Here is a 72,089-nt window from a genome sequence, read left to right as displayed (position 1 = left end):
AGTTCTGGAGGCTTCAACGCTACAGGACAAACTAAAGATTGTTAGATCAGACAAAACAGTCTTTCCCGGGGAAGATCAAATTGCTTTTAAGATGAAACGTTTTCATCAACTTAATAAACTAAAGTTTTGGAAAGAGAGGATTCACAGTTACCATCCAGCTACTAGGGAGAGCAGAGACACTTGCTTTTCTGTGTCTGCCTACTTCCCTCAGGACAGTTACTTCCAGCTCCATCCACTTACCTGGAAATTTATTTCCTGCATGTTTTAGTTGGTTTCAGCTTAATTTAAAAAAAATGTTAAATGAAATTTGGCTTGGGATTAGGACAGAATTTCTATGAGTTTCTGAATTAAGATTTCTGCCATTTTCTACTCCACATTTATGTGAAGCTGTGTTTTCAGCACTGATAAATCTTAAAATCAAAATATTGATCACATCTGAAAACTGTTGAAGGTGATCTAGAACCTGCGGTATCATGTGTTCACGTTTTTAATCCTTTAAGTAAAAACAAACAAGCATGTCAATCTCGTTGGTGTAGTGACATTTTTGAGACTTCTAGAATTTTGCTTTCTTAAGAAAACACAGACCTATTATAAGGATGTGCTTTCGTTTTAATCTCAGGTGTAGGGATGTGTGGCTGCTCTGGATTGTCTGCAGCAGCTCACCATGATTTGCCTTGCGCTCTAACAGAAGCATGGTTTTGCTACAATCTCTGCGCTTGTGTGATGTTTAGAATTCTCGGAACCTTTCAAAGGGTATATAAATTCGGGGTCCCTGAGAGGTGAGGTAGAATTGTTGAACATTTAATAAGGCTGATTGTATTTTCTTTACAGTAGCGTTGGTCAAAGAAGAAACAAAGAAAAGAAATTAGATTCAGGGATGTCTTTTGTTCTTCCTTTTCTCTCTCCTGCTCTTTATCGCTTTGGTTTCTATCATTGTTTCTCTCTTATCTAGTGTGAGGAAATGAAACTGAGGGGATAAAGGGTGGAAAAAAGAAGAACCCACAAAAGGCCAGCTACACATTAGTACACAATCCTTTTCAACTTTAATAAAGGATAAAATCTACGTATTTCAAATGATTTCTTTAATATACATTTCTTTATGGTTTGTTATTCGTAAATGTTTTGTTTGTATGCCTATTTAATAGTCCATATATTTCATTTTATTTCATATATACCTATATCTGTAGCTGAATAAAACTGTCTCATGCATAAAGGAGTAACAAATGGCCAGCATATTGGAAGTCCTGACTCCCAGAGCTAAAGGCTTTATTTGTAAAAAGTAGATTATACATTCATGTAATGTCATCTCACAACTAAAACTGCTTTGTTGATTATGAAAACTATGTGATGAACTATAATACACTTGAAATTTTACATGTTCTGCCTTTCTTTCATATCTGTCCATGTAGTTTCTGGTCATAATATTTTTTCTAATTGTGCATCATCATGGGAACGGCAGACTCCCATCCTGTTCCTGGCCGAGGTCAGCTTCTGCAGAGAACAGGGGCATCTCAATTCTATAATCTTTCTTGAGACCATGCCATCATTATTTATGACCTCATTCTTGTTCTATATTGCCCCATGTCTAAAATAAGAAACATCACATGCACTTGTCCTTTGTGAACTTTCATGATTTGTTGTTTTAATTAAGGAATTTTAAGGCATGGATGCCGAGTAGCTCAGATGATTCTAAACAAATCATAATTATCCAGGAGGACAAGCCACAAATCTGACATGAGACTGCCTGCCTTGGAAAACAGTGACTACATCCTGTATCCTCTAGGAAGATGTTCGCTTCCCATTCAAATGGTCAAGAAGCCCAAGCATCCTTTGTTTCCCGGAGGGAAGTATATATCTGAAATCCGGCATAGCCTGCTGAATGTCAGTGCATTACACATAGAGGGAGAACAATGAAGAAAAAGAAAATACATGAAAATAGACATATGAATTTGGGGGAGCTTACTTGCCTTGGGGGAAAGATCCATGGAACAACTGCTAGCACCCTTGAAAATATTGTTCCCGTGCCTCATTATGCCACCTAGATTTCCAACCTGTCACATTCCATGAAGTTTTTTTGCAAGCCAGTGATGCCAGGCCTGTCAGCCTGATAGTCTAATTTGGAATGACTCTCACGGCACCGTTTGTAAAGCTTCCTGCAAAATAACAGAGGCAACCTTGGCAGGTGTTCTTTCTAACTCCATTTGCTAAGAATACTTTAAGAATTTTGGTGAGAAAGGTGTTGTGCTCCTGATGTGCAAGGGCACCCAGGCATTGTTGATGCTATTCATGATTTAAAAACAACAGCAGCAACACCAAAGCCCCCGAGGTCTGGCCATGAGAAATTACATCTGATTCCACTATAGAAAACTGTGTTATTTATAGTGCATTGAAGTTAATTACCCCAGTTGTGATTTGTTGCAATTGGCTAAATCCACGCTGTTAATTCTGTTGCTTTTCAGTAAGACTCTGATGACACGAGGTGTCTTTTGGGTGCTTTGTGAGCTGAACTTCTTAGTGTCTGGTGGCTGCTACAGAGTGCATAGGGCTTGAGTCCTTGGAACACTTCCCTGGATTTCATTTCAACCTTGGTTTGAGGGCAAAATCAATGACAGGCAAGGCTGGAAGACATAGGCGTTGAAACCTCCCACCACCTAGAAGACTAGAACATGATGATTCTGTTCAGATAGATGTCACAGTCCTAAACTGTGCGAATCCTTGAGGCCCAAGAGGATAGAGAGCATAATTTCCATATAAAGGAAGAGAGTGAGCCTCTTCCTCCCCCCCCTTTTTTTTCCCTGCCTCCCTCAGAAATGCCTGCCTTCTTTCAGAGACCCCTGCCGCTCCTCACCAGGAACCTTTTGGGACAGCACAAATGAATGGTGTGTGTTTAGTGAATCCACAGGGCTCGTGTTCCCAGCTCTCGGGCAGGTGTAATGTTTATTGTGCAAACACCTTTGATCTTGCATCTCTGTGGAGAGCAAGGTGATGACAGAGGAAGAACATAAATGACACGAGAGCCACTGGATAGCCCTCTGGTCATCCTTCCAAAAGTATTTCAGGAACCATCTCTTCCTCTTTCTCTTCCTGTAGCTCTCAATGTGTGTCCTTGTATTCATGCCCCACACAAACTTTTTGGTGTGTGCGGTGTCTCCCTCCCCATGCGTTTCTTTTCCTGGACAGGAAACAATAATTATTTCTGCTCTCATTTTCCTCTTCATATGGCCTCTCTGTGAGCATCATTAGGTTACACTATTGCATTCCAGGAGCTATGCATTTGATTTAGGTGAATTTTCTAGGAATAGCAGTAACCCTGCTTGATTGAAGAGAAACCTCTCATTTGCTCCCCTGCGCTCTCTCTCTCTCTCTCTCTCTCTCTCTCTCTCTCTCTCTCTCTCTCTCGATTTTTCCCTCTCATTGAGTACAAAGAATCTGCAATCTGCTTTCAGCCATCATTGCTGACACATCAAAGAAATATGACTTTAATTTTTTTCTCAGAAAAAAAAATGAATCATGTAGTGTTCCCCGTACAGACAGTACCCTCCTCTGTTAGATGGCCATGCAATCTAAAATCCTGGGTCCCATTTTACACGACAGCGATGGGCAAATGATCAGTACTGTGCAGTGCAGAGCACCACCACATCAGGACATGACCTCATCTGCCCTGAGAAACTGAGCTTGAGCTGGGTCAGTGTTTGCAGGAACATGTTTCCGGTGAGAGCCGAGAAAATCTCAGGAAGGGACAACAATTTCTCATTCTGCACAACAGCCCTCTTTGATGGGAACACTTCAGTTGAAAATTCAAAACCAATGATAAGCTTATTATTGTCACAGGAAAACCACTTAGTAGAAAACAAATTCATCCTTTTATGAATAAGCAACAAGACACAGCAACTAAACTGAAAAAAAAAAAGAAGAAGACGAAGAAGTAGAAGAAGAAGGTTCATTCATAGTTCACTTTTGTATCAGGAAGTGAAAATAAATGAATCCATTTTTTTTCTCCCCAAATGAATAATTGCTACTGGTGGTGGGCTACAAGGAGAACATTTTCAGCTCGTTTCCTTTCCCTCTAGTCAGTTTTCCTAATGATGCATCTGTCATCTCAAGATCTTCAGTGTCCCTATGAGTCATCTGCATACCTGTTTCCAAAGACTGCCAGAGAAATGCAGAGCACTTGCTAGTCAAGGTTCCCAAAGCACAGAGCCAGCGCTCAGGACCCAGAATATCTCAGCAAACAAAGCAGGCCATTCTCCAGTCACTCAGATGAGCCAGGCCTCTTGTCACGTTGTGATGAGGCAGAGGAGGGAGTTGGGAGGCAGCAGAAGATGAACAATGAGGAACAGCACTTAGAACTGGGTTTAGTAATTGTGCTCTGCCCACTAAAGGGTTCTGTAAGCATCACTAGGACTTGACTCCTTCGATTACTCATGACACGTCACTTGGATACCTTCTTGCTTGTTACCCAGCCCACTGTGAGGGAGCTGTATCCCGAAGCTGAGGGAACAATTTCCCTTGTGTACATGTGCAGGTGGATGAGCCAGTTGTGGGTGTCTGAGTCTGTTTCCGTGACAGCAAGATTCCTGCAGGTTTGTTTCAGCGGCCAAAAAATGACTCTGCTGAATATGGGTTATACTTTGCTTTAGGTATTGACCTTGGTGGCATCTCTTTCAACACACACACACACACACACACACACACACACACACACACACACACACACTCAGACTTGTGGAGCTGCACAGTGTCCAGCTATGCTTTTAAATGAAGGCAGGTAGCTGTGTTTTCTGGAATCAACACTGGACAAAGGAACATTCTGGACTGTTTGTTTGTGGAAGATAGCAGAGAACACAGGATGAAGAATGTGTGTGATAAGCCTAAAGAAACAGATGAAATAGATGGCTTAATGAGAAAAATAAAATAAAAAGGAAAGCATGCAAATATGGGGGGAGGGAATCATACTTTCAAATATATGAATTGAGTAAATGACTTTAGCTACATTGGACTAAAAGAAAAGGATGTGAAAGAAGAAATGAAAGTAGAAACATGGAAAAAACTGCAGGTATAATAGTGTCTTTGCCAGATCTTAGAAGACTATACATGCTATACATGTGTACATGCTATACATGAATTTATTATATTTAACGTAAGCTGATGTACCAGGGCGGCATGTCCAAGACTGACATTCTTCAAGTCCATGCAGTGTCCACATATGTTTCTGTACTTTTAAAATTGGTTTTGGTTCCAGAAATCACTGGTCTGTATCCTGTCTTAGAAACTGAGAAAGAATACCAGTACCCCAAGGGCTACAGAATGCCTCTGCAATGCAGTTACCTGTGGAGCTTGGTTGCCATTTTACCCTTGTGTATTTGAGTAAGAGCTTTTGTGTTTGTGTGTTGTGTTGTATTTTGTCCTAGGACCACTGCTTTAGGAGTGTTCTGTGGGTCACATGCAGGGAAACAAGTAGGAAAAACCACTCGAAAGCATGAAGTTGAGCCTTGTGTCCTTCCTCAATTGCTAGTAGAGCCAAGGAAACACCTTTATTGATGCTCCTAAGAACTTTCAGGTTTCTCTCTAATTTTTCAATTGACCTTTTCCTTTCGAATCATTTCATCAGGCAGGTTAACAGTGTTTTTTAATTATTATTTCAAAAATATTAATCAACTGTCTTTACCAAACAGGCTACTATTATCACTGGCTTATTTATCAAAGAGAATTTCATAATGAGAATGTTGGTTTCTTTAAAAAAAAAAAAAAACAGTTATGCACTTGGGAAGCAGAGGAAGTAGATTGATGTGAGCTCAAGGCCTGCTTGGTCTACAAAATGAGTTCAGAACAGCCAAGGCTACACAGAGAAACTCTGTTTCGAAGAAACAAAGAACAAAAAACCAAAAACAAACAAAACAAAACAAAACCCAGTTATGTTATGTGAATGTCTTTGTTTTAATCTCAGGTGTGGGATTTTGGGCTGCTTTGGATTGTCCACAGCAGCTAACTATAATTTATCTCATGCTCTAGCAAGGGCATGATTTTTTCAAACTGAGCATAGTTTACATTTGGAATTCTGGGGATTCATAAATGCCAGAACCCCGAGAGAGGCTGGAGACATTCTGAACCAGCAGCAGCTGCTTCCTCTGCTTCTGCCCCTGGTGCTGCTGGTTCCCGACGCTGCTTTTACTGGTTGCTTATTGCTGTTGCTGTTTGCTGGATTGCTGGTTGCCAGCTGGAGATATCCTGACAAGGAAGATCAAACTTGCCCCAACGAACTAATCAGCAGGAAGTAGTCTAAAGAGATCTATACCCTCTTTCCCTTCTATTCTTTCTCTCCTACCTAGTGTTGGGGTGTTGGAAGGGATTGGGGTGGAGAAGTGTGGCAAGTAGAAGAACCCAATAAAATAACCAAAAAGTACAGTTGCAGAATTTGATAAATAAGTGAAGAATACTTGGTGCCTTATTCTGAGCAGCGGGGACAGTAACACAAAGAGTTAGGCTTCAGAGAGCTCCTGTCATACAAATATGGCGAAGGGCTGACTATTGTTTTACTGAATCAGTTAGTGAAGAACAGTTTTGTTAATCACAACTTAACTATAAAAGCCGTGAGTTTTTGCTTGTTACAGACATGACAATATGTGGTCAGTGGTTGCTAGAGTTTGGATCTGGAAACCACCAGAAGGCTCTGGCATTAAGACCTTGGTTCCAGACCCATGGCACCATTAGAGATGATGGGTTCCTTATGAGGTATGGTGTGATGGAAGAGTTTTTCAGTCACTGATGGCATGGCCTTGAGTGGATTGAGATTCAGGACTCTTCCTGTCTTTCTCGTGGGTCTGGGCCTGAGGTCAGTGTCTTTGATGATTTCCGATCATGATAGAACACAGGTCCTGAACTCTGCAGAGCCAACATACCCCAGACCACAACTACCTGAGCTGTGAGCCAAAATAAGCTTCCCCACGTCAGGCGCTTACCATGGATACTTGTTACAGTGATGGACAGCTCACTGACACAGCTGTTTCTCAGGTGGATATGTACAAAGGTCTTGATGACAACATAATGATTAATTACTAGCTTAAGTGGGAAATGGAGGAAAGGCTCACAAGATGCGTCTGTTAAGTTTTTGCTTGTTTTAAATGAAGAATCTAGTATGTGTCCTCCTCACCTCATGCATTTCCATGGTCAAGAATAAGCAGTGTTCCATTAAGGATAATCTTCGGCAGTCTTAGTATTAAGTTTAAAGTTTTTGAAGAGATCTAAGGAACACAGCCTAAAATATTTTTAGGATACAGATAGGATTCAATGCCAGCTGGGTACATGTGGAAAAACCACATCTCTGGTGACAAGAAATTCCAAGTTCGTGATATTATAGATGAGTGCTGGCCAGAGAAGGTCCCCTCTGCAGGGCTCAGTAGTCAATGCAGAGACCAATGCCTGGTCCAGTGCTAAAAATATGAGACTGAGACTGTCCAGTGCTGAACCCTAAATGGGGCATCTCTATGAACACCCCTGAGGCTTAAGAAGCATTTGTACTGAGTAACAGGGGCAGGAACACAAAGGGCCATACTTTAAAGAACAAACTCCTGTGACACAAATAGAACAAAACCAGAATGGAGCATCAATATAGAGCAGGCAGAAGGAGTCTCAAGAGCTGGAGGGTAGGGAGGAGCACCAGGAAACGCTGCTGTCTTCTAGTTGGGACAGGTCTGTGGTAGTCACAGACTGTCACAGTTATGGTTACCTGTCTGAGTCCTGCAGAAGAGCAAGCCAGTAAGATTGTCACATCTTACTATGACAGCGCTAATTGTACTTAGCGGGTAGAAATAGATGGTGCATGAAGCAAGGGGGAAGAGGACATTATGCTGCGGCGCCTGGGTAGAGTAGACAGGTTGGGAATAGAAGATAATCAAGATAGATCATTTACACGTATGAAATCGTCAAAGAATAAAGAAAAGATTCTCTATTTTTAAAAAAAGAACTGGGAGGATAGAAGGGCTGGGATAATAATTGAGATGTAATATGAATAAATTAATAAAATATAAAAAATAAATGACATAAAAAAAGAACTGACGAGGAACTGAATGGACAGTTTATGTGCTATGTTTCTACATCATAATTAGCAAGCTCAAGCCCACTGCTTGGGGCCAGTCAACACCTAGCACACTTCTCCTCATTATGATGCATTGAATGCTCTGTGGTAGATCTGGGGGGGGTGAATCTTATATATGAAACTTCAATGTCAAAATATTTATGAAGAGGGAAAGTTTGATTTAAATATGAAATGAAGATATTTGCACTGCAGAAACAGCTCATGCAGGTTGTGACAAGCTTTAGCACCAAAGCGTTCTTACTCATCTATGAGGAATTGCTTTGAGATAAGAAGTAAGAAACAGCACAACAAAGAAAATACGGTGCGACAGAAGTCCATCGCCAAATATAAGAAATTCATCGATGCACAGAACAATAGTCCACCTTTCTGTTGGTCAAGTAAATGTAAATGAAATCAGCAATGAGCTACCATTTTTGCTTATCAAATCGGTGTAAAGTCCATGTATTTGGATATTGAGGAAAAACTGACAGGGTTATATTTACAGAAATTCTTGCTAATAAAAACATCTTAGAAGTCTGTTTGTAAAAGTGTAGGCATTAAAGATGGATATGCCTTAAAGTGAAACTTCTAATAATGAAAACTTAAAGAATTTAAATCAATAAACTGTCAAATTAATTATGTTTGGTCCGTATAGAAAAAAAAAATGAGCACATCGTTAGAAAGAATGGGGAATTTTCAGATCCTGAGAAGCAAACGGCTGTGTCTTAGGGTTTCTATTACTGCTGCAGAACACCATGACCAAAAAGCAAGTTGGACAGAAGAGGGTTTATTTGGCTTATACTTCCATATTGCTGTGCATCTTCATGTGGTGTGATTGCACTCTTGGGTGAGCATGCACATATGTGTGTGTATGTATGAGTGCCCTTTGGCCTCCCATCTGTTTCATCTTCTCCGTATGCCTCTTAAGGTCCCCAAGTGAAGTAGAAGACTGGCTCTAGTGGCTGTGTCCCCATCACCATCCTGTGTTTCTCTGCCACTGTGCTCTCTTGAAAACTTCCTCCTGGACACATCCCGAACCCTTATTATGGACTCATCAAGTCTTCTGTCAATAAGTTTCACCAGCCCATTCTCCACACAGGGGGCTAAGTGGCCTTCACAAAATTTCAGTGACACTTATACCACCATTTCTCTCTCCGATGGCTCCCTGTTGCACTCCAGGTGAGGTTTAAAGTGTTAGCCTGGCCTACAGGGATCTTTGCCGTCTCAGCCTCCCTGGGATCCAAAGCTTCTGCAGTGGCTCACCGCCCTTGCCTCACTAGGCTCTAGTCTCTTTGTCCTCTGTCACTTATTTACTACACAGGACTCAGTTTGCTATTTACCAAGCTTTGGCTCAGCTTTTCCAGGACAGTGCAGAAGACTCAGCTATTCTCCCAGATTCTACAGGGCTTCCTCAGAGAACATTCCCCTGGCCTTCTTTAATAAGTAAATTAAACCTTAATCAGTTTTCCTATCATGGTGGTCTTTTTAGTCCGTGGACTTCGCACAGTTGGAGGTGTTATGAGGTCCTGTGCACAATGTTTGCCTCTCTGCCAGAGCAACAGTCATGAAAGGATCATACCTGTAAAACAAAACAGACAACAAGCAAACAAAAATTATAATAGTTTTTTCTTAGAACAGTGCCTAGCCACCTATGTGTTTTTAAATGAATGAAAAAAAAAATGAAGAATTAGTCCTAACCTCCGGTTGTTGGTTTGTGGTTTTGTAAAAAGCTTCCTTAGCACAATGCTGTATCTCATAATGTATTGCAAAGAAAACAAGAACGCCAGATCAGGCGGCCCCGATGTGAAAGCCTTTACGTTCGTGATCTGAACTTGTATTACGAGTGAGTGGAAACATCCCTGGATGCCAGTGACAAAAATAGTCTCTTTCTTTCTCATTTGCTTTCCATCCATAGGAGAAAGGGTGTTTCAACCCTGCTGAGCGTTTGTGCTGCTAGAACCCCAGTTACCAGGGGAACTCAGCATCACTCACTGTTAAATGATCCAGTCTTGACTCATATTTTATATCTGGTAAATTAGCATGCTACCCTTTTTACCTTTATAAATAGGACCCCAGATGATCTGTTCTTACACCCTCCAAGTTTAGAAGTTTCCTTTTGATGAAGGAGGTGGTGAGATGGAGGAATGTAGGAGAACCCTGACCAAAAATAATCTTCTGAGAGAGAAAGGAACAGAACTCTAATCCTGTGCTCGTGAGTCAAGTGCTCTTTAAACTTCACAAAGGGTTTTTATTAATGTGCATGCTGAGACTTACCGTGCTCCAAGGCTACATCCATCCTGACCTCATTTCCCATTTTCACTTGAAATGTCTGCATGTGCATTAGATAGCAGTTCCAAGAGTGTTTTATACCAGGCCCTAATTAAATTTCTTTGATTATATACAATAGAAACCAGGTGATTACAAAAGACAAAGAAATGCATTGGATTCTAAAATATCAAAGATGACTTGAGCAGGAAATCATGAGAATGGATGGAGAAAGCGCTGTTTCAGTCTCACACACCTTTATTCAAGAGTTCTGGAATGCGCGTGGTATTTTCTGCAGTTTACAATCCTCAAGGTGGCTCTGGTTGTACCATCTTTTACTTGGGCTCCATGTCAGTGTCTCCATTGAGTAATACCAACAACAGCCAGTCTGCTCTGTGAACGTAGTAGGCAAAGAAGTGCTTAGAAAGCATCTTAGTGGAAATTCACTCATCCATATAGTTTGTATGTTCTATTCAAAGGCTTCATTTGTTGAAAGACAAACCTAAAGCTATCAGGGCATGCTCACCAACACCTTGAAATATAGCTATTCATTAATTGCATCCTTTAATTTTAGAATAGAATTCTACAATGACATAGTTTAACATTGCCCAAATACTAAGATCACTATAGGAAATAGAGGCACACACATGAGCCCATATATTTGAGGGTAGATTATTTTCCTTAGACAAATACGGCTTAATATTTCTTTGGTTACCAACTGGACAGAAGAGAACATTTTCTGCTGTACACACTACTGACTTCAGGGCTTTGACTAATTTTTCCCATGTTTACACACTCAGATTCTCCTTATTACCATGGAAGGCAATGTCTTGATCTGATGCCCAGGGTTACCCCAACCTTATGACCTGCCTGCCTCAGGATCCTGGGCTCAGCGACATAAGCAGATGCCACTGTAGCTGATGTTATCATCAGTTACTTTTGCCCTCTTTTCTTTGTCTCATACCCATTATCTTTGTTACGATACACTATGGCTCTTACTTTGTTGCCCATTCTGACACTGCCCCTTCATTCTTGTCTAGAGTCACTTTCCTCCTGTTTCCCATCATGCATTGCTGCATGGTGACTCTGCCAAAAATACATACAATTTCCTTTTTAAAAAAAAGTCTTAATTCAATTTTGTCTGTGGGGAGCCACAGAGCTCTTTGTGGACCCCTGCCTCCACATGGCACCTGGCATGCAGCCGGAGCCGCCTCGATTTAAACAACCCCTTATTTGAAAAAGGCCCGCTGCTCGCAAGCCTATCAGCGCGTGAGACGTGTCTTAGTGTGATTGGCTGTTTGAGTGATATAAATGAGCGTGAGGGGAGTGGCTTCGGGGGATTTCACCGAAGAGAAGAAGAAAGGCCTGAATAAAGCTGCTTAGGAGAAGAACCAGTGGTCGCGTCTTTCTTGCCGTTCAAGCGAGGCGCGGCATTTGTCTTTCTTTTTTTTTCTCCTTTATTAATTTATTCTTGTTACATCTCAATGGTTATCCCATCCCTTGTATCCTCCCATTCTTCCCTCCCTCCCATTTTCCCCTTATTCCCCTCCCCTATGACTGTTCCTGAGGGGGATTACCTCCCCCTGTATATGTTCATAGGGTATCAAGTCTCTTCTTGGTAACCTGCTGTCCTTCCTCTGAGTGCCACCAGGTCTCCCCCTCTAGGGGACATGGTCAAAGGTGAGGCAGCAGAGTATGCGAGAAACACTCTACTGTGGAGAGTGTTCTGTCCATTGTCTAGATCTGGGTAGGGGTTTAAGTTTCACCGCCTGTATTGTCCTTGGCTGGTGCCTTAGTTTGAGCAGAACCCCTGAGCCCAAATCTGCCTATCATAATGTTCTACTTGTAGGCTTCTAGGACCCTCTGGATCCTTCTACTTTGCCATTCTCCCATGCTTCTCTCATCTAGAGTCCCACTAGAATGTCCTCCCCTCTGTCTCAGTTTCCTGGTAAGTGAAGGCTTTCGTGGAACTCTAGGCTACTCTTGCTGATGTCAAGTCCTTTGACAGTTTGGTCTCCTTACCCAGACTATTTCTTCTTTTCCTTGGTGTGCACACTCAAATCTGTCACTTTGGCCTTTTTATTTGTCCTCCTCTGATTATAGCCACTCAGCTGCTCCTATGCCTGGGCTATGTCTGCCTGTTTGTTTACTGCTCTAGACAGCCATATTTATCCCTCATATTCACCAAATATAATTCTGCTTATGACGCTGTCAGCTTATTACTCTAAACTCGCCTCAAGTGTTAACTTTTTTATGAGATCTGCCCCATGCCTAAGAAATGTATTTACTTTTGGATTATCCTCTTCTTTAATGTGCACATAAAATTTGAAAATTTAATATAGTACAATAGAAATGGTATGCTATTCACTCAGGATTTTAGAGAGATATGTATTAGATACTAAACTGATTAATATATAATATTCATGTCATGGCTTATGTTACCTAATACAATGCAGATAGAAAGAGTTAGACAGATAAGGACATCTACTCTCCTGGTAGTTAGTCACGGTGGGAAAAGACAGATTGCATCCTGAGGAAGGTGAGAAGTGTCAGAAAATGTGTTACAAGAGATGCCAGCTACACCAGAATTTGAAAATCAAGAGCTAGGGAAAGTAACCTGATAATTTCTTCAGCTCCTCCTCGGCCTTCTCCTCTCTGTCCTGTGCTTCACACTGTTGCAAATGTGACCTTTAATGCACCGGGTGCATAGGGCAGAAGGTTTGCAGAGGACAAAAGGAAAGCAGAGAAGATAGGCAGGACCTGGAGAGGAAGTGATGGGCCAGGGGAATAGCAATGGAGCTCGAGCAATTATTTCCTGTCCTTGCACATGACTTTTCCCACTGTGTTAAAAGCCGCCATACACTAATGCATTGTTTTTACCCTTGAGCAATTCCACATGTAAAAGCACACAGCAGATATCCCACACACATCCGCCAACATTACTAGATTGAATGTTACCTCTGACTAATTTTTAACCAGTGGTATATGTAATGACTGTACTGGCTATTCTTTTTCTTAAATATTTCTCCATCAACATTATGGGAACTTGCACAATTTAATTTTGATTATTTCCTGGCACGGGTATTCAGTGAAGACAAAACAGAGTTACTAAATTGAACCTTTATAACATTTTTCAATTTTTTAGATGTGTCCTCAATGTGTCACAGTATTTTAAGGATTTTCATAAGAAAACCTCACGGCAACGTTAAAAAAAAAAAGTTGAGCACTTTTTTCCTTCCCACAAATATATTTCATTTTAGCCTAGTATGAGTGCTTGTGTATATCTGGATACCATGGTAATGTTTCAAATGATTATTTATTCCCCAATGTATAGTTTTTGAGTAGGATGTGCCAATGATTAAAAACCTGCTAAGTCTCAAGACTGTGCTCGGGTGTGTAATTCATTTTTCTTTTTATAACTTTAACTTGACTGCTTGAGAACCAAGTTTTCACAAGTAACTTTTGAGAAAAAAAAGAAAGACGAATGAAATAGTTACAACAAAGTAGCCCACAGAAATGAGCTGAGCAAAGCAAGCAGTGGCAGGTTCTTCTTAGGTTAACTGGGCAATGGGTGGGAAGTGAGGCGTGTTCAGTTACCAGTGGAGACCTCTTAAAAACTTATCAAGACCGAGAACATGAAATAATAAACATGTAAAATTAATTACGAACACAAAAGCATCTTGATAACACTTTAAATGGCCACAGATTTGACTTTTTATTTGATAAATCACAATGGCTTTATTTTTTATCATTTATTCAGTGCAATTTAAAGCTCTGTAGTTGTATTTTTTGGGTTATTATTTGGACTATATGACTAAAAGTCAGAATTTATTTTTTCAACATCAAATTCTACTACTACCAGTGTCAATTTCTCAAAGAAACTGATACAGCAGAATCAAATCATGATAGGCACACTTTTTTGTTTTGTTTTGTTTTGTTTTGGAAAGGATACTACATAACACAAAGTCAACTTATACAAAGTGGATTTCTATGACAAGGGAGGAAAGGACAACCCAGAAAGGACCCTGCACCCTGTGGCTCTAGCTGCCTCAGGCTGACCTCTTCTGAGGCAATGGTAAGATCCAGACTCAGGCTTCCCAAGGCAGAGAGGCTACTTCTCTTCAGTTGCATCCTGCTGGCTTGTCTTATTTTTATTATACTCTGTAGCTACTCCATTAACTGAGCAGTAGAAAATCAAATAAAATGTTTTCTATGAGTTAACAAAATTCCAGGAATTATTCTAAGTACTTAATAATACTCAGCAATTCTATTAGGTCCATCCCATTCTGGTAAGTGGGGCACAGGGCACATCAGCACCACGGGGCTACTGAAGGAGAAAGCCACCAGTTCATGCAACGTGAAGAAGAAACACCTACCCATTGCTTTATTTGCAACTACACTGTAATGAACATAAGATCATACAAGGTTTAAAACTCAAATTGGCTTCTTAAAAATTAGGGGTACAAAATTCAGATGATCATTTCTTGTTTTTTAAGAATGATAATTACTGAAGTTTCAGCATTAGGTACAGTTTGTTAATTTGGAATAGTCTCTCTCTCTCTCTCGTGTGTGTGTGTGTGTGTGTGTGTGTGTGTGTGTGTGTGTGTGTGTGTGTGTAAATGTGTGTAAAGGATAGACATAGATGCTGAGTGTCTTTCTCAATTACCCTCTACCTTATATTTTGATCCTGGATGTCTCACTGAACCTGAGGCTCACTAATTTTCCTGGGCTGTCTGGCCAACAAACCCAGGCATGCCCTTCCCAGTGCCATGATTATAGGAATGCACACCATGCCTAGCTTCTATACAGATGCCAGGGATCTGAACTCAGGTCATCTTGCTCACACGTTGAGCACTTCACTCACCGGCCTAGGAACATGATGTGCCACAAGAAAGGCTTTGCAGTTGTCTCGACACTGTCTGTGTTCCCAGTGTCATCAACACAGGCCTTGGAATACATGACAGGAACTTGATAATTAAATGAATTTTTGTCATGTGGAGTGAAATATTGACTTAGAAATAAAGTTTGTGTCCCAGGAATGCTGGATATTTTTATTAAGGTCACCAGGTGGTCTGGAATATTTCCTAATGTTTACCCCAAATAGCTCCTAGTTTCAAAAGTATTGTTACATAAGATAAAGTAGTGTGACTTGTTGCAAATGGGACACTTGTGGTTGACCTTACTGTCTGTACAAGTGTTGCAGGCACAGAATTTCAGTTTTTAAATCTGAAACACCAGAAAGGCTTAACATAGGACAACATTTTTTAAAAAAAATCTAACTTGGACTTCCAACATTGTTTTCTGGCAACAAATCAGTTCTTACCTTTGTGATCAGACAGATAAAATGATCAAAGATCAACTTCATCTACAGATTTAGAATTATTTGTCAAGCAAAATATAAATAAAACTTGAGTTGGCTTTCACATATCTCAACTATTTGATTGCCTTCTATGCTCCAAGTGACATTTCAGCCAAGCAATACTCAAGATAATTAATGTCTATGTACTACTGATCAGCAAATTATCAGTTTGATCACAGCACAACCTATTAACTTACTCAGATTACTGTATTTACTGGTTTCACTGAACAATGTCAAATCCCAGGCAGCTACACTGTAACCTTCCTGTAAGGCTGTTGACTTTCAAATAATAGGTTTTCTTACAAACCCTTAAATGATTAAAATGCCTACAGTAGTCTCAGCTATAGAAGATCACATTCAATGAACCAAATTTAATAAATGTTCAAAGAGAAATACTCAGGGCTACATAGTTCTTTCATTGGTCATTGGTGCTCTCTTCAAGAATGTAAACAGTGTTTGGTTCCTGTATCCAGGCAGTCTGAAAACTCAGCATTGTTCACACAACTTGGCCAAGCCTCCAATTTGCCTCAGGTTACACTGGATAATATTGCTCTAAGTCAAACAATAATGTATAATTCTCTCATAGTCAACTTAAGTTGTCAACTGGACACACCTAGGAAGAGGAGCCCTCAATTGGGAAATTACTTCCATCAGATTGGCCTGTGGATACGTCTATGTGAATATTTCTTAATGTATAGTTAATGTAGGAAGGTCCAGCTCACTGTGGGTGATGCCACCCTTGTGGACGTAGGTGGTCCTGGGTTACAGGAGAAAGCAGGCTGAGTGCTTAGGGATGGGGAGTGAGCCGGCCAGCGGTGTTCCTGCATGGTCTCTGTTTTAGTTACTGCTCCAGATTCTTGCATTGAGATTTTTTGCCCTGACTTCCCTTGATGAAAGAATCTAACTTGTAAGCCAAATACATCTTTTCACCGCCAAGGTGCTTTTGGGCATGGCATTTATCACAGTCACAGAAAGCAATCTAGGGCAACCTCACCATCTGTTCTATACATCTTTGCATTTCCTTTCCTCTACCAGCTCTGCAGATTATAGCAGCCATGGCAGAGCTGGTGCCCCCCAAAGCTCATGATTATAAACCCCAGAGAGTATGTATAAATCTTCCCAGAGAAGTAGCACAACCAGACAGAGTTGCTAAAACAACTACCACGAAACTTACTGAGGAGCTGAAAACACGGTTTTGTGTTGCTTTCCCTGGCCGTGCGATCAGGGAAGGTATTGTACCGGTCTGTATAGTGTCACTTGTATGTACGTTTTCAGGCTGATTACTTAGCATTGGGTAGCCAACTGACATGCTCTTCCCTGAGGAAGACTAGTTCTCCCACTGTCAGCATTCCTTAGTCCTTTGTGTAGGGCTGACTCCCTTTGGGCTGTCCGCCTCTCCACTTTGGCATGTCTTTGGTTGTACTTGGTCAGCTCGTGTTTATGAAGGTAGTCACGTTGGTGAGACTTTATGGGTGTAGCCTCTGATGTTCCTAGGAGCGGTTTCCCACAGCAGACTCCCAGAGCCTCTGGCTCTTACATTACCTCCACCTCTTTTCCACAGTGTTTCTCGAGCCTTACATGCAGGAGTTGTGTCGTAGATGTATCCTTTAGGACTGGATCCCATAGCTCTGTGTTTTGATTAGTTCCAGTTTCCTGTAATGATCTTGGTCTGTTGCAAAGAGAAGTTCCCCTGATAAGGAGTCGGGGCTACACTTATCTGTGGGCATTAGGATGGATATGTAGAGGGTAGCTAGGGATTGTGCTGGCTTAGTATATTAGTGGTTGTAGGTTCTTCACCAGTAACCACAGCTTCCCCGAGCACTGAGTAATTAGCTAGGTTTCCAGCGCCAGACATGGCTTATCTATGGTTGAGCAGGTCTGAAGTCCAATTAGAGAGCTGTTGGTGACTGCCAAGGTATGCATGCCACTACTGCACAGTTACCGTTATTGTCCCATGTTGGTCATTGTTGTGGTTCATGGGCGTTATAGCTGGGTAGAACTGTTGGTTGTGTCCTTCCTTAGGAAGCATGCATGATGCCATAAATACTGGTTCTTGAGGAGGAAACATTCAGGTTGGTTCCATCTGAGTGTCCTCTGGGCCCTGTGTATGAAGTACATGGTGTCTTCAGCATTAGCGATTTACCTTCCACCTCTGAGGGGCAACTAAAGGGAACAGGGATAACCTGTAGTGTTTTGGGTTGAGTCTCTTGGACAACCCTGACCAAGAACTCAAAAGAGGGCTTCTCAGGCCTGGTGTTTGAGTTTCTGTTAGATGGTCTTTGGATCTTGGAGGGAGTTTTGTCAGACCATGTGACAAGGTTTCATTTAAAGTACAAAAGTATGTTATATACAGATGTACACATATTATAAGGTTTTTTTTAGGTAGATAGTAATAGTATTATTTATTATAAAATTTTCAGATGTTTGCCTTCCTTTTGTATTTATTTCCCTTCCCCTCTATAATTAGATGCCCAGGACATCTCCCTCTCTAGATCACTTGTGCCTAGCTTTGCCCTTCTCTACTGCTCTCTGACCCCTTAAGCACACTTGATGCATCTGTCTTCTCTACTTTCCAATAGTACTTTTTGTTTGTTCATGTTTTCCTATAACTGGAAATAACTGTGTGTTTATTTGTTTAGCTTGGGGAAAACGTAAGCTAAGTAGATACCAGGAAAAAAAAATGCCTTGAGATCTATGTGAGTGTTGAAAGCACTGACACGTGTCTTAAATGAGATATGTGATCACAAGAGTCTCTCGGCTACACTAGGTGAGACAGTGGGGGGGGTGCAGGTTTCGGGGGTGGGGGATACAGTAGCTGCCCTATGTGGACAGCAGGAGCTCAGGGCTCACAGAGCTGTCTTCTGGCCAGTTCAGCACAGGGGCTGGGTCTGCTCCATTAGCTCTGCCATAAGGAATGCCACTTGCTCTCTGTGCTCTATGAGGCAGAACAATGGGGCACTCTCCTCGAGAAGAGCTGCCGAGGCCTCCAAAGTTCACTGAAAGCCCACATTTTTTTTCCTCTCTGAATAATGTATGAGCTTGATTCACCCATGTGCTGCTAATCTTGCATGGAGGAAACTTCCAGCAGTTTCTGCCTTCGTGTCTGATGTCACTGAAAAAAAACCTCACCAGTTCAAACAGGAAGACTGTGTGATCAGATTTTGGCAGAGAACTGGGAGGAAAAGGCGGGTGTGTGAGAAGCCCAGAGGGATGAGTGGGTAGACAGGCAGCACCCAGTTTGAAAGTCTTACCACAAGGGCTTCTGATAGAAAGAAAAGTAAGCATGGCTTATTGCAAATCATAGTGAGCAAGCATTTTGTTAAGGAAACCCCTCCTATTTATAATTTACAGCCCAAACAGAGGCCAGCTCTTAAGCCCTGTGGTACAAGAGGATATGACAATAATAACCTGTGTGTTACTCTGGAGACCACAGTAAGAAACATATGCTCTCACATTTCTGGAGGTCAACTCCAAAAGAAAATGTATGGCTCCTCCAGAAGATTGCAGGCATGCCACCCTTCTTGCCTGTTTGAGCTGCTAGTGGCTGAACTATACTTCTGTCTTCATGTGGCTTCCTTTCCTGCATGCTTTTCAATGTCTTTTTTCAACATCATCAGTCCTTAGATTCACACCTCACCCGAATCTTGCATGACCTCATTTTAACTAATCACACTTATTTCTAAATAAGGTCACATTCTGAGACTCCGGGACGACTTAACTTTGGAGAAATCTAATTCACCCCAGAACAACCTGAAAGAATAGAGAATGACCCATACTTTATAGGCTGGCTTCTAGATCTGAGAAGTATGCTTGATGCTGAAGCATTAATGAGAAGGAGAAAGTAGAAATCTCTGAGGGTCACTTTCCACTCATTGAGGTAGAGGAGGCGGGTACCATAGTTGCTCAATTGTAGGCATCCTCCAAAGGATTCTACCCTTCCATGTCTTCTTCAGTCTCTCTCCAGTATTCTTCACATACCTTTTTCTCTTGGTGCAAGAAATGAGACCCAGTTCCTTACACATGCTAGGCAAGGCCTCTACCACTGACCTACACTTCAACCCAATCCTTTTATTAGGCAATCACTTCTGAGATAGTTAACTAACACAGTCTAATGATGTTGGAATTAATCCATTCTCCAGGACTGGCCCTCTAGTTTAAAAGATTATGTTTCAACACTTACGCATTAGGGGGAATGAATTTCCAACATGTAAACTTTGAGAATACCTTCAAACTACAGCATCCCCGTGGTAATTTTGTCTCAAGCTCTCCAAAAAGCTCAACGTGACCTCTTTTTGCCAACGTGTGTAGTGTCTTGGTTCTACGTTGAAGTCAGCTAGTTTTTGCCCTGCTTGGCTTTGATAAGCCATCTGAGGGTGGAAGAATGTGAGTGGGTGGCATGTGACAGCACTGTCTTCTGTGGTTCCAAAGAACACAGTGGCCTTCTCACTCCAAGCAGTACCCAGAGAAAAGTAGTGACCACATCCTTTGTGTGACTCACCACAGATTTGTATATAAGAACAAAACTCCCCCAGTTTTCTCCTTTTGTCTAGAACCTTAGTAGACTTGGCATCAATATGATTTTCCCTATTAACTGGAAGGTTTTCAGATGTGACTAATAAACCACTCAGGTCAAAGCGGTTTTTAAAACAAGGAGTCTGTTCCTTCCCACAACAAGAATTCTTGAGTCTAGGCCATTTACAAGGTTGGTTAATTCAGTAGCTTAATAAAGACAAGGGCATAGGTGTTTTCCCCTTTGTTCTGTAAGGTTGCTATGTATCCCCTGTGGCATCAAGATGGCTAGAGCTAAGTCATGTATAGCATATACAGACATGGGGGCTGGTGTCATATGTACGTGCACTTCCATGGGCCAACAGGCTCAGAAGAGTCCCATGGTAGATTGTAATTCCCTGTGTCAATGTCTTGAGATTCTTAATAATTTTTCAGTGAGTTTGTGCTTTGTCAGTAAAGTTCAAAGGGATAAATAAAGCTTGAGTCAACAGTGTGGATCTCAGCTCACAGGCAGCCCTGCCTAGCCTCCTCACAAACACAGCTTCTAAAGCATCTTTTCCCCCAGAATGCCAAGCGGCTGATGTCACCTTTTCTTTTGAGCAAGGTTGAGGGTACAGAGATGCAAGAAGGGCCATAGTCAGTGCCTAGTGTATTCTATAGTCTTAGTTACAGCTTCCAGCTGTTGCTAAGGTGTTCAGTATCCTTAGTTACAGCCTCCAACTGTTGTTAAGGTGCTTAGTGCCCAACTAGAAACAAGAACACCATGGCAAGTGGAGAAGAAGCAGAGATTGAACAGGAAGGAAAACATTCTTTACCTTTGGTATGTATGAGGCTCTGTCATTTTAACTTTTCTATTAGATATGCAAATTGCTTACTGACCCTATGTCAAATCCCTACAGAGGAAATTGACTCTGCAGTGTGGCAGCACTGTTGTTGCACACACACATATAAAAAACAAGAGTGGAAAAATTCTCAAAAATGATCTAAACAAGGACTTTCTAGTTCTTTTGGCTTTGCAAACTCCAAATGAAAGCCTCAGTGCCACAATTCATCAAGGAAAACAAAAGGGTGAAACAGTAGTATTGTTTAAGTTCTAACAAATTAATCAACCAGCATCTTTAAATAAATGTTTATAAAACCAGTTCAGTGGTATCTACTGAAGAATTATACCCTGGAAATCTTTTAGTCCTATTTATATTCTTCTTAAGACTTCCAGAACATTCTCAAGATCAACCATGGTCAGGGACGCTTATTTCATTTTCTAACTCAAGTACAAAGTTGCTTTTTTTTTTTGGAAGTATAAAATTAACTAAGCCATTGGGAAAGGTGTTATAACAATTACTGTTTGTTATTTATTAATAATTGTTTTTATCTAAGACTTAGCACTTCATTAAGCCACCAGTGTTTGGTTCCTGTACATTATTTCTGAAATATCAGAATTACACTCAAATCCTCAAGTTTTGGGGGTTAGATGACTTGACCAGCTACCAGGATGTTATTAGACAAAAAACCAAATAGAAGTTGGTTTTGTTTTCTTTTTCCATTTCTTTTCTTTTTCTTTTTTTCTTTTTGTGTTTTTTGTTGTTGTTGTTTTGTTTTGGTTTGGTTTGTTTCTTTGTTTGTTTCTTTGTGTGGCCTTGGCTGTCCTACACTCGCTTTGTAGACCAGGATGGCCTAAAATTCATAGAGATCCTCTTGCCTCTGCCTCCCTGAGTTCTAGGATTAAAGGTGTGCACCACCACACCTGGTGGTTTTGTTTCTTTCTATACCACTATTCCAGGAGATCATCATGGAAATCATTGCATAGCCATCCAGGTAGATTCCCACCGAAGAGCTAGCACAATCACATGAGGATGTGGGGGAAGAAATCCAAGCCCGACTGTGTACTTGGGCTTTGGAGAAAGCAGTTGCCAGGTTGGAAAGATGTTGGTACACTGCATACAAACTCTGTCATATTCACCACTTTAGCTGTGTACACATTAATGTATCACACAACCTCATTCCCAAATACACTATAATCCAGAACACTGCATCCCCATATCCACTATCCAAAGCACACTGGATTCCTTCTGCATAGCAGTTCTGTAAATGAAGCTCAGAGTCTGACGTTTTCCCATAAGGACTCTACCAGGACTGACATGCTGCCTGGAAAAGAGAGGACCTCATATGCATGAAACATGCATAGCAACCTCATTGAGCATCACTAGTGGGAGAGGGAGAGCATGCTGGACACAGAGCAGCCTCTGCTTGGCCACATAAGGCACCTCAGGGGTCCAGCTGTATACTGTTCCATGTTGCTGCAACCTTAAGGCCTGTGCCATTTTTAAACTTTTATTTATTTTTATTTTATATGTATAGGTGTTTTGCCTGCATGTATGTCTGTGTGAGGGTGCCAGATCCTCTGTGACTGGAACTACAGACAGTTGTGAGCTGCCATGTGTGTGCTGGGAATTGAACCCTGGTCTTCCGGAAGAGCAGCCAGTCCTCTTAAGTGCTGAGCCATCTCTCCAGCCCCTGGTTTAATGACATTTTTTATAAATTCTTCTAGAGTTCTTTGCTTGCTTCAGTCTTAGAGCAACTGCTCAAGTAGCCACAGTCTTCCATACAGAAAGAACATACAAAGAGAACAGAGTTAGTGGTGGGCATAAGCCAGTACTGAAAAACAAAGAAAAACCAAACCTCAGAATACACTTGCTTGAGTAAAACCTTTGATATTATAAACAAAACAAAACATGGGGACACTTGCAAACTGCAAGGGAATTCTAGCACTTGAATGCCCTTTATGTTGGGGAGAAACTCATTAAAAACATGAACTAAAGATATAAATTAATGCTATTTGTAAAAGTGACTTATGAACTAGGACAGTGATTTTCTTGTTATTTACATCAAACTCCTCATTTGCAGAGTCAAAGGAAACACAAAAAGTTAGGTGAATTTCTCCAAGTTGTATCACTTGTGGTCTCCTGGCACTCAAGTCCAGCAAATAACACACCATGATACACACACACACACACATACACACACACACACACACACACACACACACACACCTAGAACAGATCTTCTTGGGCAAACTTAATTCGCCCATTAATTAAGTGGCTGTAGTTGTGTGGGTTTGTTTCTGGCCTCTCTATTTTAATCTAGAGCTATAGATGTTTATTGATGTGATAATATACTATATTTGCTACTATGATGCTGTTGTATAATTTGAGGTCAGATACAGTGACACCCCTGGCATTATTCTTTCAACCAAGGAAAAAAGAAAGCAGCCAAGAGACTGCTTTATTGAGAATACTTATTACATTCTGCAAAATTAAAATAAAAGGAAGATATTTTTGTGGTTTTGCTGGTCACATGCTGCAAGCCTGGTATTAATTGCATATGAATATATTTTGACTGGCTATTTCTCAGAAATAATGTATAACTCAGTCAGTCTTCCAGGACACAAAATTGTATTATTCATAATTGGCACATATTTTTGGCCAAGGGCCAGATGGTAAATATTTGGGGGTTTGGGGCCATATGGTCTCTGTCAGCACTATTAAGTGTTCTCCACTGCAGTGGGAAAGCAGTCGTAGACAATTTGTAAAGTAGGCACCAGTGGATTCCAATAAACCCTTATTTACAAAATGCTTAAGCTGCTGGACATGACCTATGAAGACATAGTTTGCTGCCCGCCACGATCTGGGCTCACTCTGGAGTGTGAGAGGGCTGGTCTCAGTGAGTTCTGGGAAACCTTTAGTCTGGAAGAGAGCAACATCAGAGCCGAAGAAGAAACGGGTCTTCACGTCATCCTTTAGAAGGTCAGGACATTCTAAGCACCTTGATATTCTACAAAGGTCCCCCTGGGAAGCTTCTCATGTTCCTGTACATGAGAAACCTTTTCAAACTCCTCCCCTTACCATCTTCTTCATACTTTCTTCACTAAAGATAACAGCACCATTGGACACAGTGCCATTTCCTGCATCCTTACTATTGCCATTTTAAAAAACAAAACAAAACAAAACAAAACACCTGAACCTCATTTGCCCTGGTTTTATAAAGGGCAAAGAATGTGCATTTTAGCTTAACCTCAGTGTGAGATTAAATAAAATTCTGGCCACAGCAATATATCTTCAGTCATAGGGACATATGGCTTGAGCTCAGGAGTGTGTGTGTGTGTGTGTGTGTGTGTGTGTGTGTGTGTGTGTGTGAAAACAATGCCATCTGTCTAAACAGTAGGCATGGTGCCAGATGCCGATCTCACTAAGCCTGACATACAAGTGAATAAAGTGAACTTCAGCCTCCACTTCCTCCTCCCCCAAGAAGCTATTAAAAGACTGAAAGGGCTGTTTAGCATCAGGGAGTGGGACTTGATGCTAAAGTGCACATTTGCTAACAACAGGAGCAGCAGCTGCCGTAGCCAAGGTTTAGTAACAGTTGTCCACTATAGCTGTGCCCCAGCTCGTCCCAGGACTCAGCAAAGGAAGCTCTCCGGACTTCCAGGATGTGGACACTGGGGCAGGAAGTGAAACAAAGCACACATTATAGAGCCACGGGCAACAGCTGCAAGGATGTGGAAACTGCCTTTGTCAGTCTAAAGGCAGAGAGAGACTGAGATGAGGGAAGCCACGCCCACCAGCAGTAATGTCTTCTCCACTTCGTCTCCCGTGTAAAATTTAGGGAAATAAATGAGGACATGGAGAATTAGCTTTTAATATATGTTGCAGAAGATGAAAGACTCCTAGGGACTCAGGTTTTCTAATTATCCCTCAGTGTTTCCCATCCAGAAACTAGAGGACTCATCAAAGTGGAGAGCAGTTTTACATTTCATGTTATTAGAGTACCTTTCCAACAGAAGAATGTATTAAAATAGCAAATACTGATGTGTCTATCAAGTAAACCCATCAATTAATAGCATATCTTCTGTTTTAAAATAATAAACAAAATAGTAAGGAAATAAAATATAAGATGGGGTGGAAGTCCTCCCATTTCGCTTATTCTGCTCCCAGAGGAAACGCCAATAATGTCTGCATTTGGTGTGCATTTTAATATCATACTTTAAAATGTGATATTACAGAATCTCTTCACATATGCAAGCATATATAGAATCTCTCAATATATCCAAATATGTATATGTGTGTATGTGTATACCTCTTATATATGTATTCTATTTTGGGGGATTTCTTTATTTTTATTTTTTATTTTTATTTTTTATATTTTTATTAATTATTTCTTGTTACATCTCAATGATTATCCCATCCCTTGTATCCTCCCATTCTTCCCTCCCTCCCATTTTCCCCTTACTCCCCTCCCCTATGACTGTGTCTGAAGGAGACTTCCTCCCCCTTTATATGCTCATAGAGTATCAAGTCTCTTCTTGGTAGCCTGCTATCTTTCCTCTGAGTGCCACCAGGTCTCCCCCTTCAGGGGACATGGTCAAATATGAGGCACCAGAGTACGTGTGAAAGTCATACCCCACTCTCCACTCAACTGTGGAGAATATCCTGTCCATTGGCTAGATCTGGGTAGGGGTTTGAAGTTTACGGCCTATATTGTCCTTGGCTGGTGCCATAATTTGAGCGGGACCCCTGGGCCCAAATCTGCCTATCATAATGTTCTTCTAGGACCCTCTGGATCCTTCTACTTTGCCACTCTCCCATGCTTCTCTCATCTAGAGTCCCAATAGGATGTCCTCCCCTCTGTCCAAACAAAACCTAGGGATTATATTTTTTATATGTATAAGTACTATAGGCACAGTAAATTTGATATCCAATTTTCCAGTTTTTACAAAACTAGTGTCACATTATTTTTGGTATCTTTCATTCTACAAAAGTTAATTCTAAAATGGTGGCACGTGCCTTTAGTCCCAGCACTTGGGAGGCAGGAGCAGGTGGATCTCTGTGAGTTCTAGGCCAGCCTTGCCTACAAAGTGAGTCCAGGATAGCCTGGGTTCTGTGTAACAGAGAAACTCTGTTTCAAAAAAACAAAACAAAACAAAACAGAACAAAATAACAACAACATCGTTCCTCTGGTTTGTACAATTTTGCTCTTAAAGTTTCTTTCTATATCATGAGGTCATATAGCATTTTCCTATACAAATTATGCAGTCCTAATTTACGTCTTCCCATTGTCTGGCAGTGGCTTCATTGGTTCCACACTGGGGAGATTTGCATTGTATTGTAGCAATCTGTCCCATCATTCATGGTGCCACTCTCCATTTACCCACTGTCCTACAGAGCCAACCCAGGATCTCCAGAGTACCCTCTCTACAGCTGAGAAGGTCCAAGTGGAGTAGGGTACTTGCTGCATTCCTGCTGAGCTGAGAGAGGATGCATTGTGGATTTGCCAATAGTCTAAACACTGGAGGGAGCCTTGTCTCCTCTTGGGTGGCTATGAGTTGGGGCAATTAGATCTTAGAAAGAACTTTCTGAGTCAATGTGTACTTGAGATTCTAAGTGAATTAGTCATCCCAAACTCCTGCTGTTGTTGTGTGCTCCTACATGTGAGATAGCAAAGCCAAGCAGAGTCAAGATGGAGCATATGCCTGGCAGCCTTCTGCATACTGAGCCCACCATCCAATAAATGATGACTCCAGATTTGAGAAACATAGGCAACCTTTATCACTTAACAGTGAAAACCATGAGTTGCTTGCATTATAAACCTCATACATTATTAAATGAGTTTATTTTCTGAAAAATAATAACTTGGCACACTAATATTGGAATTAAACCAATGCAGCTTTCTGGACTTTAAAATTGGCACAGATCCAGACTGAGATCAGGAAAAAGTAAATTACTACCCTCACTATTTTAATTAACCATAATAACAATGAGTCAATTATTTCAAGGACAATTTCACAAGCCACACAATGCTTAAGGGTTCTGCTCCTAGAAACAGCCCAGTAATGCTAACACATGATAGGAGAAGTAGTCAGAGACTCAGATCTAGATCTGCATTGCCTGTTGTCCCAGCTCATCCATTTCCAAATGTGGTTACTTGGAGCACTTAGAACTGTGGCTCTAAATGGTGGTTTGCCGAGGCCTGTGTTAGCTCAGTGTAAATCAGACCCGGAAATACAAAGCATCTGCAAACCTAGCCATATTGCTGACCCTAGGACCACCTAGTCCCTTCCTCCCTTATGACCCCTGCTCAGAGTGCTGTCTGCCCGTCATCGTGTAGCATCCAAGCTGGGCGGGTTGAGTCCCAATGGGTCGCTGGAGGATAACATATTACAGTAGCCTTACAGTGATGGGTGGCAACCCGTGATCTTGTAATTCTCATGACTTTGCAAATACCGATCTTTCTGCTGGCCAAGGAATGAGGACTCCTACTAAATAATGAAAAGCAAGGTGATAAATTGGCCTGCTGTTTCAGATAGGACTTTGTTGCTAAATGAGTATCAGAAATATTTGACTTTAGAGTTTGGGGATTTTTCCAAACTGTAAATAGTGCATCCTGTCAGTGGATGCCTCTAGGATATGAAAGCTACTGTGTGGAGAAAATGAAAAGAACAACAAGACACCATCTTTTGGGTTACTATGGAGCTAATAGAGCTGTTTTTACACATCACTTCACAGCCAGAACAATTGTGTGTATCTTGCATTTGATTTTACTGCTGAAGGTGCTTCAGCTCAAAATATTCACAAAGGGTCCCACCTTGAAGGAATTGCAGGCCCAGAACTGCCTGCATCTTTTGTATTCCGTGGGAGAGCTGATGGCTGGTCTTTTCCACATGAGCCCCATCTACTGTGGAAACGTAAGTGCTACCACATCTTACCAAAGTTGCTTCCTTGTCTATGATGTGGGGACAATGCCCTTTTTCTCTCCATTTAAAAGAACTGCAAAGGGAAACAAACTGTATTACACAATGCAAACAAAAGATACCGTTGTTATGTTACACCTGCATCCGTTTGCCTCACATCTTGCCTCATGGGCTTAGCGAGTGCAGAGGACGTCCTGGTCCTCCACTGTGAGCACATCTGAGCTTCTAGAGAGGTGACCAGGAGGGATGTGGCCTTCCTCTTGGGAACTTTCTCAGCTGTAAACTGCCCTGATTTGTTTTAGTTTTGAATTTGTCAGCTGACCTCTGAGCACATTAAATTTTCTTGCAAGTATATCAGGATAAAATTAATGAACACCCTTTTCCATCTTTGGACCTCAGATTATACAATTCAGTTAGTAAAAATACATAACCTCACATAATGTATCATACTCCTGTGAAATATAGAAACATATTTAGATGGGTAGCTACTGTCATTTCATTATACTCTTTTAAGGACTTTACCAGGAGTCAGCAATGCCTAAATATTCTTTATTGGGAAACTCTTGAGAACTGTACCAAAGGGCATTATTGGCCTAGTCATTTAGTTAAAAAGCATTCCCTGCCTGGTTCCCACCAATATACTTTATATTACCACCACTATATGACATCAAAGGACAAGCTGAGCATGGCCCTGCTTCCCAACATAGCATGACAGAGAGGTTACAGAACATTTGTACTTGCTTTATACTAATTCTACACATACATATCAAATATAAACACACATATGTATCTTTGATGAGATTTAATATCTATAATATTTACATATGCACGTGTGTGTGTGTGTGTGTGTGTGTGTGTGTGTGTGTGTGTGTGTGTCAGATGGAGAAAAGCAAATACAACTTAGCTCACAACCTCTCTTGGAAGGATATTTATGACAATAAGTTGGTTTGTGTAGTGTAAGAACATGATCACAGTTTTCTTTGAAGGCCTGAAGATACTATACCAAAGAAAGCACATGTCTCTTCAATTAGAGATAAGTCAGCATCAATGACTCCAGATACTATTTTGTGTTTATCAACAAATAGAATATGGTTTGGTGAGAGAATATGCTTAGTTCATATTTTATTGATTAATAATTTTTAGATTTAAAAGGATGAAAGAGATTAGTCAAGAGAAGTAACCAAATTGCCTTTGAGGTCCTAGTTATTCATATGAGAGTGATTTCTACGTAGGACTCATTAAATATAAACTTAAGAATTCAGTCTGAATTGATGGCAGATAAGTGATAGAAACTAGGAAGATATAGATGGATGGGTACATGGAACTTTTCACTGTTGTTTTTGTTTATTTCTCATTTCTTTCCTATCTCCTTCACTTTCTAAGATGGGTCTTTGCCTTTTGGCTTTGTTTCTTCTTGGATATTCTGAGAGGAGATAAATAGAAAATTAAGTCTGTTCTCTCTCTCTCTCTCTCTCTCTCTCTCTCTCTCTCTCTCTCTCTCTCTCTCTCTCTTTCTCTCTCCTGAGACAGGGTTTCTCTGTGGAGCCTTGGCTATGCTGGATTGGCCTCGAATTCACAGAGCTCTGCCTCCTGAGTGTGGAGATTACAGGTGTGTACCACCATGCCCAGCTTAAGCCCACACTCTTACTACTCTGGTTGCTTGTTTTCCAATGGTCTTTGCAGGAGAATTGTATCTGTTCTGTCCTTTGGTCTTACATAGAGTGCTGATCAGCCTCTAAAACTCGCCTGGCAATATGCAGCATTTCGTATAAGATAAACAAAACTGACAAAAATGGAAGGTTAAGCTGGTTTAACAGCTGGAGCAAGGCATGTACTGCCAATACAGATGTGGTCTCTAAAAGCTGGAGTAAAGGGCTGGAGAGAGAGCTCAGAGGTTAAGAGTCCTGACTGCTCTTCCAGAGGACTCTGGTCTAGTTCCAGACACACACATGGTGACTCTCGGCCATCTGTAACTCTAGATCACAGGGATCTGATCCCTCTTCTTGTATCTTTGGGCACTGTATATATGTTGTACACAGGTATACTTCCAAACAAAGCACCCATACACATAAAATGAATAAGTAAATCTTTCAAGAGAAAAGACTGGAGCCAGCAGGTTAAAACTGGCCAGCAGGAACATATTAAGCTATATCACTAAACTAGAGTTGAGACTTTGAAAATCTCCTCTGGTCTTCACCCTGGCTTAAGGATGACTCATTGGTAGAGAACTTGATGCATTTTAAGAAACCTCATCTTGGCAGACATCCTAAATTCTCCCCGGGATTGCAATGTATGCATATTTAGCCCTTGTAACTAACATCCTTTATTTGGATTTTGAGATTTCAAAATACCAATGTCTTTCCAGTTCAAGTGCTAAGTTTTGAATTATGTTCAGACGTTTCCTTTCTTGCTGTCATTTGTAATGCATGTTATGGCAATCTTTGAGATTAAATTTGGGTTCTGAAAATAAATGCGATTGGAACTTATCTGTGGGGTTTAGAGAGAACTGGGTAGTTTGAACTTGGCTTTGCAGGCTGTGATGAAGGGTGCACAGGGCATGGGGTAAGAAAGAGAGGAATTCTTGTGAGCATTAGTGAATAACCTAGGCTTTTCCCCAGTAGAGCTATGTTTAATCCAGAGACACAGTTGTCACTATTAATTTCTCTTTATGAGGCATTCCAAAGATACTGTAGTATAAAAATAATAACCAGCATTGTTATTCTCAGGTATGTGAGCAGTAAAGCTGACATTTTGGCCCTCTGGCCATTTCTCAAGACATTACCTAATGCATTCCCTCATAATGATGACTAGAGAGAAACAATTTTAAAAGCACAGTCATAAAGTGCTTTGATAAAGCCACCCCAGGTCTCCTGGCCAAGCTTAGATGCCCAAACCTCCTAAAATGAGTTAAGGGTGGCGGCTGGCTATGCCCGCTCTCAGGGGGAACATTTTTTTTTTCCTTTCAAGAGTGTGTTTCACATTGGACCAGAACTGCTGGCACTTAGACTAAGGACATAAATTGTGCCAATTTATCTTTTCCAGAGCAGGGAGTAGGCAGCCTGTGAGTAGCCATAACATGCAAGACTCTGTCTTCCTCTTCATATTTATGCTAGGGAAAAATTATAAGGCAATAAAAGTTTAGCTGTCAGGATTCTTATCCTTTAGGAGGCACAGAGTTGGGATACACAAGCACAGACAGCACTATGACACAATGCATCGCTTGCAAGCCTGCCAGAGCCTGATAGAAATGCCCCCTGGGGGGGCAGGGTTGATGCCTGTAGCCAGCAAGGGTCGGTTATGGGGCTTGCATTCCATCTTCACTCAGAAAGTAAAAACTGTATCTTCCTCATTGCCAGGGCTCTGCATCAGCACCTCGATTGGCTCAGTTTTCCCCTTCTTATTCCATATGTTACACATCTGTCCCTGCCTTTTTCTATCTAGACTTCTAGAAACATCACCCAAGATGGTGGATCTTGACTCTAGCTGCATCTTAGAATTACATGAGGAGGTTTTTAAAACAGCACGAGAGCCCAATTTCATTGTCTTGCACTTTCAATTCAAATGGCTGAGGCTTTCAGGGTTAGCAAAGCAAAATGCTCACCGGCTAATTCTTATATGTATGCAAGGTTAACGACACTGACATAAGAAGTTAAGGCTTTTCTGAATAAATAGCTAGTCATGTTTCTGAGTGAGGGAGTGTTTGGGAAAGATAAAGCTGGTGACATTTTGCAGAATGCAAGGTAAAAAAAAAATTAGAGAGAAAGAGGCTGCATGCTTAGCCCAGGGGCTCATCCGTCCCATCCATGTTCAAAGGCTGATCATTCATGGTCGCTGGAGGGTCATGGGACGTATAATGACTCCATTCACAATCACAGTTTAAACCCTATTTAATATTATGTTTAAATGCCATTTTAAATTGTCTTCTATGGTACATTGCAAAACTCACAGGCATCGCTACTGAGGAGCATCTATAATGGGCACTTATTGACAACCACAGTGGATTCAGATTAGCTCCCCTCCAGAGTCAGGAGACAGAGAGAGGCCAACAGGCTTGTCTGTTGCCCATGCTGCAGATAGGAGAATACAGAGAGCATTTCCCATGATTCACATGTAACCAAAGGCTGTGAGGGGCACAGGAATGCTCACTCTGGGAGGGTGCTCTGATGGAAGAGGGGAAACTGGGGAAGTGACAGCGCAGCGATGCCTTTAAACAGGAAGGTAGCCACACTGTAGCTTGCTCTCTTCTGCATCGCAGAAGCTAAAGAGAAAGACGTGCTTTTAATTTGGTAGATAGATGATAGAGGCATGTAAGAATTCTTTTAACTACTAACTTGTTCTCTGAGAAGATTCTGGGGAAGTTGAAGTTCAGTAACATGAAATGGCTTAAAGGGGGCCAGAGAGTGTTCAAAATGTCATGTGCCTGCCACTTCTACTTAAATCCCAAAATTCTCATCCCCTGAAATGTTAATTATGTTTTTTAATTCACTAACTTCTTATATACCCCATTGCAGCAAGTGCAATAACATGGATAAAGAAGAATAAAACCTGACATTGTCTTGAGAAGCAAATATTTTGTAGGTGGTTTGATCATTTTACTACCAGCAAATATATATATACACATATATATGTATACATATATATGTACATGCATATACATACACACACACACACACACACACACACATACACACACACACACACACACATTTTTTATGGTTTTGAATTGCCAACCCAAGGAAGGGCAGACTTCTGCCTCATGCCCATCAAGTGCCTGGATGTGAAGACCTTCCAGAGGCAGCCTTGGAAATGGGCTTGAAGTGAGTACACACTCTTGCGAGCAAGAACATCATGAGAGAAGGGAGAGAAAAAAAGGGATGTAAGGAACACTTGGAGTGTTGTGTGCCACCTCCAAGGCAGAATGGGTACAGAGTCAAAAATTCAGCCTGCAGCCAAATATCACAGAGAATGACTGATTCACCAAGGAATTTGGATCCTACTTGGCAGGAAATGAGTGGCTACCAGACATTTTTTTTAAAGCAATAGAGAATGTGGAAAATGAAGCATCTGATGGGTTGCATGGGAGGGAGAGAGATTAACCCCTTATAGCTATTCTAGTCCCAGAAAGGCTTCCAGAAGGCAAGCTAGTGTGGCCTTAAAGCAGCGGGGCTCTAGGCATCTCAGCCTCTCCATCTTTCTTCTAATCAGCTGCTTCCTCTTCAAGTCACAAGCTAAATAACATACCAGTGTCACTAGTACCCACCAAACCAGCTTTGTAGGCAGAGCATAGCCTGGGATTTAGAAATCACCCTCCAGCGGTAGCTCCTTAAGAGACTCCAGTGCAGTCAAAGATGTCCCCTGAGTAGGCAGTGCCTGATGTCACACTATTGGCCATAATGGTGACTTTTACAATCAGTAAATCACAGTCCATTATCCTCTTTAATAGAAAAGGAGTGCTCCAAGAATTCTCTAGAACACAAAGTATATACATTTGCTCCACAATTCACATTATCTTCATTCAATAAAACTGACTGTGCGTTGCGTGCTGGTTGTACGTCAAAGTCATTCCTGGGGGTTTCACTGTGGAGTGAACATCAGGTTAGCTTCACTATTTCCCATGATGACAGGAGTGTCACACATGGGCTTCTACTTCTGCCACTAAAGCCCATGTGGCCCTGGAATACCCTTCCTGTCATCCTGGCCACCAGCTTCCTCTGCACTGGTCTACAGTCAGCCTAGAAACACTTCCCACAGACAGCCTGTGTTGTTCATTGGTGCCACGTGCCTGCCTTATATTTCCTGTTGCTCCTCGCGGTGTTAAAATGTATTGTCATTCACTGAAAATGGACTCTATCATTCAGGTTCAGTCTCCCCGTTTAAGTTGTTCCTGGCAGGAAGCTTCTAGTACAAAATGTAGGTGTGTCGGTTGGTAACATACCACATGACCAGCATTAACCTCATACCTTCTGCGGGTTGCTTATATGTGTGGAGGATGTCCGAGGGTCTCAGCTATGAAAGATGAGCTACCATTTCAGTCTTCTAGTTGGAATCACATACGGTGATCAATGTCACCTGGCCATTCTCACATCTATCTGTCGCATGAGACCCAGCCTCTCAAGAGTGCCCCTTCCCCCGATTAGGACATTTTTCTCCCTGCTTTTCCAAACTGAAAATGCATGCTTGGTTTGGATAGAAGAAAGCTGACGGAGCTCAGTTCTAACAGACAGAGTCTGAACGTGCTTGTGACTTCTCATGATGGAAAAGAGACCATGGCAAAGGCTGCTGCTGCTGCAGCCGCCGCCGCCGCCACCGCCGCTACCGCCGCTGCCGCTGCCGCCGCCGCCGCCTCCGCCGCTGCCGCTGCTGTGAAAGGTGGTGCTCTCCCGCTTAGCCCTATTGACTTACTGGTGCTTTTCATTGATTTTCAGTACCTACTGAATGCCCACTGGGTGCTTCTTTTGTGTATGACACACGCTGAGATAAGTTAGAGAGGCTTCGTTTTATTAGGGTCATATTCCTCGAAGAGCTTCTTAAAGAGTCCTTTAATACTGCTGTGCAGTTTTATTAAAGAATTTTGTCTTTGTGGTCGTAAATAATGAAGAAGAATTTGTCGATCTTTTTCGCAGACAACAAAGGGCCTGCTGGAATCTTGGCGATTCAGTGCCAGACACATAGATAGAACCAACGTAAAAGACTCAAGAGGAAAAGGAGCAGCCTTCTAGTCAGTCATGAGTGTGGGGTTCAGCCTGCAACATTACATGAGCTAGCCCATGGAAAACACATTTAGGCTAACTCAGTGCAGAGAGCTTGCCTGCAGAGCTCAAGGTCCTGGGTTTAATCTCCAGCTTCAGGAAACAAAAAGAGGAAAAAGACAGAAGAAAGAAGGAGAAAGAAGACTAGGAATAAAAGGGGGTTTCTTCTGTCTGTCCATCCGTCTTTCCTTTCTTCCTTTTTATTTTTCTGTGGATTTCTTTTTTAGTCCAGGAGAATAATCTAGAACTTCAATCACACTAGTCAATCTTTCTCTCACTAAACTGTAGTCCCAGATACTTTGTACTTTCTATCCTGAGATAGGGTCTGACTCCACTGTCCAGGCTGGCAGTAAACTTACCCTATAGCCCAGGCTGGCCTGGAATTAACAATCTTCCTGCTACAACTGCCTTAGTAGCTGGGAGTAAGGACTAACCTGTGCTCTGAACTTGGCATCAGATATGCTGACATTTTACAGGACAGTCGCAGAGAAGCGTTTGAGCCACTGGTGAACAATTCCAACACTGGCGTTCGTCAGGCTCACAGGCAATTCTTCTCAGGTCTCCTGAATCCTGGTCCCAAGTCTCTGACAAACCTCTCTAGCTTGGTCTCCATGGTCCTCAAATGTACAGCCTATCTCTCCTTTCTCAGTAGTTTTGATACCTGCATGCCTGCTTGCTATCCTTTTCCAAATCTCTTGTTTCTAGAACATCATTTCTGGTTTACATTCACACTTTTTTTTTTTAAAGCCCTGGATGAAGGGCAGATAGGCTGTGTTGACAAACTTGGACAGTTGTCTCTGCTTACATCTGTTCTGTCTCATGGGCATGCAGCATTGTCCTGGGTGACAGATTTTTGTAGATACTCTTTTCTTAAGATTAAAGTTCTAGTTTTAAAACAGTGTAACCTTACAAATTTACTGTGGTAATTATTAGCACTTCTTCCAAGGCCACAATGTTAGGAGTGTGGCAGGGATTTTTTTTTTCCCTGCTGGGGTTGATCTAACTGGTATATCTAAGGTGGTTTTTGTTTTGTTTTGTTTTGTTTTCCTTTCCTGTTCTACAGAAATACAAGTGTTCCTACCATTGTTACTGGGTAAGTTGAGGTGGGGGGGGGGGGCGGAGGCTTGGTGGTTCCGATATTACTGGGGAAATGGAAATTTCCTTTGAAACCTAAGATTCAACAATAACATAATTTTTAAAAATGGACTCAAAAGGAAGCACTGGGATGATTTTATTAGCGCCTGAGAGAAAAGCTACACAACCTGGAGGAGAGAGGTGGAAAAGAAAAAACCCGCACCTCTGTAATGAAGGTCAGCAAATAGCTGCATGGCAAAAATAAAAATAAAAAATAAAAAATAAAAAATAAAAAATAAAAAATAAAAATAGTGAGGGCACCAGAGAAAGAGTGAGAAATCCCAGAGTGCTAGGGAAAGCGTGTTTTCCAAAGAAAAAAAGATAGGAAGGAAAGAGAATGCGGCACCTCTTTGAGTAGCTTAAGAAAGTCAAACAGACTCCAACAGGCTGTGTGAGGGAAGCTGGGGAAAAGGCTGCATTAAAGGGCCTTCAGGCTAGGATAAACTCATGCTCTTTAGTAGAGGATCAATCGGTCCTACCTTCTGCTTTGTAGGCCTTCCAGTGAATCTGATTTTTCTAAGGATGGAAGGGACAACTCCTGGCCAGGTGACTGACAGGTCCAGCTAGATTAACTGTTAAAAGGAGCACACAATGTTTGAGGATAGCTTGAAATGTCTCTCCACTCAAGGCTAGAAGTAGAATTTATATTCTATCCTTTTTACCTTGGAGGAAGAAGCTTTCCCTTACCTGGGCTCAACAAAGCCCAGATGCCTCCACATTTTTATATAGTAAGTTAAATCCTAAGGAGAGGCACCTTTCAAATGTTATGAGGGAAATAAGGGGCCAGATCCAAAATCCATGAAAGGAGGGTTTATACTCAATGGCCTTTAAACCCACTAATATCTGTCTAGTTACCTATTATACTCAATGTATTGAACCAATGCTTTCTCTGCTTTGTTCTTCTTGTAAGGCCCAAAGGAGGCCCCAAAATGGTAATGCTGGTGACAATGTCCTAATCAGAAAGACTCTGACCTGATTGGATAAACAGAAGGATTGTTATGGGGTAAACAGAAGCCCAAACATAGAATTCCTTGATAATCTCAGAAGGTTGGTTTCTTTTTACCAGGAAAACCACTACTTCCTTTATCTGTGCCCAAGGGTCCCCTACCTGACTGACACAAACTGCCTGCCTCTTTAACACTCACGAGGATTTTTTCTGCTGCCCACTGTTCTCTGTCCCGTGAGACACAGCCTGGCATGAACCGTCTCTCTGTGCCAAGTGTTCCGGTTCCTTGGTTTCACTGTGCCTCACTTACACTTCTGATTGTCTACACGTGAGCCCTGGAAACTCATCTGCGTTCGTGATGATTTCTGTGTTGTTGTTTTACACTATGTAGTCTGAGGCCCTCGTTTTCAGATTCTTAGTCTGATTAATAAAAAGAAATTCAGAGATGAAATCAGAAGGAAGATTGGGGACATTTTCCTGAGGTTTAAGATACTAATAATTAAGAAAAATATGGCAGGCAAGTTGTAAATCTTGGGAGCTGCCAAGAGAGAGAGGAGGAGAAGCCCAAGCCATGGGTTAGCAGCTGCATGGTCGTGGATAGCCACGGAGAAAGAATGAGAAAGCCTTGAACATTAGTATTGCCTTCTTGAGGGGTCTTTCTTGGCCAGGTGATTCATGGGTCGAGCTGGATTAACTCTTAAGGGAAGAAGGAACAATGATACACAGTATTCGAATCTATGGAGCTGTTCCGGGTGTCATGTCTCTCTGTTAAGGGCCAGAGTTAGATTCCATTTTAGTGTGTATATATGCTAGAGGTAAAAAGGACTTTCCCTTAATGGGCCTCAAGAGAGCAGTGATCCATCCTGCATGTCTTTCAAGACTGTGGTAACAGGTCTAAGTATGGTCCTATAACAAATGTTTGAGTATGGTCTGGTGTGTTGTATTTGTTAATTGCTTGTACCCCACCCCCACCCCAAGAGTCTTACTGTTTATGGGAAAACTGTCCCAAACCCCAAGTATTGCTATTTAGCCTTGCCTAAGAAATTATTCCTGATTGCCTGATTAAAAGGCCTAATCCTAGGCAGAGTAGAATGGGGTAAGTGTGGGCAAAGCTTGGGGAGAGAAGGATCTTGGGAGGAAGAGGCAAACAGGTACGCGGGTGGGGGAGAAAAAAGGGGAGAATCACATTGGGATAGGAAAGAGCCATGGGGGCCCAGCAGAGGAACTCTGAAGTTCTACATGAAAAAAAAATGGCCCAGATGAACAACATTAGCAAGTATGTTGGGATTATGGATGGGAGGTAGCCCAAGTAGAAATTATTAGAAGCAGATGGCATGGGTTGGAGGCTGGCAGATAATGAAGTGGTTTAGGGGATTGATATCTGCCCTGCCCCAGGTGAATTAAGGCTATTCTAAAATATACCAGGTGTCTGTGTCTTCATTGATTGTGAAAGTGGGCAAACAATACTTCCGTAACAGTTACAAGCCTAATAATAAGCATTTTATTAGGCCATACCATTAAACTAACAACAACACGCATAGTAGCCTATATCTACATGTGTGTTTGTGCTAACAATATGTCAGCTGAAAACACATCTGAGATGACTGGCAATTAACAGTCACTAATGGTATTCGCTAGTTAGTAGCAGGACGCATTCTTAATAATGGAATGTTGTTTGTGGGTTGTCTTTGTAAAACTTTGATATCTCTTTACTTAAAAATCACAAGTTAGGGAAAACCTGTGCATTTTTTGTAAGCCTTCAGAGTTGTCAAGTTTGTACACTTAACTTGAATTTTAAACGCTAAACCTTGGATGCATGGGCTGTAGGACAGCCATGTTTAGGTTCAAATCCCAGTGGCTACCATGTATGAGCTCTCAGGATATCATGCCTTTATTAATAAAATTGGAGAAAAATTCATCTTATGGGACTGTAGCTAAGAAACATCTGTATTTAAAGTTTCTGGAAAGTAAAAGTTACTCCAAATGCGGTGGCCATTTTTAGTTTACTATTGATTTCCTTGAGAGCATTTGCTGCTCGCTCTACTCAGGTGCTCTCACCCGCAAGATTAATTATCGCTCTCAAATTTCATAAGGCACATTTGGCTTTCTGGAAAGATAGGTATGTCCATCTGGAAACTAAGTTTAAGAAAATAAATATATCTCTCTGGAATGACTAATAGCCCCTTGGGAGGAGCAAAGAATTTGGCTGACTGAGGATTTTTTTTTTTCATAGTTAAAGAAATTTTGTCTAGGTCTAAATAATGAGTGCCCTTCTCTTCATTAAAAAAGCCATGAGAAATACAACAATACACTTAGAAACTGTGTTTCCCAAAATCTACTTCTGTACGCTGGCGCAGTCAAGCCCGGTCCAGTTCTGGGATGCAACAGGCAAAAGTCTAACTCAATCTTCAAAAGGTTTTCTAAAATGTATACTAATCAATTTCAAAGAGTTTGCTTTTTGTGAGGAAACAGATTTTTTCTCAGGAAACATGATCATTCTTGTCTCTTTGATTGACAGTAAAGCAAAGAAGAAGACATGAATTAGATAGAAATTTTCCATATTTAAGTTGATTCACAATGAAGCAAGATTTTATGGAACTTGGTCCTCTTAGAAGTCTGCCTGGGACACACAGCTTCATAGTGGTTTGGTCTCATCCCAATGAAGAGAAAACAAATGGAAATTAAAAATTCCTATAAAAAATAAAACAAAAATGTATAGTCAGTCACAATTAAAATATGTACACTTATAATAGTTTACCTTTTAGAAAAAATACATATAATGTGTGTGTATTCATTGCATCTTACAACGAAATTCAAAGCATCCTAAAAGAAAATTAAAAGACACGTGAAAAAGCAAGTCTAGCTAACCATCACAAAATGTTTTGCATGGTTCAAATAATTTTAAACCATTCCTTTGTTGTCTTTTGTGCATTAGTCTCTTGTAGAGGAATATTTTAGCCATTTGTCATTATATTAAAGGTCAATCACTTGCTATATATCCCTCGCCCTCTCTCTCCCTTCCCTTTGACATAGCTCAAGCTGGCCTAGAACTTGTGATCCTCCTGCCAAAGCCTTCAGAGCACAGTGCTCATAGACATGGGCCCAAGGCTCAGCTTTTCTATCTTCTTATTATTTTCCCTATTACTTCTAAGTACTTTCAATTATTTCACCAACATTTTAATGTCAAGTCATACTTAAATCACTATTTTCAGTGTAAACTATAGCCCAGTAATCTTCAAATGATTTGCTACAATAAAATTTGAGAAGAAAGGTAGACTTTTTCACTTGACAGTTAATTTTCTTACAATATTTTGCATCTTGCCTGAGGTGATGGGCAGACAGCCACTGTTAGAATGAAGGCAAAGGAGTTGTGTAAGGGAGAAAGTCAGGCTAGCCCTGAAGTGAGGGAAAGCTTCCATCTGCACACCTCATCAGAGCTATGTCGTGTAGGGGGATCATCAGCTCTGACATTTACTTCACGTCTTCTCCAGAAGGTGGTGCCTGTCAGCCACTCCCAGCTGTTTTGGTGGCAGGCCTAGTTCCCCATTCCTCCTGGATCTGATTCTTTCAGAGAGAGTCCTCCTCCTCACTAAGTGAGGTGCAGGAAGAACTATGTGTTTTTGCATCTCCACAACTCCCACATAACACTCACACAAAGGGTTTGCTCTGAAGGGATGGTTGGGGATGAACACAGCCCTAAGCACCCTAAGAGTCACAGGATCATGAAGTCATAAAAATTTGCACAAAACTTTCAAGGTCATCAGTTCTAAGAGTTCTTAAGATCTATTCCAGAAGATAAGTAGGTTATCGTTAGGAAGACAGGAAACATTTTGAGGTTGTTGCAAATTTCCTGTGTGTACTTATCTATGGGGAATCTACTTTTCACTGTTCTCCCAAACATACCGTTTCTCCAAGTAACTATGAAGCTATGAAGTCATAGCATGGTTAAGGGATGTGTCACAGCACTTCCTGATGCTCAAGAGCAGCATTAGAGATAGGACCTTATTCTCCTGAGACATGCCGTGAACCACAGACTTCAAGCAGGGTTTTTCGATTTTTAAGAAATAGAAGTATTTACCAGGTATTGCGACAAGTTTGATTCTGAATCACATGAAAGTGATTTTTGTTTAAGTTCACTAAGCTATCATCAGCATTGTGCTAATCATTTAGAAAGTACTTCTTTGACTAAATGTTTCTGTTCTCACTGATTACGCTGGCATTCTCCAGACATAGTCTAAATAGCAGCAACACTCCCATGGTCCAGATCTTGTAAATATTCTGGCATCTCCCCCACTGCCAATAAAACGAGTCGGCACAAGTATGCAGCATGAAAGGGAGAGAAACAAGAAACATATGTGGAGTTCTCCACGTGAAATCTATAGCCATTAAGAGGCTGATTTGCATCTGTGCCCTAAGCATGCCCTCAGCAGCCAGCCATGGGACTCAGCAAAGTGATGAGGAGGATTCAAGGGAGAGTGATGAGGACAGTGATTCAAGGGAAAGAGAAATCATAATCTTTCTTTCTAAACCCAAATAAACCCATGGTTGAATCATCAAGACAGCAAATAGAGGAAAAAACAAAAACAAAGACAAAAGAAAAAAGAAACCCTAAATCTATGTTCGTCGTGAGTGATGCGGTTCCTTAAGAATCTGAGAAAACCAACAAGGACTTGTTACAGAGCAACTTGAGCCAGATTAAGTCAATGGCTCAGATCCAAATGAACGTGAGCATGGTGGGCTGAGGAGCATGTTATCCTGAAGGGAGCTCACACCCTGCCCCACCTTGGTGTGAGCTCTTCCCTTTCCCAGCAGCAACAAAGGCCAGAAGTTAGGTTCGTGCAGTAAATGTCAAACCCCTACCCAGATCTAGCCAATGGACGGGGCATTCTCCACAGTTGAGTGGAGAGTGGAGTCTGACTTTCACATGAACTCTGGTGCCCCATATTTGACCATGTCCCCTGGATGGGGAGGCCTGGTGGCACTCAAAGGAAGGATAGCAGGTTACCAAGAAGAGACTTGATACCCTATGAGCATATACAGGGGGAGGAGGTCCCCCTCAGTCACAGTCATAGGGGAGGGGAGCAAGGGGAAAATGTGAGGGAGGGAGGAATGGGAGGATACAAGGGATGGGATAACCATTGAAATGTAGTAAGAATAAATTAATAAAATACATTTTTTTTTAAAAAAGAAGGAAAACAGAATACAACCCAACTTCTTTATGGTGGCCTTCTGGAGCAAGAACATGAGCTTCCGGGGTGCCCGGGTTTCCTGCTGTAAGGGAGATGCAGATTGTCAGGAAATAGACATCTCTGTGGTAGATGATGGGAAGTGTGAGGGTGATGATGTTGGAGCCAGAGGACCACAGAAACTGCCAGGAGTGAGACAGGAAGGCCTGACAATGGCCCTTTGAGAGACGTTTTCCCAACGACACCACATGGAGGAAGAGAACAGGGCTGAAGCTATCTGGATGCCATGAAAAGCTTATACTAACCAAAAGGAAAATACAAACACCCAAAACCAATGCAGTGTCTTCAAAGAAACATGTAGCATGTTTCCAAATGTGTGTTCTGTGTTATGAGTGTCTAACTTAGCACAAAAAGAAGGTTTTCTATACCATGGAGAAATATCATATTGAAGATGATAAAGGCTGAGACTGGAAGAAGAGGACAGCCAAGAAGACAGGGCCAAGTAAGTCCCCAAAGATTACATGTAAGTCAACTTTAAGCTTTAGTGCCTGGTAACATGAGGAAGTCCCTTGGCTTAGTGATCCCTTCCATATTTGGAGTGACCTTAGACAACATGGAAAACAATCTAGCCTTATTCTTTATTTGTGAAGGTATGAAACACTTGTTGAGTGTCACAGCCATGAAGCAACAGCCTCTATCCTACCTCACAGGGACAATACCTGTGTTATTCCCTATCTTTCAAGTCCCTAAGGGCTTTGCTTTGGTGACCTACTTACTAGAGAAGGCTTTGCATCAGAAGATGCCACATGAGATCTTCACCTGGAGTCTATGGACATGGCTCGGTGGGGATACTTTTATCAGGGAGCAAATATATTGATTTGCCATTCAGCAGAAGAGGTTTCCAGCTTTCTGTGGTCAGTGTTTAAAAATAAATATCCTTCCTGTGAGCTATTTATACTAACTGTTGGGTGGGTTTTCGTTGCTTGCTCCTTTTACCATGGCCCTACATGGTATGACGAATGCTGACTGGTAGATAGTGTGTAGTCTCTGATCACAGGCAGTAGTAGAACAGCTTAATTTACATTCCAGCCAGGCTTGCTTATGTGTGAACATGCTATCCTGAGCAGTATTCTGTGTTTCTGCCAAATCACAAAAATCTTTTCACTGTTTGAGGATTGAGTTAGTAAGCACATTCCATGTCTGTTGGATACCACAAAATTTCTAGGAAGGTGTCTTAGTGTAGGACACTTAAAAAAAATAGTTGTTTGTTCCTATTTTATGTTTCTGGGTATTCTGCCTGTTTGTATATTTAACATATTTGTGTATGTACACTCTATGCCAGACTAGGCAAGAAAAAGAGAGTTGTTGTTTCTCTCAAACTGGAGTTCCAGATATTTCTGAGCCACCATGCGGTTACTGGGAATAGAACTTGGGTCTTCTGGAAGAATAAACAGTGTTGCAAAGTCCTGGGGCCATTTCTCTTGCCCCAACAGGGAGCTTTTAAAGTTTCCCTTTAAATATCCCAATATAAAGAATTTGTCTGGAGGCATGGCATTTCAAAATGTGGGCCATAAATAACTAGCCCTGTGCTACATCCCTCAGGAACCCCAAATTTCAACTATTAGGAAATGACCTCCTTCCTTTAAAACCATGCCACCCTGGCTTGGCTTCTTTTCTAGTGCTGTAATAAAACACCATGACCAAGGTGACTTACAAAAAGAAAACATTTCGTTGTGCTTGTAATTTCAGAGGGTCAGAGTCCATGGTGAAAAGGAAGGCATGCAAAGTCCATGATGAAGGAAGGAAGAGCTGACAGCTTGGACCTTGACTGACAAGTGGGAGACAGAGAGGGAAGGTTTCATGTCTCTTGAGACCTCAAATCCTCATCTCAGTGACGCAACAAGGAATTAGTGTCTCACCTCCCAATCCCTCCCAGACAGTCACACCTACTAAGTATCCAAACACAAGCCATTGTCACTCAATGTCATCATAACCTTCCAGTACTTCCCAGAAATCCTCTGGAGTCTGAAATTCAAACTTGAGTGTCTTCCACCTGGAAAGTCTTTGCTCAGGCCCCCATGGATACTCAAATTCTCCAACAGCCTCTTTCCTTAAAGCTCCTACATTCCTGGGACTATTTTGACACACATGTGAGTAAGCCTGGGCCAGGTTCTTGTGTTCAGGTACTCAGTGTGGGGGCCGTAACTCTGAGCCCATTTTATTTTGTCTTGAAGAATTTCTTCAAAATACTTTTGCTGTAGACATTAGGCATTCTTGAAGATGCTTCTGACTGGCTACAGTAGCTTTGAAAATTGAACAGAAAATTTCATGCGTCAGCAGATCTTTCCTTTTCTATCTTAAAAAAACCAATCCCTTCCACTAGATAATCCACTGCCCTAAGTGCTGAACAGGGCCAAGGTGTGTGACCACCACAGACAGAAATGTTGGATGTGAACACTACCCTACATCTGGGTCCTTGAGATAGTGACTGAGCAAGAGTGATGAGTTACTTTTGACACTGAAAACAGTAAAAGGAATACTAATCTTATGGCGTTGTTAATGAGACCCAATTAGGTAACGATGTAAGGAGTTTAAGGCAGTGTTTGTCACATAGTACATACAGAACAAAGGATGCCTCTTAGGAGTGTCAGTTGTCACTCATGATAAATGCCTGCTATTCATGGAAGGTGTGAGCCACTCAATGCTATGCAGGGAGTGGATTCATCTGCCCTGGTCCTCTTAAGCAAGAGACTCGACCACAATTGGCAGGTGGGGACCTCTCATCCCAGATATCCATCTCTAATGATGGCTGGCATGCTCCTTAAGTGAGGACTTTGTGAAGATAACAAGTTATTAGGTGAAAATGACGGGGCCCACCCAATGGAATGAAAATTACCTAGAGGTCACTACACAGTTAACTCCAACACTTAAGCTACAAGCAGAACTCCTTTTCCTTCTCATGTGGCAATCATTCTTTTATTTTTTCATCTTCCTTACTCTTTTTAATTATTTCACAAATTTTCATATTATATGGCAAAATCTCATTAAAAAAACTTCACAGGGCCATTGAGATGGCTCTGTGGGTAAAGGCACTTATTGCCAAGGCTGAGAAAGATCCTGGTTTCCATATGGCAGGTAGTAAGAGAGGACAGATTCTAGAAGAATGCCTTCTGACCCCTACACATAAACCAGGAAATAAATTACAAAGGAAAATTCATTATTATCTCAGAACAGTTAAAAGTTAAATTTGCAAAGTCAAAAGTATAGAATTTTATAAAGAAAAAAAAATAAAGTCTCCCATCAGACATTTTGATTATTCATTACTATCTCTCTTCTGAGACACATTGTAATTAGCTTGGCTTATGATTCTACGCATTATGTACCCATGTCCATATGTGTGTATGTATGTATGTATGTATGTATGTATGTATGTATGTATGTATGTATATTTTTCATAGATGTTGATATGTATGCTTTCAAATAAATATAATTGCATGCTGTGCATGCTTTCTGATGGCTTCCTTTTTCTATTAGAAGGTCTTGGGTATGTTTTCATATTTAGATCTTCCTCATTCCTTTTTTTATAAAGAGTGTATATACCCATTTACCTGCATTTGTGCCTTGTGTGTATAATCCCCACCGAGGCCAGAAGAGAGCATCAGAGCACCTGAAACTGAAGTTTTGTATGGTTGTAAGCATCATATGGATGCTGGAAACTGAACTTGAGTCCTCTGTGAGCACAGCCAGTGTTCTTAAATGCCGAGCCATTTCCCTAGCCCAGTGTTTAACAGTCTACAAGGTTAGACTGATCCATAACCTAGGAAGTTCATACTAGTTGGTATTTTCTCTGTTCAGTATTGTAAACAATTTTGAAGTCTTTGCTTAGAAAACTTGAAGTAATTCATCTGACTCTTTCATTAACGAATGCATTGGTGAAACTTTAGTATTTTGGTGGTTTGCATTATTGTTTAATTGGCCTGCATTCTTCTATTCTTTATTCAATGTTCTACAAAATAATTAGCCAATGACCTCAACTTTTTGTATATTAAATTAGAGGAAGGGGAAGCAGGCTATCTGGTGGGGGAGGAGGCCCCTTCTCTCAGAGATCTAGGGGAGGGGGATAGGGCAGAAGAGGGACAGAGGGTGGGAAGTGGAAGATATAAGTAAGGGGATAATAATCAGGATGTAATCTGAGTAAATTATAATAATTTTTAAAATTTAATTATGACTTCAAGAGCAATTCATGTGACAGATACATTTTTCTGTGCTATTGATATTATTTTACTTTGTTGACTACAATTTTTATTGAATGTAGCTATCTGAGTAATTTACTTGTAAAACTGATCCATATTTTCATTTATTGCTTATAGGTTTCTGGCTTTGATGAAATCTGTCATTTTTAATTGAAAATTAAGAAGAATTAATTTTTTATTCATTTACCTTTAAAAATTCTTAAGTATTTTTAACTTGAGATTTTTCAACTTATTCAATCGTTATAAGTCTCAGTAAGATTTAAAAAAAATTACCTTCTGATGGATCTTGTCCATTTCTTGCTGGTTCATGGGTGTTTTACTATTTCAGTATGCTTGAAAATGGGGGTTTGTGCTTAGTTTTATTTCTTATTTTCTGATTTTGCAAAAAGTTTAGTTTATTATGTTGCCATTTTAAAACTGCTACCCTGAGAGATTTCTCATCTTTTTCTTCTAATGTTTTGTCATGGTTTCTTCTGATACAAATTCATGAAATGCAGGTGGTGGAGGTACAGGTATTTTCCACACATGTCTTTAATTGTCTCTATATATTTGATGGTTTTCATTATAGAATAAGGCAAAAAAGCATACTTTCTGGTTATATCAGCCCATACCATGACTATTGCCCTGTAGCCACCAATGGTTATATGGGTTTATAAGGTATTATTCATCTCAGGCCTATTGACCCACACTGCTATTAATGTTACTGCCTCTGGTATCAGATGCATTTCTGTATTTTGTTTAATACTCTCTGCCTCTTTTTTTCTGCTCAGAGCAGTGCTAATGTGACTAAATAATTGCTGTTTATTTTATTTGTTATATTAGGAAACTTTTAGAAAGTAATATTGTATCTCTAAAACACTTTACCACTATTTGATATTCATATTAATTTCTATTATCATTTGTAAGCACATGCTACACAAGATCACCACTCTGGGGAGGATACGGAAGCTAATATTTAATTACTGTCTTGACATTTCACGCTATTTTAGATAACAACAAAATCTGTGAGGGTCTAGAGATAATTAAAGTACATCACTAACATCACCAGTTTAAGGTTATTATGCATAATCTCCAATTGGTCAAATAAATAATTATTAAAAAATCTTCAAGATTATTAAAGATAACATCTGTTGGGATAATTTAACAAAAATCTCAAGTGCTGATGGTTCTTCATCCATATGCCATTAGTTTTCTTGCTTTTTGGCATCGTTGCTCAAACAGAATGGAAATGTTAACCCTGTTTATGGCTTTTATGTGAGAGAAATTACTCAGGTGCCTCATTTATGATGCTGGGTATTTTTAGCTAGCTGTCCGCATCAGAACAGGTTCTTTGTGTATGTATATTTTGCGCCCAGATCTACCCAATGGACTGCTTAAGGAATCACATACTTATATATACACATGCTGCCACATAAAGCATCAGTAGAGATGACCTCAGGGCTGAGAGAGAAACTCAGCTGACAGATGCACGAAGCCTTGGCTGTGATACCCACCACTGTTAACGTGGACATGGTGGCACTCCTCTAAGCCCAGCCCTTGAGATATAGAGGGACGAGAAGGACTTTAAAGGCGTCCTTGACTAAGTGAGTTCAAAGCCAGCCTGGACTCCACGAGATCCTGTCTCAGAAAGAAAAGTTCTACATAGCAAAATTATTCTTTACTAAAATCACTTCTTTGTCTTCGTTGGTGTGCTTCTATCATTTATTTATCTCATAATGGAAATTTTTTTCCTGTTAGATACAAGGCATCTAAGGGACAAAAATAATTTATTCCTTTTTCTTCTATTCCTCTACAGGCCAATGAAGGCACTGCCTTTTACAGGGGATTTTCAGAAGGTGGTTCTGATACTGCTAATCCTTTTAGGATTTCCTTAGTGCTCTCCCTACATTAACCCTTGTCAAGAAGATAACAGAGCAGAATTCTAATAAAGCCCTACTTTTTTGCACATCTATCTGAGGATTTAAGAATGCAGTAAACAACATCTTAGGCTCAGGTAGGCTGGATCACCTCTGTTCTTCTCATGAGAACAAGAACCTGGATTCTACATAGGGTACTGGCCTCACACAATAGACTCTACTACAGTGTAGATATTCAGTCTTTATTAGCTAAGTAAACACATGAGAGATCCCAAGAAAATTTCTTCAGAAGTACCAATAAACAAAGGCAAGAATGTCACTCAATCTGCCCCTGCTGTTGTGTGCTCACTTGTAAAATGACACAGACCCTCTTCTTGTGTTATTGGAAGGTGATTTTAAGATGTGCTATTGCTCAGAAGGGAAGCCAGGTACCCGCCTTAATGAAAACTATGGGTAAGAAAACAAAGTCCATGCCATTTTTATTCATGGTTCCTATGCTTGCTTCCTACTGTATATGTGGTGCATTGTAACTGTATTTGTTTACTTGTGGTATCTGTCCATTTTGCTGTCTCTGCTCCTGCCTGGGGGAAGCAGAAATCAGCTGAGCTGCACAGAAGAGGTATAGCGCAGAGTCACTGGGAAAGGACATTTTCCAGCATGTAAAGCTGCATGGAGGCTGTGCAGTGTGCTCCAGGTTGCCCAGCCTTGCTATCTCTCATCCATTGTGTGGTAGGCCTTGGTGATGCAGCTGTCTTTGAGTCATTTCTGCTGCCGTAAGTAACCCTCACTCATACTCCTGTAAGTAACTTTAATAAAACTCATTGGCCCACCACACTGGACTTTGATGGTGTCTGTACTTTGTCTTGGGCTCCCAATCTGTGGTGTGTAGACAAGTGTGTTGTACCTTCCTAGGAATAGTTCTATCATACAGCAGCTGCCCAGGGAGGCCCATGCATTGCCCTAGGTACCATGCATGAAAACCTGTATGGGAGATGCCCGGTGTCTGATGATGATAACCAGAATCTTTCTGATTTTTCTTGACCTTGGTAGTGCAGGACACATGTATCTTCAGAGAACAGCCTTCTATTCATTAGAAATATTGCTCCTGGCCAGCAAACAACACTTGCTCTTCATCCAGGCATTTTAGAGTATTTCCTTGTGCTGGACCATCTTTTGTCAAGAATATTCAAGCTGCTATAGTTTCATTGTGCATATTAAGAAAGAGCAACATATGGAATGGCCAACAATTCCATGTGTAACCTGGCAGATTTGACCGAAGAAACACACACACACACACACACACACACACACACACACACACACACACACACACACACTGCTAGGTGGACTTAGGGCCTCATATATGCTAAACAAGTCTCCCACAACTGAACTGTATTCCCAAACAAATGTTAGCCTATTCTTTTCTGTTCTTTTTTTTTTTTTTTTAACTTACAATGAGTTGATTTCAAAATGGGATTGATCTTTCTTACGTTTTTGTTCATTTTATAGTTAAAGTAGAATTTTGAGTCAACTATTTAACATTCATAGGCTAGTTGGGAGATACAATTAAGGAGGCTGGGCCAGTTGTGGGGGATTAATGACGATACAGATGTGGATTTCCTTGCCTTCCTTGGTGGAATGGCATTGTTTTATTTTGTTTGTTTTGCTGTGTTCTGTTTCCCAGTGATTCTGTGCCTAGCTCTCACGGAAGAACCATAATTGGTCTTTGCCAGACAGGGTTGTCTTTTTCCAGGGAAGGATATATGATTCAGTTTAGGCCAATGAAAAGGAAGAGCAGGTTTGTATCAGGCCTTGGGGGAGCATTGTTGTTGCTGATAAGCAGAAAAGGCGTTATAAAGGCAGGCCAGTGTATTCTCTTTCTGTTTGGAACCCTAGCCAAGAGAATGTGGCGTGTCAAGCCTGGGAGTAGAAGTGGCAGGCTGACTCCAATTATAAATGGTGAATTGAGCTTTTACTTATGAAGGTACTCAGTGACTGAGCCACACATCTCCAGACATCTGTGAGGAAAAAATATCTATATTACATAAACAGCATGAAACACAGGTTCTGTTTCTCTCATCTGGTCCAAAATGCAGGTTACCATAAAATTCTCGCTTATCTCTCAATAGAGTTAATAAAATACTTTCTGCATTTCCTTTCAGACATCTCACCATGTATAGTAGCGAATATATCCAATATGTTTCATCCACTTGAGGGTGTACTGATGAAAATTTTTATAATCTCCTTTAGGCGTATCATTATAGTATATCTTAGAATGCCATTGAATAATCTCTAAAAGCATGATTTAAGAGAGCATAAATAAGCTATGGTTAATTTGTGTAAGAGTAGACAGAACTTTTTTTTTGTTGATTTAATATTTGAGACAAATTTTTTTTGTTGCCTTGAAGCTGTTCTACCACTTTGAGAGCAAACAATAAACAAAGATTGATGAAAGGGAGGCTTGCTAAGAGGATGAGGATCTGCCTTTTCCTTAGAGCTCTGACCATCACACGGGAGGTGAGACAACACACGACTCAGGAGGTCAGGAAGTTTCTAAATACTACTGTGAATAACTTTTAGGAAAAGGAAGTGAGCACTAAGTTCTGAGACGAGACAATGCTTTCAAAAGCCATTTCCTCAGAAGGGTGATCAGTGCAGACACCCACCCCTACCTCACCCACCACACCCCCATCTCAAGCCAGGTCCGATTTACAAAACAGCAAGGTGCTGATTAGCAGCTGGGATCTTGGGGGATCCACTGAGATTTTTAGCTTTTCTTTTATTTATTTATTTATTTATTTATTTATTTATTTATTTACCTACCTACTCAATAGTCCTTGAAACTTCTTAAAAACAAAGGAAAATCCTCACTGTGTTTCTCCCTCAACACAGCAGTGTGGGAAAACCCAGAGAGTGTCGCCCTCTACTTCATAGGGTATGCATGCTCAGGCTCTCCGAGTCTGGCCAGTTGTTTCTGGGTGCACTGCAGCCGGGAGATCTGATCAGCATGTGTCTCATGTGTGTATTCAGTCATGCTTACAGAGAGCTGGAAATCCTGAGGCTCGCATCGTCCACTCGGTTCAACTATGCTGACCTATTAATGCACGCACTAATCCTGTGGAGACACATCATATTCTCATCCTCATTTTACATATGAAGAAATGGAGGTACAGCAGGAGAGAAACAGAAGCCAACTTCTGATTCTGGAACTCACATTCTTGGCTGTCAGAGCATCCTAAACTTTCTCGGTTTTGTACACTCTCAGTGTTTCAGAAATATATCTTCACGTTTTTCAAGGCCAAAGATGTTCATTTATAAAGTCTTTAGAACAAGAAAGTTTAGTTACATGATAGAACAATTAGCCATTTAAAAAAATAATTAATATGCTGTATTAAGCAGAGAATTGTTTTTGGAGGAACAGAACCAACACACACACACACACACACACACACACACACACTATAGACTTTCTTACACAATACAGCCTGGGAATCCTACAATAGTTGTCTATACTATAGAAGCTGAGGACCTGGTAGCTTCTCAGCAATTTTAGTGCAGAGTTGGAAGCCTTGAGCTTTCTGGAGAGTTCCTGATACATTTGAAAGCCAAAAAAGCTGCAACGGGCTGTCAAGAGAGTGAAATGCCCCAGCAGTTAACTGTTGGTCAGAGGGCAGAAACAGGCAAAGAGGCACCTACTGTTTTTACCAATGACCCAACGATCACTTAATACCTGGTACCCCCATTTGAGTCCCTGCTAGAGTGAATTCTGTACCCTTGGATATAAGTTCAGAGGTATGTCACTTAGGTTATTCCAAATCTAGTGAGCTGGCAGTCAAGACCAATCATCACACAGGTACCTTGAAGAAATGTGGTCCATTTCAAATGAGATGATTGAGCTTCATCTGAAATGTCCACAAAATGCTTACTTATTGAAGTCTTGGTGGCCGGTTATGAATTTATTTGTCATTTCTGGAAATTTTAGGATGTGGGGCTTAGTGGAAAGAAGTTAAAGAAGTTAGGTCATTGGAGTAAGAGCCATAAACTTTAACCTTAGCCATTCTCTCTCTCTCTCTCTCTCTCTCTCTCTCTCTCTCTCTCTCTCTCTCTCTCTCTCTCCCCACATCTCTCCCTCCCTCCCTCCCCCTTTCCTCCCTCCTTTCTCCTTCCCATCTTCTTCCTCCTCTGCCCCCACTTACTTCTCTCCTAGCCATCATGGGTTGGGTAAGCATGCCTTAGTATACCTTTTCACCAAAATATGCTGTATGCTACCACTGGTCAAAAGCAAACGGGGAAAACTGTCAGGGGCTGAAACCTCTGATACCGTGAGCCAAAATAAAAACATTCCTTCTGCAAGTTAGTGTCCTAGTTTACTTTTCATGACTGAGATAAAACACTGATGTGAACCAACCTAGTGGGGGAAAGAGTTTACTTAATCTTTCAGCCCCAAAGTCACAGTCCATCCCTAAGGAAACTCAGGTCAGAAACTCAAGGGAGTCTGGAAGCAGGAACCGAAGTGGAGACTGTGGAGGAATGTTGCTTACTCACTTACTCTCCATGGCTTGCTTGCCCTGTTTCTGTATACAACACAGGACCACCCAGATGCCCAGAATGGTACCACGCAGAGTAGACTAGGCCCTCTCATAAATCATTTATCAAGAAAATGCCCCCACAGACTTCCCTACAGGCCAATATTATCAGGGCATTTTTTTCAGAAGACTGTAGCTTGTCTCAAGTTGGTTATGAGATAGAAAATGGTTTAATAGAGGAAGCATATTTAATTCACTCATAAGTACCTACAAAATTATGAATGTGCTATCATAGCCTGTTGAGCACTAGGTAACAAATCTTGGACTCAGATTGGGTACACAATCTTCTTGGTTATGATTATTTTTATTATAGCAACTGTCAAGAATTCAGCTTTATAGTAATAATCTTTCAGTCATTAAAAAATAAGGCACATGGTCTAGTGCTTAAATTTCGATCACCTGCCCTAGTTGTTCTCACATTGCTGTGATCTATATCAAATAACAATGTGTTCTCCAATATGTACATGCTCTGACTAGCTGTTGTAAGCCCCCTTTACTGCTTCTAAGGCACCCCAACTCAGTGCGGGAACCCTAACTGTGGGCAATCTCACCTGTGGGCTACAGGACCCAGAAGAGAGATTAGCCTTGACTGTGTCACCCTGCTGAAGACTGTATTCAAGTTGCCAGGTTTGTTACAGTGTAAAGCTTTATTTGTTATTGCACGGCTGGCATAGAGCCCTCAGCCCGGTGCAGGCTCCTCAAGGGCTCTATCACTTAGCTTCCTTCCCAGCCTTCCAAAATGTATATGTAACTGGGGGTCTTGTTTACTTGGCTTAGCACTCCTGTGATTAAAGTGATGCAAGTTAGAAGGGGTGAAGAGAACGGCTTTGGAGCTTTGTCCATTCTGGGTTTCCATAGATGAGAAACCTGGGGTTGAAATAATCAATTTCTAAAATCCTTTCTAAACTTTTCACTGAATTTTTGTACTCCTGGTTTTTCACTGAGTAGATATAATATTGCTTCTTCTCTAATCTACAAAATGAGGACATAGTGTCTTTGATACTAAACGGCAGTAGGCTCCAGACAGATTTCAGTCATAAAACACTACATTGTCCCCACTGTGAAGATGGTGTGTATAGACTCACAGTTAACACAAGTCAGCACTAGGCCCACCCCTGGGCTGTGATAATAACCTTGGGAATTTTAGGAATTTTTAAAAAGGAATTCTGATTTATAATCAGTATTCAGATCCACTTTACAATTCTGCTTATCTACAACCATTTTAATACTGGGTAGATTGAAAAGCACTCACCGTCCTGCATATCTTCAATCTAGCTTTGTTCAGCTTGTTTCCTATGCATGATGATGAGGGCCAACACATTTTAAAATCTTTTAAATAAATGTGTATATGTCTACCATTTATTTGACAATCTCACGCATGAATATAATGTTTTGACTAAATCCATCTCCCCTCTCTTCCTTCTAACCCTTCCAATATCTGTCCACTACTTTTCCCTCTCAACTTTCTATACTCTTTTTTTTTTAAACCACCAAGTCTACTTATTTTTGCCAGCACATGCATAGGCATAGGGCCATTCACTGGGCCATAGACAGCTTCCCAGATACCACCTCTGAAGAAAATGGATTCTCTTCCTTCTGTCAGCTGTCAGCTGACAAGGCTTCCTCACTTAGGGCTGGGGCTTCATGAGACACACACACACACACACACACACACACACACACACACACACACTAGGATGTGGAATGGCTTGACCTTGTGCAATTCTTGTGCACGCTGTTACAGGTGCTCTGAGCTCTGGCAAGCCACTCTCCCTGTCATGTCTGGAAAACACTATTTCCCAGGGACTCTCTGACTAACTCTGGCTCTTTCAGTCTTTCCTTCATTTGTGATGATCTCTGATTCTTCTGTGGAGCACCATGCAATATAGATGTCTCATTTAGAGCTGAACACTCTAGAGTCTCTTACTCTCTCATGTTGACCAGTGGTACGTTTCTGTTAGTCACTATCTACAACACAAAGAAACTTCTCTGAGGAGGACTGAGCGCTCCACTCTTCTATAGGATGTTTAACATCTGACTTAGCATCATCTCCATTTAAAGCATAATCTTTGTAAAGGGTTATTTATTTCTTTTATGTATGAGTGCTCTGCCTGCATGTACACCTGCAGGTCAGAAAAGGGCATCAGATCCCATTACAGATGGCTGTAAGCCACCATGTGGTTGCTGGGAATTGACCTCAAGACCTCTGGAAGAGCAGACGGTGCTCCTAACCGCTGAGCCATCTCTCCAGCTCTAAAGTATATTTTTAAAGATAAGCAGAAACATTCCAATGCACAACAAGCTCACCATTATAGCTCCTTAATGTTTCAGCTCACTAAAAGCTAGATCCTTTGTTACCCACCTAAAGCCCGAAAATGAAAAAGATGATTTTGTTTGCAGACTGTGTAAAGACTCCCTTCAGCAAAAATCATATAAGCCAGAGAGAGGGTAACTGCTGATGCTTTGGGGAAAGTATCTTCATCTGGTTCAGTGAGTTATTGAAAAGATAGTTGAAGATGTCGTTCATTGTGTTACAGTCTCCTCTTTACCATAACAAAATTTTCTGTTTGGGTATTTAAAAAGAAATGCTTTTCTCAGATAAAGGGTTTCTTTTTAAACTGTTTCTCCCTTTGTCTTTAAATTTTTATTCAAAGGCCCACACTGGCTTTTCCATTTTATATGCTAATTAGTCCTTGTTCATGATTTTTTTTTTTTGCCTCGTTTTTTCCTTCAAGATATACTTCATTTTGTATATTTAGTTCATTCTTTTTTAAAGTCACCAAGTCACGGGTAAATAAAGATTATTGGTTCCATAAAAATATTCAAAGGAATGGTTAGACGCGGCTTGAATGAGACATCTTTAAAAACATTCTAAGGAGGCTTACAATAAAAAAACACTTTACAACGTCCTGAATAGGGCTTAAGGAGTGCCAGTGTGAGCTGCAGTGTCCAGGGGTAGTGACAGCAGCAGCAGGCTTGCCACCTCCCAGCTCTGAGGCGATAAAGGAGAGGAGCCTTGACTGTGATCCAGAAAGAGCAGTTATGTATAAAGGGCCATCTGGCAGCAGCTGGGGCTCTTCCAATGGAGAAGACCTCCCACGGAGGAACACCGATGTAACAAACACCTCGACTCTGTTCTTTTCCTTCTGCTACCTTCTGATCTCCTGCCCGGTGTCAAACCCAACAGGAAGACAAAGGGCAAGGGATACAGTGCTTCAGAGCAGCCACTGTCTAAGCAACAGAGTCGATTGGTGAAGGGTGTCGAGCATTTCTGGCTGTATAAACGGAAACTCTTCCGTATGTTTAGCCACGGTTACAACCATCGATGTCAGGTGACAAGCGTCCTCCAGTGGCCTAAATGTTAAGTGTTGGACCAGGGTAGTGCCGTCCTGAGATCATAGAACTAAGAGGTGGAGTCAGGGAGAAGGCGGTAGACCATTGGGAAGATGTCCTTGGTGCGTTGAGCCGGTGCGGGCGTGGGAGGCCGCCTTTCTACTCCTCTCTTTCGTTCACTCTCCCCTGTGGAAAAAGGGGTTTGCCCTCCTCCGTGCTCCTCCTCCATCCTCCACCAGAAACTCCAAAACAATAGGCCAACCAATCACAGAAGAGAAGCTTCGAAACTCGGGAATCAAACTATCTCTTTGTACCAAGTTGATTGTCTCATTTATTTTTAGCAAGAGAAGGTCTACTTATACGATCAGTAACGATAATAAATGCTCTACTCCTAAGTGCACGCTCAGGGAGGGAGAACGGAAAGGAAAGGAAATCTGGAAGGGACGGAATGCTTACTTGGATGAATCTTAAATGAACAACGCCGACTGGATGCATTCAGCATGGCAAGCTGTCCGGGCACTGGAATACTTACTAGCCTCAAGAGCTGCAGTGGGTTTTTATGCATTCTAAATGGGTTTTTACCACTTTGGCCTGTCTGTGTTCTCTGGCTTATTTAGATTTAAAGACGTATCAGTAAGTAAAATAAAATAGTTTTCTTTTTTAATTTTATTTTTATTTAAATAATTAAATAAATACATCTCATTTGTTATCCCCTCACTTGTATCTTCCCGTTTCTCCCTCCCTCCCTCTTTCACCCTATTTCCCTCCCCTAGGCCTGGGACAGAAGGAGACCTCTTGCCCCACCATATGATCACAGCCTCTCAGGTCTCATCCTGGTAGCCTGCTTATCCTTTCTCTGAGTGCCACCAGGCCTCCCCACTAAGGGGAAGTGATCAAATAGGGGGCACCAGAGTTCATGGCAGAGTCAGTCCCCATTCTCCACACAACTGTGGAGAATGTGCTGTCCATTGGCTAGATCTGAGTAGGGGGGGTCCAGGTTTACTGCATGCATTGTTAAAATATTTTTCTTAATTTGAAAAAAAATGTACTGTTGTTCTTTCATTTAATCAATTTGCAAATTAGATCAGGTTTTGAATGCTATTTAATAGCAGCTAAGTCTACTGAGCATTGACTTTAATTAATTTTCTTTCTCTGACTCTGTAAAGCAATCAACAACTAAACCAAATCCAGCTGCCTTTGGGGGTATCTGCTGATTGAAATACAATTTCTTTCACAGCAGATCACAAAGTTTGGTTAACATAATGGCATAAGCCCATCAGAAAGAGAATAGAAGGCACTAGAGTTCTTGTTCTTAGAGTGGTGAACCTGTGTGGACGTCCTTTGTGGCCACCAAGATTTCCATCATTAATGCATCAAGTGTCTGAAACTCTTGACCTTCAGCTCCAGTGCTGGAGAGACCTGGCATTCCTATCTCCTCACTAAACAATACTTTTAATTTTCTAATGGGCTCCACCTCACTCCTAAGGAGCTTCAGTTTCTGAGACAAGCTTTCACAGCTTCCTGATAAAAGTGACAGCTTTGTTGGACGTGCCACCGGATACTTGCACACCAGCCTTCAACCAGATTGTTTTACATCCCAGAAGAAGTGTATATGGGAACACATAAAGGGAGGTGACTCTAAGGGTCATGGGAATTATTTTGGCAAAAATAAAAGCAATGAGAGATATGTCTAAGGAAAATATTTAGTTGAGTAATTTAGGACTAGGATGTCACTTAGCACTATGGGAACACACGTTTCAAGCACTAAGTGGAGTTGGCTAGCAGTCCTGATGTGTCCAGGATTTCTGCCTCTTCACTATTGGCTTTGATGGCCATTGGGCTCACAGGAAATAGGAGAACCCTGATACCACCAGAACAACTAGAACAGGACCTTCTATTTCCACACTGTGGCATCAGCAAGCATCCTACAACTAGGGCTTTTGTTTCTTCAATAAGGTAATGATAATAGGAGTAAGTTGCTGGGGTTATCCGTGACTTTGGATGGCAATAAAACATGCCTGCACTGCTACTGCTGTTTGTGAATCATCTGTGATGCCGTGCCTAGCAGATGTGACACAGAGAGTTCCAACTGCACATGGTGGGGGCTGCAGATACTCCAGAGCTGTCACTGTCCTACTGTCTTCACTCTTTCCTGCACGTTTCTCTCATAAGTTGCCAACAGTAAATCGTATCTTAAATGATACCTATGTGAAGAGTCCACAACTTCTTCCAGTGATGAACAGGGGAATCGCATCCATATCTTTTAGGTTGAGCTTGAACCAACGTCTCTAGTTTATGTTTGCTGAAGAGGAAAGAGCTCTGCCTCCTGGATTCTATAAAATTCTGAGTGGGTGGGGGACAGGAAAGAAAAGCCACCAGCTTGTGTTAGATCCTGGCAGTGAGTTCGTTCCAGCCATCAGGGTGAGCCTAACCAAGGCTCCGGGACGTTGGTTAGGGATCTTTCAACGTTCTTTCACCTCTAACCTGCTCTAACTCTTTGTACACCTGTAAATTCTTCCCGGAGCTGATTCTAGTGAGTCACCTGGCAGACCGTAGGGACACCATGCAAGTTGGTTCCATTACTCCTCTTTGTTCCTCTTTTCATCTTTTTTAGCATTAAGAAGAATGCTGTTATTAAAGGACATTTTCTGTGATAGCGGTGTACTGTGCCTATCAGATTTGCTCATGTGTTGTGACTTCATTATGAGCTCTTTACCAACAGACCCTCTACATGGTTTATTTACAGACCAGAAGAGACAAAGTTGAGAATAGTGCAAATTGTACTTCCCTCCTGCTCTCTCATTGGGCATCCCTCTCTGGGATAGATGGAGTTGCCTGCACTGTCATTTTCCTTATGCTCCCAGGGAAACTAATTATACAAATAAATAAAGCTGATTGGTTTCAGAATATATCTGAATCTGGTGCCATCCTGCATAGTGGAGGGCTTTGTGCCACTGCATACTCCCTGCATTGGACTTTTTAACCAGCAAAGTCACTTTTCTCAAGGTTATGCTTTTATTGGTTACATGTGCTTGCTCTCTCTCTCTCTCTCTGTGTCTGTGTGTGTGTGTGTGTGTGTGTGTGTATCAGTGTGTGTGTTTGTGTGTGTATATCTGTGTATGTGTCTGTGTATGTCTGTGTGTGTTCATGTGCCTGAAACTGTGTGTATGTTGAAGACTTAATAGGAGTGAAGGGATTTTTTGTTTTAATGAGCTCAATCATTTTGAGTAATTTGAGATATCAAAATGCTTCTCTAGTCAAGTTTTGCTGACTGGTCTAAATGGTATTGCTTAACACTTGCATCCCAAAGATGACTATCCCCAGAAGATGAAACCTAATACTTGCCTGAATAACATGAGCTATGCCTTGACAAGGCAAGGAAGAACAGTGAAGGTTTCCTTGCAAGAAGAATTGGAAGTGGACGGTTTGGATTTTCCTAAAAGGTTTTACAAAATATACTGAAATGCAAACACGCATGTCTCCTTCACTAGATGACAGCATCGGAAAAACCAGAAGAGACTGAGAATAATGCAGGGAAAGAGACCTCACTGAGCTATCTCAATTAATATCCCAATTAATATATAACACATTTGGAGATGTGCAGATCCATGGCTACACGGTGGCTCTTCTGACCACAGAGACCGTTTCTTCTTTGGTTTTGTTTTCTGCCCATTTTTAATAACGTTCTTTCTCCTGTTAGTACAGGACAACTAACTGCTCAAGTTTTACTCATCATCATGTAAGAGCAAAGCAGAATCATATAAAAGAGAAACATTTAAAGCAGATGCTTCTGTGACATCCTCTTAACAAAGTAAATTTCACCTGGGGATGTTTTTGCTCTCATCAAAATTTGACAATATCTCCAAATATTTTTCTTATAATACTTTATTGGCGTGAAGTGTAGGACAGTGGGGTTCTCTGGGAGTCTAGTGAGCACAGAGGCCAGGAATGCTGCTCAATACCCCAAAGTGCACAAGGCAGCCCCATAACCCAAGATCATTCCAAGACATCAACAGGGGTGATGCAGAGGAGCTCTGCAAAGCCTGGGGACAAGCTGCTTGTGTAGCAAACGTGGCCGGAAATGAAGGTGGGAAACGGTAGTCTACAATCTGAGAGGCCAGGCTCCAATTTGAAAATCAAGATTTTTATTTAAGAATTGAAGAATGGATATACATGAGTTCAACTCATTGTGCCATAGTGTTCTATATGACCTGACACTCTGCTCTGGCCAAAGAGGGTTGAAAACTGAAGTCTATTCACTCCCGCTTGATCTGTTGTTTTATAACCTTGCAGCAACTTTTACACCCAGAATCAACTGCCCACTTTTGTTTTACTTCTTAAAGCAAAATCATGCATTTGCATAAACACAATTATTTTTTTTTCCCATGCTGGGTCTTCGGATGTTGAGTAAGCACTCTGTCTACCACCAAGCCATTTCCACAGATGTCAGTGTTTGGAGACAGAGTCTGAATATATAGCACAGATTGGCCTTGAACTTGTTATTCTACCTCATACTCCTCTGGGTAACTGGATTCGCATGAACAACCATACCCAGGTAGAAACAGAAATTTCAAGAGTTTCTTCTAGGGATCTGTGATTTCATTTTAATGACTTAGTCTCTAACAAATGTTTAGAAAGAAACTCCTAGACATTGGCTACTCTGTAGTGGTTTACAAAAGCAATCTTCTGACCTTCCCTTGATGGGGAGCCCTGGTGGCACTCAAAAAAAAAAAAAAAAAAGAATAAGCAGGCTACCAAGAGGAGACTTGATAGCCTGTGACTCTAAAGGGGAGAGGAGATTCCCCCTCAATCATGAACCTAAGGGAGGGCAATAGGGTGGGAGTGGGAGGGAGGGAGGAACTGGAGGATACAAGTGATAGGAGAACAATTGAGTTGTACTGTGAATAAATTAATAAAAACACAAAAGCAGTCTTCAGTTTAGAATGACAGTTTTGCACTTCCCGCTCCTATATGTCAATAATACTATAGGTATCCATCAAACAGGCCTTTTTTAAGTGCTTAATGTCTTGTAGGTGAAGACGACATAACAGAATTCTCGGAGCTGCCGATACATTATTTGATGAGTGAGAAAGGAATGTTCCAGAAACTTAGCTTCTAGTCCAAGACCTTTTCCAGAAGTCATGCCCCTGAACTAGCTTTTTACCATCTCTCAGCTGCTATTCATGTCTAAATGAAGGACTCAGAAGAAGTGACGGCATAAGTAATCAAATTATTTATGTCATGAAACTGACCTCGAATCTAAGAGTTTCTACATAGACATACAGAATGAAGAGGAGTGTAGTTAAACCTAGAAGCTTCTAATTTTGAGATCACTCATAAACATTATACTTTTTGATTCATTCTTAAATTTTATTTAGTTATCAATGATCATGGTGAGCATACCAATGTCTTAATAGTGCAGGCCTACTAGGAGAGAAGTTTCACTAAGCAATGTTAAAAATGGAACATCCAAAGTCTTTTTTAGTTCTGTTTCAACAAAATCCACTTTTAATTCTAAGAGAGTGACAGTTTACAGATAACGAATGAAGTTGTCTGAACTCTGGAAGAAAAAATCAATTCAGTTCTATCTGTAAAGCAATTCTTTTTAATGCCCATATCTTTTATAATGATGTCATATATGTATTTTTTCCACATAAAGTTTTTCTATTTTTTAATATCAAGACAAAATGGAATATCTATCTTGAGTTTATTATCAGGTTTAGACAATAAAAGATAACTCCAGATAGCATGTAGATGCTTTACTGTGAAATCTTCCATGGAGGGGACATTGTCTTTCATTCACTCTTTGATCAAGTCAACATTTGTGCTCAGGAGCCTTCCACAAGGGCATTCACGTAAAATGCCTCTCACTAAAAAGCAATGGAAATTTTATGTACTGGTGTAGTCTTCAGGGTCTTGGTATCTTGTTGTGGGACAACAGCAATGCACTATACCTGTGTGTCTCCTTCAGAACTATAGCATCCCTTCAAACTATGTAGTAGACAGCAACGGAAGCTTCGACTCAAATGTGACAGGGTGCAGAGGTGAAGTGAAGGAAGGAAGGAGGGAAGGAAGGAAAGAAGGAAGGAAGGAAGGAAAGAAGGAAGGAAACAATCTATGGAATCAATTCTTAATCTCCTTTATAACTAGAACTGCCTAAAAACAATATAAAATCCTGTTGGTGTACAGATATCAGGCACAATTCAGATATAGAATCTAGCATAAGGCTGATCTCACTGTTTCACTGTCACAGCATAGATGTAATATTTTTACATTTTTTCATGTTTTACTTCCCAAAGTACTAACCTAATTGTTTTTTTTAAATATTTTTATTAATTCTTTGAGAATTCCATACAACGTGTTTTGATTATATTCTCTGACCCCCTGACACACACTTTCCCCAACTCCTCTCAGATACAGCATTGCACTCCTATTCCCCAACTTGATGTTATCTCTTTTATAGGATAACCCACCAACCCCAGTTGGCACTGCCCGTAAACTTCTAAGTGTAAAGGCCATCATGGAAAAGTGTCAGCCTACAAGAGGTCACACCCCTTAAGAGCCATCAGCTGTTCATAGCTACTCGGTTAAGCATGGGAGCTCATGAGCCTTTTCTTGTCTATGTTACAATGTGGACTAGCTTGATCTAGTTCCAGTCTTGTAAAGGCAACCACAGGTGCTTTGAATTCATGAGTGCACTGTCTTCTCATGTTCTGAAGATGCTGTTTATTAAAGAGCTCCCCAATTTCTCACTCTTAGCATCTTTTTACACTCCCCTCAACTCCAAGGTCCCTAAGCTTGGTGTGTGTGTGTGTGTGTGTGTGTGTGTGTGTGTGTGTGTGTGTGTGTGTGTATAGGCAGTTGTTATCACCAATATAAAATTTTTTTCAGCAAGGAAATCAGAAATCACCAATTATGCAGAGTATCTGCAAGAAATTATATATATTCCATATCACTTATGATATATATATTCTATTTGTGGCTGAGCATTCCACTAACACTCATTCTCTGTGCTCTGACTATTTGTGAATTTCTGTGTTAACCACCATCCAGTATACAGAGAAACTTCTTTGACGATGGCCTACTTGTTTTATTATCTCCTAAGATTCAAGTTCTAAAACTAGTTAACAAAGACCACAATGAACAGAAATAACTTAATAGGTATATAAAAATTTACTTCTGTTCAAATTAGAGAATTTGTGAAAATTGGTAAAGTCTTACAGCCCTAGCAGTATATCCAAATATTTTGAAAAGTGAGTTCTTCTAAGTTGCCATAGTAGCAGGTATTTGGGGCTAGAAATATCTTTGAGATTATATGTTACGTTGGTTTCAAACATGTCTTATTATAGAAAATGTCACAGATTTTCATTTCAACATTACTTGGTAGCAGTCACGGCAGGTAAGAAAAGTCTAAGGAAAGCACTGGAGAAAAGTGGTTGACGCCAAAACTTCCTCATTGAACTTCACTTTCCTTGCCAATTTATAAAGAATGAAATGCATTACCTGGGGCAGATTTCTTTCATCCAGAGCTACTGTACTTCTGCAAGGATCTTATTCAGCACACATCAATAACCAGGTGTAGACATCTGCCAGAGATGCAGACTCTACTTCACATAATAGGTCCAATTTTGCAAGCTAGTTTTGTAAACACAGGATGATTTCTCCTTCAACAGAGATCAGATGAAATCAAATAGCAGAGACGCTAGCTGTTACCTCTACGGCGACATGCAGGGAGTCCCCTTCAGGGTTGATTAACTTTACATAGGAATCTAAAAATAATTATGACTACACATGCTGCAGAGTGAAATGTTCCCATCAGGCAGTGATTATCACCAGTATCAAGAAGAGAATTTCCGTGCAGCAATCAGAAATCACCAATTACGCAGAGTATCTGCAAGAAATGATGTTAGTGCAAAAAATGAAAAACTGGCAAAGATTTCTAAAGGAAGCAGATGGGCCCATTCGGGCTCCTGACAGTCAACTCATGTGAACTATATGCATACATTTACACAGATTTTGACCCAAGGTAACAGCCAACTTGTAAAGTCACATCCGTTGCTACTCTTGCTGCATGCTGAAGCGTATGCAGATACAAACTCCACTCAAAGCTATGGAAAAGAAAGCAGAACAACCCCCATTCAAGCTGTCTTTATTCCTTCTGTAATTTGGTTGCCCCGAGCATTAGTTTATAATTTGCATATCAATTAGATGTAAGACAAATACTTTGCTTACCTGTATTTGCACTGTATCTTTGAGTCTATGATAGTCCTAATTGGCAGTTTCATTGAATGTAGATTCAACTAACATATTTTCTGTAAGGATTAAGCAAATGGGATGGGTTGGGTAGGGAGGACCCTTCCTCAGAGTGGGGACACCCCGAACTTGCATCCCCAAGAGAAAGAGGTCTATGGAGAAAACAGTGCTGCTTTTGCTTTTCTGCCTTCACATCTTGCTAGCTAGTGCATCTACTCAGATGCAGCCATTGCACTTCTGTCTCTTAAGCTGGACCCAGCTTCCCATGCCTTCCAGTGTGGATTCATAGCTTTGAAGGAGTCTTCCAGGCAGGTCTCAGTTCTAGATTGGAGTTTGTGGGGGCATCTAGCCTCCTAGACAGTTTCTCAGCCTCTCTTGGCATGCAGATAGCCATTGTTAGGTACTCAGCCCATGTCATGGAGGGCAACCTGATAGGTGTCCTTTGTAATTTATAGTCAGTCTATCTGTTCTGTTTCTGTTCTCAAATCATGGCTCATCTTCAGGATTTATCCCACAAGTGGATTCAAGCCAAGAGAAGTTCCTCCAAAAAGGAGTATTTGTTTGTACACAATTCACGTTTCCACATCTCAAAGGGGAAATACTTAGAGTAGACAGAATTACACATCTTGTCTATATAACACAACTATTAATTTTCAGCACAGGTGTTTCCATAATCTGCTGCTGATAGATGAAGGGGTCACCTTTAGGACCCCAGGTGACATTAATATGTTTCTTCTGGTTACATGAATCAGCCTGGAAGGTTTTCTGTTGGTCTCACCATTCTTTTCATGCATGTCAATACCAACTGGTCTAGAAGGCACAAGATGGCTTCAATGGAGTGTTGTATTGGGGCAGTTGGATTCTTGTCTAAGCGGTCTCTCTGTGTCAAGAAGGCTGGACCAGCATCCTTTCATAGGCATCTTCTACAATGTTCTAAAGCAGCAACATCAAAAGCTTCAAGTGTCTTAAACCTGAACTCCAAACTCATTTTGTTGGGCCAAGGGCTGCATAGACTGACAAGGTACAGTGGCTCTGTCTTGTCTGTAGCTTTAGCTTCCATGGTTTCGGTCATCTGCAGGCAACCATGAAAAGAGTAAGTATGAAATTACAGAATAAACAATCTGAGTTTTAATTTGTACTCTCTTCTGTGTAGCGTGAAGAAAGCTGCCTTTACCCTGCTCTGTCCTGTCAAGGATGTGAATCCTCTCCTCCCAGTAGATACATGCAGCATGCTCTATGCACTCATTCCTGTCCTAACTACTGCCTTGGCTTCCAGTCCAAATGTTGCAGTGCTGTGTTCAAGGGACCTTCACTTAATATTGTCCCCTCCCCACCCCAAATCCTAACAGAATGATATTGGAAATGTAGATGTGACCTGTAAGTGAAATAGTAAATAATCCTAACCAATAAGAAAGAAAGAATCATATGTTGAGATTGAATGGTTTATGGTAAGAACGCAAACCTTCCATCTGTGACATCATCCAGAAGGAAGAAGGAAATCCAGGCTAGTTTCCCTACTATTAGCTCACACCACGATGCCGATGGGGAATGCAGTGCGTGCTCTGTGAATAAGGAGTGGGCAATGCATTGGTGGAGAAGGTATTTCCATTGAAGGCAATGTGCTGTCCCTTTTAGCACTGAACTTCCGTGAGAAATTCAGCAAGAGGTCACCCCAAACACATTTACTTTATATCAGGAGCTATGTTTTCCATATCACACTGGCACGGTAAGTCTGCCACTGGAGCGAGTCGATTACTTTTCTTATGCCTCAGTTTCCCCCATCTGTAGTGTAGAGAATAAATGTAGCATCAGCCTACAACTTTTTTTGTGTGAAAGATTTAATCAGATGAAATTTACCACAGATATATAAGCAGTTTTAAAAGCATTGTGGATATAGGGTTCAGTGTAGGCACACATGCGTTGAAATGGGCTTTGCTTCTGAAGGAGCAGCCACCAAACCCAGCCAGCATGAGGGAACGAACTCCCAGAGTACCTTGAGCAACGCCCTTCCTCATCAGTCCTCGGTTTTAACAAGCCAGGGTAACTTTTGATAGAAGCCCAGGTGCTAGCCATTGGCAGCAAATGGGGTTCATTCGCACCTTCTGCAAATGCTTGGCTGAAGCTCTGCCTACATTGAGCGCACCCTGACCCTGCCTGTTCAGCTTCTTCGTCAGTGAAATGCTGGAACTCATCCAGGAAATTTACTAGGTACTCTCTGAAAAATTAACTTGATTTGTAACCTAATAAATTTCACAAAGCATTAAAACCTCAAGGAAGCCTCCCCCCCCCCCCCCCGCCTCCTAAGAAGTATCTGCAGAGTTTGATGTGTTTCCAATTGAAAGCTGTTAAGTTGAGCAAAAGCGGGTGCTTGCAGTTTACGAGGGTGCCATTTGGTAACCTCAAGGTGGCAGATGTGAAGGCCAAAAGTGGAAGATGGCGATGGGGCCAGAACGAGGGCCTCCAGCTGCTTTCCTGATGGGCCGTTCTGTTCGTCAAAGTCCCTCTTAAAAGAGACCTGACTCTGTGCAAGTGGCTAAGGGTCTTTGAATAAATATTTCATTAGTCATGATGGTTCTGAAAACTTAAAGCTGTAAAGGACACATCGGAATCTCTGTGATTTATGATAACGCTCTGAAGGAAACTTGATCATTGCAGCCCCGCCATATGCAGCCGGGTGGAATGTGCAAATGAACTGAACTGCAAAACCCCACAGATTTTGTTTCTTGATTTAAAAAAAAAAAAAAAGAAGTCTTAAGTCAGATCAGCTAACAGGCGATTTGAAACGGGGATTTAGCAGGGCAGCTGTTTCAGATGGAGTCCCTTCCAGACGCTTCACTCGCCCTTCCCCCTTCCATATTTTTCTCTTAAGGATTTGGAGTAGTTTTTCTTCCAAATGATCCTTGATGCTGTGCATCAGTGATTAAGACCACAGCATAGAGGCATCTTCCAGTGTGTATCTGTGTTGCTTTTCCCTTCTCACACTCCTGCAGTCCTGGTAGTGTGTCCTGGCCATTCTGCAATGCCCATCGAATGTTATAGCTGTACATGAATAGCTCAGAAATTCTGTATAATGCACAAGTGTACATTTTAGCATGTTAGAAATTCTATATAATTCACAAGTATACGATTTAGTATGTTAGAAGTTCTATGCAATGCACAAGTATACAATTTAGTGTGTTATTAGATTTTTATTAGTATATGTTTCTAGAAAGAAGTTTTGAGAAGCCTGATACCTTTCTCAACCACATAAAAGCCATGAGGTGGCCACATCAGCACAAATCCAAGTCTCCAGATTTATAGTTCAGTGTTACCACAGTAAGTACACAATAAATATTTATTGAAGGAGTAGATGGACCATTGTGGATGTTGCCTGCACCACTGGGCATTGCAGATGAATGGACAGAGCACTTAGAGATTGCAGAATCTGCAATTCACATCTGCACATCTCTTCCAGAAACCATGATTCCCTGAGCCCTGACTGAGTAAGACAAACTTGCCAGAAAGGGAGGAAAGTAACTCGTAGACAAAGACCAAGTCATCTGGCCAGGCGGTCCCCACTTTCCCACAGTGATGGGAGCTGTGACAGGGTCAGCCTCCATGCGTTCCACGTTGTTTTCCTGTGGCACAGATCCACAGTTCCTTATCCAAGACAGTTAGGCAAAAATCCAAAATATTTTAGAAATGGCAAAGGAAATGTGGCGTCTGTCTGTTCTGAGTGCTGTGCATGTGTAGGCCCAAGGCAGCAATCACATAGCAGAGATTGCCACAGCCAAATGAACAGTTTTTCTTCACAGACTCACTGTGGGTAGCCTCACCATAGCAGGCCCTATGACCCGGTGAGCTTTGGAGCCAAACTCACAAAACCATTTGCAACCTCAGAATTTTCAGCTTAGGAATTGTGCTGAATTGTGCAATTATGAACTTGAATCCCAGAGAGAGGCCGATCATGTGTAAACATACGGGAGTCGATCTGAGGGACTTTTAACCTTTTGGAAAGCAAACACCACTTTGTCTCCTGGAAACAAGAGAGGAGAGACGATGCCTCTTTTCTAGACAGAGGAAGCATGTCTCCAGAAATGCATTTCTTCATAAAATCTCAGAAGAATTTTACCATCATGGAGGAAGCTTCTAAGCCCATTTGACCTAACTCTGTAAATAACAAATATTTCAGGGGAAATCTAACTTTTATTCTGATTGCATGACAGCATTTATCGACTTTACATAACCATTTTTTAAACCTCATTGCTAAGTAAAAAGAGTCTAAATAACATATACCTCTTTTCTTCTTTTTCTTCTTCTTCTTCTTCTTCTTCTTCTTCTTCTTCTTCTTCTTCTTCTTCTTCTTCTTCTTCTTTTTCTTCTTGTTTTCCCATTCCCTGAAAACAGGTACATTTTTTTTTTTAAAGGATCAGTGTAAAATCAGGACAAATGCTGTCGTCTTGGGACATCTTACAGCTCAGGCTTGTAGAAGCAGGGGTGGAGGTGGCAGGGGTGGGTAGGTGACTGCATGACTGGAATGGTTTGGAGTAACTACACTTCCCATTTCTACTCTCTTGAAGTCACAAGCCGAAGTTTCTCAATGTATTTTATTTCTCTAGGGCACCTGTCCTGCTGGCTTGATCGTGCCTGGAAATAGCGACCGTTTTGGATGGAACATTGCCTAAGAGCTTCTTGAGAAAATGCAGAGAGAACTGGACATCCTGCCAACACGTGAGTGCTACACCGCTTTTGCTCAGCTGAAAATGCTAGAAAAATGGGTGTTCCCTTGATATGATCTCCACCAACCAAAATATCTCTGACCAAAGCACACTCCATCAGGTCTTCTGCCATTCTCACATCAGATGTTCAGCTTTGGGTAAAAGAAGCCAGTGGGTTGTTTTTTGTTTTGTTTTGTTTTTTGTTTGTTTGTTTGTTTGTTTTTGCAAGGACTGAGGCTGTGGCGGCAGAGCGTATGGAATAGTGATAGCCATAAGAAAGCAGCTGCAGAGAGAGAAGAAAGCACTGTGTAGTGGTCCTGGCAAATGGGAGAAGTCATGCCGGGAGGTGGAGTACCTGGCCACGCTTGAATTTAGACAGCTGGCTGACTTTTCCACTAACCAGCACCCATGGGGATAATTCATCCTCCATTTTGGCCTCCAGAAGGCTGGGATGGCATATAAGCGTTGTATCCACTGTGGCCGCCATCTAGGCTTTTTTTCCCCTAGTCACATGGACTATGTGAAATCTCCGCCTTTCTTTGAATGACTCCTCCTGCTTTTCATTATAAAAAGCCTCCGAGTTTATAGGCCTGGAACTCACAGGCTGCTTCCTCCCTCTGTATCTCCCTGACTTTCCCAATACCCATTAGGGCTCTGGGAACATATCAATGTTCAATGATGGTTCCTATAAATGAGGCCAATGTAGCTTTTGTCACCCCTCTCTTTACTTATGGAAGAGGCATACACATGCTCACCTTCTGCCACCGGAGTCTGCCCTGTTGCCCTCAGAAGTGGAAAGATTGCAGAGCCGACCTCTCTGGGCTGTAGAAATGAATTACAAACACAGGGAGTTATGATGTCATGGCCTTGTCCAACGAACCCAATGTCTGCCAATTTATTTCGGTGTCTGTCACGGTTCTTTGTACACTGTATTTTAAAGGACTAGCTTCCTCATTCCTGGTATCATGAAAGGTAAGATAGTGAAAACAAAGCTTGTCTAAAGGTACCATGTAACTTAGCTGTGTAGTGACTTAGCCGCGCCATGCTACCACACCCGCCTCTGATCTACGCTACACTGTGCAGAGCGGAAAGGTGTGGAGCTTTCTAAACATACCTCCAAATTAGTAAGAACCATTTTCATCTAGCGTCTAAGAACCAGAAGATAATGTTGATCTGAAATTCCTAATTCTAAAAAGTAGAAGTTCTCATGGTTAGTGGGAAACAGGTGGATGAGAATAATGACATAGGTGAAACCGTCTGTACCATAGTGTTACCACCATGGCCCTCATTAACTCACTGCTCCGAGCAAGGCAGCCCCAACTGACAAGAGCAAACAAAGACACCAAAGCATGGTGGTGGGTAGTCAAACTGGAGATCAGTGTCACGCCCTTCCAGGTTCAACAAGATTCTTCAAGTAAGAGAATCCATTACTGTAAAGTGAGAGGAAGGAGAGAGATGGAAACAAGCACTCTTTGTTGGTTGGACACCCTGTGTATTTATCTTGGACTCGGGGGAGGCTGGAGGGCAAGGCATTTCTGATAGGACATTTTCCTCACTGCCTACTCAACCAACTATGATTCAATGTTGATCGCCTATCTCTCACTTTCTGTCCGTCTCTGTCTTTGTCTCTATTTCTCTGTCTGTCTGTCTGTTTGTCTGTCTGTCTGTCTGTCTTTCTCTCTCTCTTTCTCTCTCTCTCTCTCTCTCTCTCTCTCTCTCTCTCTCTCTCTCTCTGTGTGTGTGTGTGTGTGTGTGCATCTGCACGTGTGTGTGAGCGTTCTTTCAGAGGAGTGGAATGATACTTCAAACAAATAATCTTGCAGCCACCAACAGCTGTTCCTGGTTTCTTTTAATAATCCGTGACAAAAATATTGAGTGTACTGTAATGCAAACAGCCAAACAATGAAATGAAAACAGGCAGAGGCAATCACTTGCTCTAACTCACTCCACTTTATTTGAATATACAGTATGGGTTGAGATGTTGGACTAGCTGGTGCCAATGTTTTGTGCCATGGATTTTTTTTTAAATTTTAATCCATTCTGGAGCTCAAGAACTGGAGGTCATTTGCGTTGAGAAAGAGATCTTTGTGCCTTATTAGTTCATTTGTATTTCTTTTTCCTTTGTGTCATTCTCTGATTTATTTATTTATTTATTATTAACCTGGCTAGACCTTGAGACCCATCAGATGAAGACTACATAGAAAAGTTGAACTATGGCTTATCTTAGTAGGAGCCATTAGACTTTGTCGTGGGTTGGGGACAGTCCTGGATGGGTGTAGAAAGGGTCATCAGGTAACCTCCCCAGCTTACAACTTCCTACACAGATTCTTTCTTGCCTCGGAGACTTTATACATGCTTTCGGTTGACAATAGGGCAAGACTATGAGTGTAGGAGTCGGCACAGGCAAGCCATAGGATGTATGCTTTGAAACTGACAGAACTGTCTACTCAAGAGACACACATTTCATTCTCTGTTCATTTCCTAGGTTTCTCCAACAGACTGCCAGAATTGTGCTAGGGCACACTACTAATGTGCTCTCTCACAATTTCAGAGGTCAGGGGTCTGAATTCACGGCTCCCAGTGGAGGCTCTGGGGAGAAGGCAGTCCTGACCCCTTCCAGCTAATGGTTCTTATGACCACATCTAGTCTCTGTGTCAGGGTGACAATTTCTCTTCTTATATAAGGATTCTGGCCAGAGGACTGAGGTTCACCCCTGTGACAGGGGTAACTTTTTCATGTCAAAATCATTAGCTTGTTTACAGATGCCAAGATGCTTGTCTCAAACAATGTTAGTGACTATGACCTCAGTTTTCCTCAAATTTCTTTGCAAATTATTGACAGGTAAATTCTTAGGTTTATTTTAGTGTTCTTTCTGGTTATTCCTCCATTGTATTTTATATATGCAAATGTATAGGCTATATATACATGTAAATTATGTATATAATTTTAATAATTAATTTTATGTGCATGTTTGTGTATCTCTTTATGTGTATGCCACATGAATGGAGGCCACAAGTGAGTGTTGGATTCCCTAGAGCTAGATCTGCAGGTTGTAACAGGACTTTTACTACTTCGTGTATTATTTCTTCCACCTCTTTTCTTCTTCTCTTTCAAATGCCTGTCATTAGATCAGATAGAAAAAAAG

The sequence above is a fragment of the Acomys minous genome, assembly GCF_964271855.1.
Source record: "Acomys minous genome assembly, chromosome: 10".
Lineage (NCBI taxonomy): Eukaryota > Metazoa > Chordata > Mammalia > Rodentia > Muridae > Acomys > Acomys minous.
The sequence above is the reverse complement of the archived record's forward strand: the minus strand, read 5'-3'. Positions refer to the sequence as shown.